At 33.3% G+C, this 69,844-nt stretch overlaps 10 protein-coding genes and 1 pseudogene across 13 annotated transcripts in view; 5 read left to right on the top strand and 6 right to left on the bottom strand.

Annotated features, from left to right (window-relative positions):
• LOC120263372 (adagio-like protein 3) overlaps nt 1-126 on the bottom strand; it is a 3,785-nt gene extending 3,659 nt beyond the window's left edge. The window contains exon 1 of the mRNA XM_039271241.1: nt 1-126. This exon is cut by the window's left edge and continues 151 nt beyond it. Coding sequence (XP_039127175.1) covers nt 1-91 — 91 coding nt within the window. The 5' untranslated portion in view covers nt 92-126.
• A 3,374-nt stretch (nt 127-3,500) lies between these two features.
• LOC120263364 (two-component response regulator ORR21-like) lies at nt 3,501-7,544 on the top strand. 2 transcript variants are annotated; one of them, XM_039271227.1, is made up of 6 exons: nt 3,501-3,832; nt 4,123-4,284; nt 4,368-4,766; nt 4,903-4,979; nt 5,497-6,707; nt 7,232-7,544. In XM_039271227.1, exons 1-6 carry the CDS (start codon nt 3,706-3,708, stop codon nt 7,239-7,241), a joined length of 1,986 nt encoding a protein of 661 aa, XP_039127161.1. In that variant the 5' UTR covers nt 3,501-3,705; the 3' UTR covers nt 7,242-7,544. The 2 variants fall into 2 exon arrangements, with proteins under 2 accessions (XP_039127161.1, XP_039127162.1); XM_039271228.1 differs by having other exon boundaries at nt 3,502-3,832; nt 5,497-6,711.
• A 2,653-nt stretch (nt 7,545-10,197) lies between these two features.
• LOC120263365 (protein trichome birefringence-like 14) lies at nt 10,198-13,788 on the top strand. 3 transcript variants are annotated; one of them, XM_039271231.1, is made up of 6 exons: nt 10,198-10,295; nt 11,323-11,390; nt 11,519-11,751; nt 11,841-12,059; nt 12,364-12,559; nt 12,661-13,788. In XM_039271231.1, exons 3-6 carry the CDS (start codon nt 11,604-11,606, stop codon nt 13,487-13,489), a joined length of 1,392 nt encoding a protein of 463 aa, XP_039127165.1. In that variant the 5' UTR covers nt 10,198-10,295; nt 11,323-11,390; nt 11,519-11,603; the 3' UTR covers nt 13,490-13,788. The 3 variants fall into 3 exon arrangements, with proteins under 3 accessions (XP_039127165.1, XP_039127164.1, XP_039127163.1); XM_039271230.1 differs by having other exon boundaries at nt 11,266-11,390; XM_039271229.1 differs by lacking the exon at nt 11,323-11,390.
• A 1,177-nt stretch (nt 13,789-14,965) lies between these two features.
• On the bottom strand, nt 14,966-18,446 carry LOC120263363 (annotated as a pseudogene).
• A 4,340-nt stretch (nt 18,447-22,786) lies between these two features.
• Nucleotides 22,787-27,325, bottom strand: LOC120263834 (dihydropyrimidine dehydrogenase (NADP(+)), chloroplastic). The gene is made up of 7 exons (XM_039271811.1): nt 27,011-27,325; nt 25,705-25,968; nt 25,436-25,606; nt 24,300-24,412; nt 24,046-24,232; nt 23,323-23,432; nt 22,787-23,138 (listed from the first exon to the last, which is right to left on the bottom strand). The coding sequence occupies exons 1-7, from the start codon at nt 27,290-27,292 to the stop codon at nt 22,982-22,984; spliced, it is 1,284 nt and encodes a 427-aa protein (XP_039127745.1). The 5' UTR covers nt 27,293-27,325; the 3' UTR covers nt 22,787-22,981.
• A 2,628-nt stretch (nt 27,326-29,953) lies between these two features.
• LOC120263767 (vacuolar iron transporter 1) lies at nt 29,954-33,696 on the bottom strand. The gene is made up of 4 exons (XM_039271744.1): nt 33,447-33,696; nt 32,215-32,300; nt 32,025-32,139; nt 29,954-30,541 (listed from the first exon to the last, which is right to left on the bottom strand). The coding sequence occupies exons 1-4, from the start codon at nt 33,662-33,664 to the stop codon at nt 30,241-30,243; spliced, it is 720 nt and encodes a 239-aa protein (XP_039127678.1). The 5' UTR covers nt 33,665-33,696; the 3' UTR covers nt 29,954-30,240.
• A 2,406-nt stretch (nt 33,697-36,102) lies between these two features.
• On the bottom strand, nt 36,103-42,372 carry LOC120263540 (nicastrin). Its single transcript, XM_039271489.1, has 16 exons — nt 42,218-42,372; nt 41,423-41,527; nt 41,176-41,293; nt 40,731-40,807; nt 40,501-40,577; nt 40,284-40,361; nt 39,966-40,037; nt 39,784-39,857; nt 39,291-39,423; nt 39,103-39,174; nt 38,782-38,901; nt 38,195-38,266; nt 37,639-37,779; nt 37,448-37,532; nt 36,924-37,371; nt 36,103-36,742 (listed from the first exon to the last, which is right to left on the bottom strand). Exons 1-16 carry the CDS (start codon nt 42,282-42,284, stop codon nt 36,478-36,480), a joined length of 2,004 nt encoding a protein of 667 aa, XP_039127423.1. The 5' UTR covers nt 42,285-42,372; the 3' UTR covers nt 36,103-36,477.
• A 1,296-nt stretch (nt 42,373-43,668) lies between these two features.
• On the top strand, nt 43,669-44,866 carry LOC120263293 (mitogen-activated protein kinase kinase 9-like). Its single transcript, XM_039271160.1, is given in 2 exon segments — nt 43,669-43,861; nt 43,863-44,866. Coding segments are annotated over 2 exon segments (1,041 nt in total). The 5' UTR covers nt 43,669-43,705; the 3' UTR covers nt 44,748-44,866.
• Nucleotides 44,867-50,234: 5,368 nt separating this feature from the next.
• Nucleotides 50,235-56,821, top strand: LOC120263484 (potassium channel KOR1-like). Its single transcript, XM_039271404.1, has 13 exons — nt 50,235-50,461; nt 52,060-52,284; nt 52,383-52,446; nt 52,514-52,853; nt 52,935-53,230; nt 53,306-53,386; nt 53,541-53,639; nt 53,937-54,155; nt 54,224-54,412; nt 54,499-54,574; nt 54,668-54,965; nt 55,685-55,791; nt 56,521-56,821. The coding sequence occupies exons 1-13, from the start codon at nt 50,292-50,294 to the stop codon at nt 56,781-56,783; spliced, it is 2,427 nt and encodes an 808-aa protein (XP_039127338.1). The 5' UTR covers nt 50,235-50,291; the 3' UTR covers nt 56,784-56,821.
• On the bottom strand, nt 56,794-63,240 carry LOC120263485 (vacuolar fusion protein CCZ1 homolog). The gene is made up of 10 exons (XM_039271405.1): nt 63,124-63,240; nt 61,965-62,163; nt 61,298-61,391; nt 60,541-60,724; nt 60,262-60,371; nt 59,611-59,709; nt 59,051-59,509; nt 58,072-58,227; nt 57,246-57,475; nt 56,794-57,041 (listed from the first exon to the last, which is right to left on the bottom strand). Exons 2-10 carry the CDS (start codon nt 62,138-62,140, stop codon nt 57,011-57,013), a joined length of 1,539 nt encoding a protein of 512 aa, XP_039127339.1. The 5' UTR covers nt 62,141-62,163; nt 63,124-63,240; the 3' UTR covers nt 56,794-57,010.
• A 1,960-nt stretch (nt 63,241-65,200) lies between these two features.
• On the top strand, nt 65,201-66,670 carry LOC120263827 (cell number regulator 2-like). The gene is made up of 4 exons (XM_039271803.1): nt 65,201-65,438; nt 65,569-65,640; nt 65,743-65,955; nt 66,524-66,670. The coding sequence occupies exons 1-4, from the start codon at nt 65,297-65,299 to the stop codon at nt 66,598-66,600; spliced, it is 504 nt and encodes a 167-aa protein (XP_039127737.1). The 5' UTR covers nt 65,201-65,296; the 3' UTR covers nt 66,601-66,670.
• The last annotated feature ends 3,174 nt before the right edge of the window (nt 66,671-69,844 follow it).

The following is a 69,844-nucleotide window of genomic DNA, read 5'->3' as shown; positions in this document are numbered from 1 at the left end:
TCTCCTCCTCCTCCAACAACAACTCCACATCCTCCTCCTCCTCCTCCGACGAGCACTTCAGCCTCTTCCCCACACTCTCCTCTCCATCCATCTCTCTCTCTCTCTCTCTCTCTCTCTCTCTCTGTCTCTGTGTCTCTCTCGCGAAGAAGGAAGGGTTTCAACTCGAGATATTTCTAAATAATGTGCTATTGGGTAGTGGTTTTGGGAAATGGACATGTCTTTTCAGTTATTTACGAGAATGCCATTGTGGTGTCTTACCGTGGGATTTCGTGGGCCCACTTCCACTAATGGGCTCTATAAAATATCTCCTATCCGATAGATATCTTCGGTCCAAAGCAAAGTTTTCCTTTTCTACCCCTTTCACTTAAAACTTGAAACAATTTAATAATAATAATTAATTAATTAATTAATTATTATTATCATCATTTTTTACAAATTATTTTTTTTGGTTGTTTTATTTTATTTCGTTGAGTTAGAATGAGGTTAAATTGGTGATGTTGAGATGAGTTTTTGAATCAATTTAAATATTTATTGACATCAATAACTAGTAGTGGTTATCAAAATTTAAATTATTATTAATTTTTAAATTTAAATAACTAGTGGTTTTTATCCGTAGTATTTTGTTCGCTTTCTTAGATTTTTAACTTTTTTAATTTAAAATTTTACAGTAATTTTTATAGTTCTATAGTTTTTTTCACAAGAATAATTTTTATTTCACATTAGATCTTCCAAAATTATAAATTTTTTTTGAATTTGTAATTTATGCTGCGTCTATAAATATAAAAGTGTGAATGTATACATCCACTTAATTATATATAAATATGTGTATTTTTATAGCTATCAGTGAAGACATCTATATTGGCCGTGCAAAGAGTGAGTTGGAAGTCGAAATATTTTATTAGATGCTTATCAAAATTGACAGGTAGAGACACATGCGTCTGTAGTACACAAAGCTTGATTAAAACAATGTTGGAAATGGACAATTACCATTTTCACAATGAGAGATATGTTTATTGAAACATGAGGGAGTGTGATAGGAATTGTTATATATATACATATATACACCTTGAATCATGGTGTATATATACATAGAGATTAATAGATTTAGATTTTTGACGTAATTATTAAATAGATTGAATTTAAATTTTTGGCATATTTATTAAATATATTTAATTCATATTTACATATTTGACAGGTTTGTCAGAGCATGAAGTGGGGTGGCAGTTTAGTAATTAAATGTGAAAGCGAGGTCAATTCTAGCCGACTTTTTCACAAACCGTTAAAAAAAAATGAGTATAGTGCATCAGATGAGTGCGCACAAATATCTATTTTTGTGTGAGTGTTTGATCCACTCATCTCTTGCCACGTCATCAGAATGTTGGGATATTTTTGCCTCGTGATCCGTACTCATTATGAAAAATATCTTTTTCCGCCGCACCGACAAGTGGGGATATTCTTCTTCAGGATAGTTCTATAAAAAAGCTTTTGGTTTGGGCCTTGTGAGACTTTTTGGGCCTTTATAAATTTAAGCCCATTCAATATTTCCATTTTTATTTAAATTAAACGAATTTTTTTATATAATTTATTAATAAAGGACAAAACATTTTTTTTTGGAAAAAAAACTATTAATAGTGCTAATTTTTGTTTATGTAGGAAGGGTGATTTTATTAATTCAACTTATAAGCAGGATTAAAATCGTTCATGGTTTTTTTATTAACTGTTTTCTCCCGTCTTTTTTATTTGCCTATTTTAACTAATTTATATAAATTAAGAAAGTCAATTGAAGTTAATTGGTAATCTAAAATTTATAAAAAATTATATATAAATTAATTGAATTTATAATTAAATATGATTTATTGGAAGTTATTGAAGTGCATTAAATATAAATGGTAAATTTTGAAAAATTCTAAATGGACAAACTAAAAATACTAATAAAAACTACAAAATGAGACAAACAAAGGAGGAAGAGATTGTTTTTTATGTAAATATAAAAATAAATCACATGTTTTTTTTAATTAATCATGGAAATCATAAAGTTTTTTTTTATTGCCCTAACTCTTTTTGCCAATAGTTATACTTGTCACTTGTGAATGATTAATATATATATATATATTTCCATAATAGAAATTTAGTTATTCTCTAAACCATGATTTCAATAATAAATAAGATTATGTACGAGTACATGAATAAAGAAATAAAAAGCGAGGCTATAATATATATAAAAATATATATATATTGAAATAATTCTTCAAATCTGTTAATAAAATACTAATAAGTATTGGCATCTAGAATAAAATTCATGCACACACTAATGCTTATAAAATACCAATGAATATTATATACTGATATTATTGGCATGCAAATCATGCCACCCATATAAACATTAATTAATATATATCTTCAAAATTCTTTATAGAGATTAAAAACTTTATGCCTAATCTTGTCGCTATCTGCGATTATTTATAAGGGCTTCTTTAATAATTATATTAAATTTTTAAATATTTCATCTAGTTTATAATGAACTAATAATAACAACAAAATAATAGTTTGGACATATCTTTCTTTCAATTATATTCTTTAATAAAAAACATTATGGACACTTTAATACATATAGCTCACAAAAGATTACTTATGTTTATAAAATGGTTATTTGAATATATATATATATATATATATATATATATGATCATAATATATACTGGATTTAGATACGATCTATTTATAAACAGTATTAAACAATACCAAAAAGCGTTGTATAATACTCCGTGATACATAATAATCATAAACAATATTAAACATTGTCAAATAATATTAAAATAGTTGTTTGATCATTATCCAACAACAATGTATAAGCATTCTTAGTGAACAGTACAAACAGAAAAAACCTGGGTTACTAGAAGTAAAGCACCAGTTAATCCAGACTAGAATAAAAAAAGATACGCCACCAATCAGTGAAAGTCATTTGCGTGTATATATATATATATATATATATTTCAATAAAATTAGGATTTAATTTTATTGAAATATAATAATAATAATAATAATAATTTGGACTGGATTAACTAAATAAATAAACAAAATGAACTTATAATAATAATTTTATAAACAGTGAGTACAGAGTACAGACAAAGACGAAGATGGTCCAAAAGCCACAAAAGCGAATTCCAAATTGGCCCATTAAGAATTGGGCCCCATCCCGCACGCTCGGCCACTCCGCGGGACCCACCCTTTAATCAAAACAACACTCTTATTTGCCGACCACAAAAACGACCCAACCAATAGGACAAACCCACGTGCACGTCACAGGTCTCTAGTCCCATCTAGCGGTCGGTGTAAACAGTTCGTCTCCAAGCTTCAATTCTATCGCCGTCTGGCGACTTGGTACTTAATCGGTTTCGTTGAATCCCAGCCGTTAATTTTGCCTCGATATTCGTGCTTTACCGCTGTGATCGTACGGTGTCCTTGCTGTTCCGATTGAAACACTAGACCCCAACCCTTCATTCTCTTCTTTCTCTTTCTCTCTCTCGATCTCTCGATCTCTTCTTCGCTTCTCTCGGCGCTCGCTGACCTAGATCTCGCTCTTTCCTCTGGATTTTGGCTGTAAATCTGGGAGGATTTTGGTGGAGGTTCATTGGAGGAGCTGGATGAGTGGCGGATGAGTGGATTTGGTTGTTGTTTTAGGGTTTTCTTGTGGTTTTGGTGAGGATGATGAAGCCCGGGATGGGGAGTGGTGGTGATCAGTTCCCGGCGGGGTTAAGAGTTCTTGTGGTGGATGATGATGTTACTTGCCTGAGAATCCTTGAGCAGATGCTTCATAAATGCTCATATCGAGGTGAGGTGCTCGTGATGATCTTGTTGATGTTCTTTGAGATTTTGATATTGAATTATGTTGGATTTTAGTTAGTTTGGTAGTTATTGGTGATAAATCACTGAGACTAATCTTGAAAGTTAGATTCTTTAGTGTGCTTACTGTTGATTTAATGTTGAATTTGGTATTTTTGGTTCTGGATTCCTTTCAAGACCTTGGCTTTTGATTGATCCACATCTGATTTCATTTTCAACTGAAAGTAGCGTGTTCTGTTTATGTCCTGTTGATTACAATGGAGATTTTTAATCTTGCAGTCACAATTTGTACTCGGGCTTCGAAGGCTTTATCTCTTCTCAGGGAAAGGAAGGATGGTTTTGATGGTTTTGATGTGGTGATTAGTGATGTTTATATGCCTGACATGGATGGATTTAAGCTACTTGAACTTGTTGGTCTTGAAATGGATCTTCCTGTTATAAGTGAGTAAAATCCTTTGTACTAATGCTTTTTTGTACCCTGAAAAGGTTTTGAGAATGGTTTGTTCATGGTTTTCCATACACAGTGATGTCTGCTGATGGGAGCACTAATGCAGTGATGAAAGGAATAAAACATGGGGCTTGTGATTATTTGATTAAACCTGTACGCATGGAAGAGTTAAAGAATATTTGGCAGCATGTTGTCAGGAAAAAATGGAATGAGAACAAGGAATTGGAAAATTTATGTAGCTCAGAAGATCCTGAGCACCAGAGACGAGTAATAGATGAAGCTGAATATACTTCATCAGTGAATGATGGAACTGATAGTACTCTGAAATCTCAAAAGAAGAAAAGAGATGCTAGAGATGATGATGATGGAGAATTGGATAGTGAAGATCCATCCTCATCCAAAAAACCACGAGTAGTTTGGTCAGTGGAACTCCATCAACAATTTGTCAATGCTGTGAACCAACTTGGCATTGATAGTATGACTTTCTCACCTCTAAACTGTTTTATAATTGCTTATACATGTAAACTGTGCCCTTTTTGTAGGAGAGCACATGAATAACAGTTGCTGTGACTGTACCTACATGATGGATATATTTTCTTACTTGTTTGCAGAGGCTGTTCCTAAGAGAATTCTTGAACTGATGAATGTCCCTGGTCTAACCAGGGAAAATGTTGCGAGCCATTTACAGGTATAATTCCAAATTATATAAAATATATATGCTTTTCTTTTGAGGCTTATAATAATTCTAATTTCCCTCATTTTTTCCTTATGATTCTTTCAAGTGACTTTACTTTTTACACATTTTATCATATCTTGTGAATACATGCCTTTGCAGTTCTTCAACTGTTTGTTGAGTTATGCATTAAACCATTTGTATTTTCACCACTGATGCATATGCTGCTAATATGAATTGTATCTGGAATGTTGTTCATGGTTATTGCATTAGTGTTGTTGCTCAAGTTTTATGTCCTATGCTTAGTCTGTTACTTGTTTGCTAAATGCCATGTTCTACTATTTGTTCCTCTTCGCTGATGTGACCAGATTTTGATCTTCTCATAGATTTACTGATAAGCATGCGTAATATATTGTTTGTCTTTATCTCTAGTTTCATTGCTTTTAACATCTTTACTCTTATTGCTTTTAACTTCTTCATTTGCTTTTTCTGTAAGGATCTTATTTTTCAATGATTTTGTAATGATGTGCAGAAGTTCAGATTGTATCTCAAGAGATTAAGCGGGGTGACTCACCCAAGTTCTTTCTGTTCAACCCTAGAACCAAATTCAAATGTAGGTTCATTAGGCAGACTTGAGTTTCCAGTGCTGACTGCTGCAGGGCAAATTCCTCCACAAACTCTGGCTGCTTTTCGTGCAGAGCTCATGGGCCGCCCTTCTGAGAGCTTAGTGATGCCTCCAATTGACCAATCCGTTTTTCTACAATCTTCAGAAGGACCAAAGTACATTCCTTTTGAACACAAAGTACCGGTTGGACAGCCTATATTTAAATGCCAATCTAACTCATCTAACCAGCACCCTCACCCCAGCATATCTTTTGAGGATACATCCCCTAGTTTTCCAGCTTGGCCTATTAATCAATCTGACATCTCAGGTTGTGCTAGCAATCTTGAAGCCATGAGCAGCGTCCGAAATGGTAATATTATGTTACAAATACCCCAGCAATTACCGCTTCCTGTGCAATCAAAACCTCAGCATGCAATTAATGTGCAACCTTCCTGTTTGGTTGTACCTTCACAGCCAATGAACAATTTCCAGGTTGGGAGCATTCCTATTCCTGTGAATTCAAACAGTGCAGGGTCCCAATCCGGAACATTGGCCAACTATCATGCAGGAAAAAGTTCTGTTCGTGTAAGCGAAGCTTATAACGCAAATATCAGCAGTATGGCTGTGGGGTATAGTCATCCTTTGTCGCAGTCAAATAATGCAGCAGTTGGTATGCCACAAATCTCCGATGAAGATATTAAGGGTGCCGGTATGTCAAATGCATACTTGATGTCAAGATCAATTTCATCCTCAGTGTCATCTGCTTCCGGTCACGCAGATAGTAATGATCATTGGCAGGTGCAAAACACACTTGTAAATGTTGGTCTCTCTTATAAAACGCCGGGGTTTGTGCCAAGTTTGCACAAGGAGGTGTTTGAGACCAAGATAGGAACCTTGCCTGAGCAGGGAGTGGGGAGGAATCACTGCTTTGCTGGTAAAGGTACTTGTATTCCCAGCCGGTTTGTGGTGGATGACATTGAGTCATCAACTAATGATATGAGACATGGTGGCGCTTGCACTTTTGATGATGCAGAAATTGTGAAGCAAGAGATTAGTTTGGATTTTCTGGATGATTTTACTTCTGGAAACTCTGTCTTGTCACATTTTCCTCAAAGTGGTTTCGCTGGTGTTTCTTCAAAGTAGGTAATAACCTATCCCATACTGAATCTTTTTTTGGGGGTTGGGGGAATAAGGAAGTATAAGCAAAGCTTTGCTTTCTAAATCTTATTATGAATGAGAAAACATCATTTGCTTGGATTGTTGTCTTGTAGACAAAGATAGGAATAGGATTTATCTACTAATCAAATTATCTTCAAATTTCTTTCACTACTTCGTAGAATCTAAATTTTAACTGTTAATTTGCATATGGATATGATGATGCTTTAGATCTTTGTTGCTTATATTTTGAGTTTGTCCAGCCAGTATATGATCATGATTATTACTGAAATAACTTACTATGGGTTTGATAGGCTGCACTTCTAGTGATGCTTATGCTAACAAGGGCATGGTTCCTTGCTTTCCACCATAAACAAAACTTCATATGCAGGAAAAATGGTTAGCATAAAACAAATGGTGTTTCTTTTTACAACAAAATAAATGTGACCTCTATAGATAATAATACACCAGTTATATTTGCGAACAAAATCTAAAACTTGTTTGACAGGAATGGTTAGCTGAAATTCCACTGGAATCGAGGATCAACATGAGCAACACGCGAAGAAACTTCGTGGCAAAAAAAACATTGTGCTTTTTTTTTTTACAATTCTGAAAAGTTTGATGCTTGAATCTGGAATCCCTACTGAATACCAGTTGCAGCATCTGCTTTTCAATGGTGATGCTCATTCTCTGTCTCTATGTTTGACATTGATGGCTGGAAGGATGATGTATATATCACCTCTGTATTATAATTCCTATGTAAACTTTATAATCCCAGAAAATATTGGAATAAATTAATCGTGTTATTTGTATTCATCTAATTTTGGAAATTTGCTGTTAATCCCTTTCGATTTTTAATCTTATCAATTGAATTATTTTCATTCATATTTGCTATTTGTTGCATGTACCTTGGTTTATTAGGTATAAGTGTTTATTGAGTTTGCGGTTGTACTTTATGCATGCACATATCTCTGATTTCTCTTAAATAGAGTAAAAAAAAAATAATAATAAAAAAATTAGCTGCATGTCATTACAAATAAACAACATTTTTGGTTGTCAATGTATTCGATTTTATTAGTGAAAGTACATTTTAAATTTTAATTATGAAAATAAATAAAATAATAAAAAACATAAATTTTTAAAGAAAATTGTTAATTATGCTTAATGGTTTACTAAAAGAACAAACAATTAGGTTTTAATTTTAGGTAGTGTTTGGTTAGATGTAGTTGAAAATGCAGTGGATTTTAAATTACAATGTAGTTATAATTATTGTATTTAAAAATACAATGAGTGTTAAATCTGGTGTTTGGTTTGATGTAGTTGGAATGCTGGATTATAAAATTTTGTGTTTGGTTGGAGGGATTTGTAAATCTGGATTTTAAAAATATTATTAAGTTGGATATATTTCTAGGATATAAACATCTTTGTGAGGTTACCCCACCTTGGTTCAACATTAATTTTAATTAATTAAAAATACACAATTAAATGTTATTAATAATAACAAAAAATAATTATGCAAATAATTACTTTTTTTAATATATAATTATGTTTTCATTACAATTTATTGTTAATTTTAATAATTATATTAAATATACTACACAATTTATGATTTTTTATAGCAAAGTATTGATACAAAATATAATAATAAGCCTTTATTATTAATAATTATATTATATTTGTTATATTTAATTTTTTCATTTTATATTAAGATAAAATATAATAATATACTATTTTTATTTTACATGATGAAAGATCTTAGCCTACCAAATACCTTTTTTAATCCATGTATTTTACATAATTTTCCGCTTTAGTCCCTACCTTTTAATTTGTCTTCATTAAGTCCCTATATTGTCAAAATAGGGTAAATTAGGTCTAGCCCCTCACGGTTGTTCCCCTATTTACTCCCTGTGTTTTACTCAATTTGGATTTAATTTGTCCAACTTTTAACAATATAGGGATCTATTGTGAATAAATTAAAAGATAGGGATTAAAAAGATAAATTGAGTAAAATATTGCTAATTTTTAATCATGGTTTTATAAAAAGTTTATTTTTTATTTATTATATGATATAAGAATAAATTAATAATTTTATTAAAAAAATTACTATTTTTTATTTTAAAAATTTTTAAATTAAGGTAATTCAAGGCTGAAGATATCATAAACTATCACGAAATCGGCCCATAAGATCATCTCCCTTTAATCAATGCTTTCAGGGATCTGACTAACTTTTCAAAGCAGCCAAAGAATCACACAAAACCGTTGTGGAGGGTTAACAGATCATTTAACGGGCAAACCCATTTTTTATGGCAGCTGACATTCTTGACTTATAATATCCTTTCTTATTGGATGCGGATCCAATGGAGTGGATCTATCCTTATAAAAATTTAGATTTTTTTTTTTTAATTTTCCTATTTTTTTTTCTCTATATACTAAAATTATGTATTTAAAACCATAATAATGGAGAATAAAATATTTAAATAAATGAGTAAGATTAAATTTAAAGATTAACACTTAAATTAATTATGTGGACAAATAATTTAAAATCTACATAATCTAGAAATACACATACTTATAAATTATAATATAAAAAGGAGTAGTTCTCTAACTACAACGGTTTGGTCCTGGATCTGGAGATTTGGATAAAGATTCATGAGATCCAATCTAATTCGGAAGTAGACACATTTATAAAATATGTTTGATTCGTTAATGAGAACAACACAAGTAATACAGTACAAAGACTAGTGGTTAAAACACAACACAAGTGCTTGTGTTGTTCTATGTTTTATTTTTATTGGACAATACAATTTTTTTTTTTGTTGTTTAGTGTTTGATTTGTATAAATAGAGAACACAAAATAGTACAATTACAATAATATTTTTTATAATTCTATATTTGTTTTATAATAAATAATAATAATAATATTAATATTTTATGAAAATCTAATCAAATTTTACAAGGATTAACAACATAGCAACAAGTTAAAAAATTAACTAAATCCAAACACAACATAATTTTATAACACATTCAATCCACAACAAAGTTACAAACTTTCATTATAATCTTAATCCTAAAAATCAAACAAATAAATAAATAAATCATATCCTATCACATTTGTAATATAGTATTGTAATTTTTAACTTTAAATAAAGATAAATTTATCATTAAGTTATCCTGTATCCCGATAAAATTTGTGTACTATTATGATAAAAAAAATTAGGGAATTATGCAGTATTGATTCGATCATTTGTGTTGAATCAAACACATAACAATAGTAGTTGTTTTGTGCTGTCTCGTGAAATCTTCCACATCAAACAGACTCATTACGTGACAGGCAGGCAGAGTAGTTCTCCAACCATAACGGGTCTGGTACCGGATCGGGATTCGGATCCGGATCCGGGAGATTCATCCAACCCGATCCGCTTCCCATCTACGACCCATTTACCAAGTCTCTCCGTGTGGAATTCGGACCCCTCTCTCTCTCTCTCTCTCTCTCTCGTTCTCGCTCTTTGGTTTTCGGAGCTGTGAATTCAGTTCGTAGGAAGAGGAATCTGAAGCTCGGATCACTGCTGAAGGTGATTCAAATTGTTCTCATTTCAATTTTTTTGTTTCTGCGAGGGATTTGGTTCTGTGGATTGATTGATCTGTTGGTTTGGTTCGTATTTGATGCATAAATTTTTTTTCTTCTTTTGATAAGATCTCTCCTCCATGAATCTCTGAAGGATTTGAGCTCTTTTTGGTCTTTCAATTGGTTTTCGATGGAAATTTTTATGTTTGATTTGAGCGGATTGATGCCATTTGGCTTCCGAACATGTTTTGATGGTTTTGTTCATGGATTCCATCTTTAATTTGTGTGATATAAATGTGAATGTTGAAAAATTTTCGCTTTTTTTCGGAGTTAGATGAATTTAATCACCATGCTTCAACTCTGTGGTATTTTCTTTTCGTGATTGTTCTGTTTTGGTGGTGTTTATTTGTTCTACGTTTTGTTTTCAAAAGGTGATATCTTGTCATTTATTTTTGAGTTTTACTTGCTGTTTATGTATGTTTGTCCAAAATAAGGAATAAAGAATGAGTTGAATCAATGAACATTTATAATTTTAAAATTTGATGGATGTATTTGGATGGATAATCAGAGAAAAATAAGGCATTTAATTCAGGAATCAGAGCCAAACCTTGGATTTATTATTCTTACTTGCTTTATCCCTCTTGTGTGGATTAATAAAATTTATTTCAGTATAAGGTGATACTTCTTGCATCGTAAATGAATAAGGGAGGACAATAAGTCAATTTGGACCTTAATCTTAATCCACTCTTAGTCCTTCTCCAAACACATAACAGATAAGTTTGGTAGATTAAGAATCCATAAATCTGTAGTTGAAATTTTTGGGTGAAGTTTTGATGTTTGTAGTTGTGGCTTCACACGAGGATTTCTTACCTTGTTTTGCTGTTCATGTTTCTATTAGTTAATTCTCCTTAATATATTATGGTTCCCATAAAGATTAGAGAATGCTAGTTAATGCTTCAATTTTCTCATAATAGCAGTCATTTGCATTGTGTTTCTGCCAAGAATTGATACCAACAAAGGTTTTGTTATTAGAGATCAATGGCATGTCCCGGCACATCAGTACCAACCTACCTACTTGTCTACTCCACACAACTTGTCTATGGTAAATAGCTTTTGTGCTTATAATGTGTGAGAACTCTGTTGTGCAGAATTGGCTTATACTTGATATTTTTCTTTCACATAGTTGTTATTTCTTTGTATATTTTTCGATAATCAATTGTTTTTTCACAGAGAGGATGTGCTTACGTGTGAAAGTTTATTTGATTGCCTCTTAACTTAAAAGAAGGAGAAACATAGACTGTGGACATCTTAAGTGATGAAGAGTGGGAACTCACATAAGGGCATTAAGATTTCTGTCACAATTATCGCTCTTGTGTCAGTGGCACTTATTTTGTTGCTATGGGAGAAGACACCTCTCATTTCTTCTCTCATCCCACCTGAGACTTTGGATGTCATTTCTACAGGTCTGATTCCCTCGTTCATCAGTGTTTGGTTATCAGAATATGTCCGTTGCTCCTTTATTTCTAACCTCCGATTTATGTCATGGCCATAGAAACTGTCGAGCTTACTCCTGATACCCACTTGAAAGAATACAAACAGCTATCTCCAAATGGACACCAGTCAACTGTAAACACACTTGAACACCAGCCTGTTGCTGAAGCAGGTCATGTTCTTGATGTTCATTCAGTGAATTCCTCAGGATTGCCGACAAGTTTATTGGAACCAAGACAAGATGATAAGGATTTGACAAAATCGCCTGCGCAGGAAACAGGTAGCTCTTCTTTCTAAGCTGGTTATTGTTCCTTGTTTTAATTTAGTGCTCTTCTCTTCTGTGTTCATAAGGATTTCAGCTGAAGTTTGCTTTAAGCACAGTTTTGCAATGATGCTTGCGTTTTGTGCTATAAAATTGCTCTGGTTGGAATTCACTTTTGATTTTTAATCCGTTTAACCATCTTTTTTGGGTACTACGCTCTTGATTTAGTGTGGTTGCTTTTGCTATCAACAATTGTGAGAATTATTTTTAACTTCTGTGTAATCTGCTTATATTCTATAATTACCCAATATTCTTGCTCCAGGGTGCAATTATGCAAAAGGAAAATGGCTTGCGGACAAGAAGAGACCGTTGTACTCAGGTTTTCAATGCAAACAGTGGCTTTCAAGCATGTGGGCTTGCAGATTGATGCAGCGGAAAGATTTCTCATATGAGAGTTTTCGCTGGCAACCAAAAGATTGCGATATGCCAGAGTTTAAAGGTTCTGAGTTTTTAAAAAGGCATGTATATGCTCTAAACTTGAACTCTCCTTTGGCTACATTATATTTGAGAAAAAAATATATTTTAATTGTGGAATGCTAATGGCTTTGCTGGCTTTCAGGATGCAGGGCAAAACCATCGCTCTTGTGGGGGACTCGTTGGGAAGACAGCAGTTCCAATCGTTGATGTGCATGGTCACTGGTGGCAAAGAAAACTCTGAAGTAGAAGACATTGGATCAGAATATGGTCTTGTTCAAGAGCCAGGTGCTAAACGACCGGCTGGCTGGGCTTATCGATTCCCTAGCACCAACACCACAATCTTATATTATTGGTCTGCAAGTCTCTGTGAGCTGGAACCTCTGAATCTAACTGATCCGGCAACCAATTACGCCATGCATCTTGATCGTCCTGTTCCCTTTTTAAAGCATTATCTTCATAAGCTCGATGTTGTAGTTCTCAACACTGGTCACCATTGGAATAGAGGCAAGTTCAATGCAAACCGGTGGGTGATGTATGCCAGCGGAAAACCAGTTAAAGATAGAAAGCTTGCAATGATGATGAATGCAAAAAATTTGACTATCTACAGCGTGGTAAAATGGCTGGATTCACAGATACTGCAATACCCACATTTGAAAGCCTTCTTCAGATCAATATCACCCAGGCACTTTGTGAATGGAGAATGGAATACTGGTGGCAGCTGTGACAATACAACTCCATTAACTGCTGGCAGTGAGGTTTTACGGGATGGTTCATCTGATCCTGGTGCAGAAGGTGCTGTTAAGGGCACCAAGGTTAAACTTTTGGACATTACAGCTTTATCGGAACTTCGAAATGAAGGGCATATATCGAAGTATGGTAGCAAGGCCAATGCAGGTGTACAAGACTGCCTACATTGGTGCCTTCCAGGTATTCCTGATACCTGGAATGAGATTCTTTCTGCACAACTGTAGACATCATTTAGATAGAGATACACATTGTTCATTTCATGAGTTTCTTACGGAAAGCCGACTTCCTTCTCAAGAGTTAATCATGCCGAGTGAAATGAAAGGGTTTATTATAGGATTGGAAAATTTTGTTCTGCTAACTTTTCCAATTGAAAGAACATTGTTACTGTTAGCCACTGCAGATACAATTGTAAATTTCTACCACATACTGGTCAAAGATTCACCTTGATCATTCATCAAACAATCAGTAAGTGTACTATTGCCTCTTTTGGAATCTTTGAAGTAATTTGTTGACATTATCAATATCAGAATTTCCTTACTTTTTGACCATCTGAAAGCAAGCATGCACTTATTTATTGATTACATAGATTGTTCCCTGTTATATCGGCACTCAAGTGCATTGCCGCATCTTGTCTTGCAGGCCTTTCAAGTAAATTATAACATCTTCAATTTCACAAATTCTTTTTACACGCCTGAAAGCATGCACTTGTGTAGTAAACATAGATTGCTACATCTCATATCAGTTTGTCTGTGATGTGCCGCTGCTATGTTTTGCATTCTCTGAACTAATTTACAGCATTTTCAGTATCATAAATTTTTTTTTTTGAAGGATGCACTTATTTAGTGAGCATAGATGTAGCTAGTAATTGCATTGCTGCATCTTATCCAGCACTCTGAAATATCCGATAGCATTTTCAATTTCAGAATATCTACTTATTGATTGATTATGGATAGATTGTTCCCTGTAATATCAGTATGTAAATTTAGCAAGATGTCTTGTTTACATTCTCTGCAGTAATTTATGGCATTTTCAATATCAGAAATTCATGACTTAATCTGAAGATAACTAAACCAGCATAGGCTTATATTAAATTTGCATGGAGCCACAAAACCAAAATTATGTAAACCATGATCAGAACAAACTGTTTGTTGTAATTTGTGATACGACAAAACTCAAGACATAACATTTGGAAAACACATAATATTTTTTAAGGATGTACTTATTTGTGAGTATAGATGTATATTGGTATGCTATTGCATGGCTGCATCATGTCTAACACCCTGAAGTATCTCAGCATTTTCCATTTCCAAATTTTTACTGATTGATTAATTATAGATAGATTGCTCCCTGTTATATCAGTATGTAAATTTAGCAATATGTCTTGTTTGCATTCTCTGCATTAATTTATAGCATTTTCAATATCAGAAATTCATGATTACTCTGAAGATAACTAAGCCAACATAGGCTTGTATTAAATTTGCACAGCGCGACAAAACCATAATCAAGTAACCAATGATCAGAACAAACTGTTTGTAGTTTAAGTTACGACAAAACATCATCGAGACATAACATCAGGAAAACACATTGTTCACTCTTAGAGCTGTTGCATAAAACCCCAAATATTCAAATCACATCTCATGCTAGATGAAAACGATAGGGCTTGGATTCAAAACATGCTATCCTGATAAGCATTCATCATGTAATCAAACAAACCATGATACTATTATGGTTAGGCATAAACCTGTGAAGGCACTGATCTATAGGTTCCCCAGTTAGCCAAGACATGATAACTATATACACATATGGGTAGAAGAGAAATTAAACAACACAAACATGCACAGCCAACAAGGCAACTATCTGCAGAAAGGCTAACTTATATACATCCTGACAACATCGTCATACAAGATGGAAGCAATAAATCAAGCGTTAAGTATCACACCTTGTATGATACCTGGCAAATTGCTGGGCATTTGTTCGGAAACAGAAGCCAAGCCCTGCATCAACCGAACGATTTCTGCAGTATCATCCAGATAATACTTTGCCTTGCTGGGTTTCCTGCCCACCGTGCAAGCAAAAACTTCGGCTGACGGAGTACATGAAAAGCCCGCCATTGCAGTGGTGATCACTTCAAACATGTCTTCATCAGACCTATCGTCCCCGATACAGAGAACAAAATCGGGTACTAATCCCCTCTGCCGCATAATGGAAAGCAGACGCTGTGCAACAAGACCCTTGCTCACTCCCTGCATTCATTAAGCAAATTGATTATAATTCATACATCAGCACCAGATGCTGAATGCTGAGGGAGAAAGACAGTTTTGTTCTCTAAACCTGTGGTTTAACTTCCACATTGTTTGTGCCGCTTTTTACAGTGACCGGTTCATTGGCAAGAACACTCTCCAGATGATCAAGAATTTCTTTAGCTTGACAAGACCCAAAATCTGGATCGGCATCTTCATAACACCAGGCAAGTGCTGTTTCTTTGTCTTCAATGGTAGAACCATCAGTTGTTTCGGTGTATAATTTCATTACAGGCTCGGCGATTTGTTTCCAAGTGCAATCAGCAACAGGAGCACACGTCTCCCATTCTGCATCTCCATTCAACCTGATAACACAGATCATCAATTACACATACACAAAACCTGATATTGGTCTGATGTAGTATCAGTCTTTACCTCAAAAAGTAGCCATGTTCCGCTGCGATGCCAAGATTTCCACAAGGTGAAAACCACTCACTCAGAGTCTTTTTGCTTCGAGCACTGACGATGAACACCATATTGTTCTTATCCCGGCACAAACTATTCAAGGTTTCAATTGTCTTCGCACTGGGGCTCTTATCAATCGATGCTTGCGGCATCAAAGTACCATCGTAATCCAGTAAAATAGCACGGGTTGTTGTTCTCTTATAAGCAGAAACAATGTGCTCCATCGAAAGCTTCCTAAAGTTTGGATCAAGAGCCACCACTCTAAAGCCAAGCCCGAAACCAATCCCCCAACACCTCCTCCTAATATGATCCTTACAAGTCCTCTCCAAATCCTGCAAGAAGCTATTCGCCCAATACCCGACATCATGAGTGCTAACATACCGATAATGCTTCTCATGCCGCAACTGCTTCTCCGACTCAGGCAGCTCCAATGCCAAGGCCATAGCATCAGCCACCGCATCGACATTCCAAGGATTCACCCGAATAGCACCACTCAAAGACGGCGAACACCCGATGAACTCCGAAACCACAAGCATACTCTTCTTCGGAGCCTCTCTTGACAATCCCAACACCTCATCCAACCTCTCATTCCCTTGCCTCGACACAACATACTCATAAGGTATCAAATTCATCCCATCTCTCACCGCGGTCACCAGACAACACTCCGCCACAACATAATGCGCAATTCGCTCATAAAACTGAAGCTGTCGTTCAATAAGCACAACAGGATCATATCCCGGTTGACCGAAAGCTTCATTTATCCGTTTAACCATCGCAAAGCTCTCGGCTTGCACATCCTTGACATCCTTTCCCTTCCCTCTCGCCGGGTTCGCAATCTGCACAAGAACAACCTTCCCACGCCACTCCGGATGCTGCAACAACAACTGTTCCATTGCAAGAAGCTTCAAACTAATCCCTTTGAAGATATCCATATCATCCACACCAAGCAGCATTATCCGATCTTTAAACTTGTCGGCGAGCTCCGCCACCATCTTCTCCGTCTCCGGCAAGCTCAACACAGCCTTGAGCTTCCCCAAATGAATCCCAACAGGCAAAATCTTGATACTCACAGTCCGGCCGTAGTACTCCAAACCAATGTACCCTCTTCTTGATTCATAGCTCAATCCAAGCATTCTACTACAACAGGATAAGAAATGGCGAGCATAATCAAAGGTATGGAAGCCGATGAGGTCGGAATTCAGCAGTGAACGGAGGAGCTCTTCACGGACGGGAAGAGTCTTGTAGATCTCCGACGAAGGGAAAGGACTGTGAAGGAAAAAGCCGAGCTTTACCCGATTGAATCTCTTGCGCAAGAAGGTGGGAAGGACCATGAGATGGTAATCGTGAACCCAGACGAAGTCATCGTCGGGGCTGATGACCTCGAGGATTTTGTCGGCGAAGAGCTTGTTGACGGAGACGTAGGCTTGCCAGAGAGATCGATCGAAGCGGCCGCCGAGTTCAGGGGAGAGAGGAAGCATGTAGTGGAAGAGAGGCCAGAGGTGTTGCTTGCAAAAGCCGAGGTAGAAGCGAGAGAGGAGATCGGAAGGGAGGAAGACGGGGACGCACTTGAAGTTTTCGATTAGGGTTTGAGAGACCTCGTCTTGATCGGAGATGGGAATCTCGTCACCGCGGAGACAGCCGATGTAGATGAAGTCCATGTCGGAGTGGGGATTGATGGCGGATTTGAGTTGGAGGAGAAGGGAGTTGTCGTCGGAGATGAAGGACCAGCCGGAGGAGCGACGGTGAGCGCGGACAGGGGAGGTGGTTGGCGACGATGATAGTGCGGGAGTGGCCGGAGGAGTCGGAGCAGGAAGAGGAGGTGTCGGAGTCGGTGTCGGAGAGGTCGGGGATGAGGCCGGAGGCGGTGATGACGCGTGGGATCCGGCCATTGAGGTGGCCGAAGGATGGTGGATCGCCGGAGACCAGCTCTAGAAGGTTTGGGTATGATTTTGATACCATTTTCTAGGGTTTTTTTGCTTGGATTTGGGGATGATATCTTGGAAAACAAAGAAAAGCTTCAAATTTGTAGGATTTCTAAACTGGAAACGTGAATGAGATTAAAGATGAAAGAAAAAGATTGATGGAAAACCAAGATCATGATCAAAAATCAAAACTTTCGATTGAAAAATCCAGAGAAAAATTGATGGAAATGTGAATGAGATTAGAGATTCAAGAAAAAATGAAAACAAAAATGGATTGATTGATGTTTGATGATTGATTTTTTGATTTGAGGAGTGGAAATCAGAGATGAGGAGCAAAAAAGATGAGATTTTTTTCAGAGGAAACCCAAGAACACAATCAAAAACCAAAACTTTTGGGTTGAAATTTGAATGGGATTTTGAGATTAGGGTTTTAGGGATTCAAGAAAGAGATTGATTAGGAAATGAAAAAGATGAAGAAAGAGACTAACAACAATCCAGCAACGTTGCTGCTGCGGTTTTATGCAATCGAATGAGCTAAAAAAGCACTCAATGGTGTTAAAAATGGTATTTTTTTTTTCCCCCTTTTTTTTTTGGGTGGGATATTTATTTCATTATTAATAATTGGAATTAAAAATGTTTTAATGTTTCAAAATTTAACCCTTTTCCCTTGTTCCTTTCTTTTCAATTTCAATTTATTATTATTTATTTATTATTATTTGAGTGAGTGGATAAGCTCGAGCACTGCTCTTGTTTATTTATTTATTTAAATAAGAAAATTTTCATTTGGTCCCTCGAATGAAAAAAATGAAAGGACTGATTACTAAAATTTGAAAGTGTGGAGGGTATGTTTGCAAAAATTAACTGGTATAAGAATATTTTCAAATTCCGGTTTTGCCCTTAGACTTATCCGCATCTCCGACCGGATGAGACCGAGGAGAAAGGAAGGTGGGGGGCCCACCACACCCCACCAATCTTAGCTGTCACTAGCACGTGCCTCACCACACGTGCCAGCACATTAACAGCCATATTTGCCACGCGTCACATCACCAGCCGTTCGACGGTGGACCATCGCCTCGTGGCAAGCGATCGCCACAGCTGTCTTAGGGCTGACGTGTCACCTCACGAGTCAACCACATGCTTTGTGGGTCCCACCGTTCGGACGGAAACTGGCGGCACAACCGTCCGATCTTGTTCCCTGTCCGCCACGTGTCCATTGTAAACGTACGCGAGTATCCGGAAAAGGACACAGAAAAGGAGTTCCCACTTCCCGACGGAAAACGTGGGCCCGGGGGAAGTGAAACTGTGTGCCCAGTTGGCAGTCAACTACACCAGTGTTTTATGAATAAACCTCTCAAATTTATTCAATTTTTAAATTTTAAAAAATTATAATACCCGAATTGGTCTCTCTGTTTTTTTTTCTTTCTATTCTTTTTTAGTCCCTCTACTTAGAAATACGTCTTACTAATCCCTTTACTCTTGAAAATGACTCAATTTAGTCCATTTACTCTTAATTTCTTCTAATCTAATCTATCTATTCTTGAAAATACAACCAAATAATTAGCCTATTTTAAAATAGAAAAGACTAAATCGAACCATTTTAAAAAATAGAATGACTATTTCAGAAAATTTTTGAGTAGAGGGACTAAAAGAGAATATAGAGAAAAATAGAAGGATCTATACCATTTCAAAACACCTCTTTTTTATAAAAAAAAAAATAATTTAATTAATTAAATTATTAGTTGTAATTTTAAACTTTACCTAAGGTGGTTATTGAAATGAAATATTTATTATTAAATAAAAAAAGAAAGTTAAGCGGTGGTTATGCATGGAGTTCCTTTAGGTTTAATTCATTTACATCATAATTTTAATTCATTTAATTGTGTAAGGAAACATTCATTATGAAATGTGTACTTTTGAATGAAATTTTTTATTAAATTAATTGATTTGGATTACATGTAATATAAGAAATATGGATGAATGAATTTAGGAGCTTTTAGATTTTTTTTTGTTTTTATAAAAAATAGTTTTTGATAGTATTTTTTATTTTTTTATATTATTTTAAATTAAAAAACTCATTTCTATTTAAAATAATTGACATAAATTTGTGAAATATAGATAAACTATACAGAGCGAAGTTAATTTTCAATATATATGTGCTTATGTCAAAGGCGTGTATAAAGCAAAATTATTTAATTTCTTAATAAATATATATTTTTATTTTATGTGTGTTAAATTTTAAATCTTGCTCTTTTATTAAATACTCCATATTTTTTTTTATTTGTCATATTTATCTAATTCACATTGATTATGAAAAATTAGTTAAAATTAGTTGGTTATCTATATTTTATAAAAAATTCTATTACTTTCTAAAACTACCCATATTTAAAACTCCACTAATGGGGTATATAATTTAATGTATTTTAGTTGATTGTGATTTATTAAAAATTATACAAGTACATTAAATTAAAAAATAAATATAAAAAAATTTATTTAATAATGTATAAATTTTTAATATAATAAATAAAAAAATCTAAAAAAATTTAAAACGTGACAAATAAAAAAAGAATGAAAAGAGTATTCTGTGTGATAAAACAAAACATTTTATGCGGAGAATTCGGTGCCAACGGTTTGAACATATGGTTGGGAAATAATTGATATTTAATTTCTCTAGAGGTTGGAATTTTATTAATAATTTATTTATATTAAAAAAAATAGAAAAACAAAGGGCAGGTACCCAATTACCTAGGCATTGATGGTGTTACTAAAGTTGGTGGATAGTTGTGTTTTTTATTTCTCTTTTCCAGCTCCTACATTGTGGATAAGGTCTTACCAACTTTAATACCTTGTTGTATATATATATCTAATATTGTTATTGGATTTGAGATTTGAAAGATAAAGGACTCTTTTTTAATTGGATTGAGCTTTTGGCAGTTTCTTTCTTGCTTATCAAAAATATTATCATCAAATAATAATAATAATAATAATAATAATAATAATAATAATAATTTTTGGAGGAGTGCTTCCAAATTCAAACCAAATATGGAGGATTTAAACATCAAAGTGGTCCAACATTTAAATTCCTCTATGCATTTGGTGGCTAGGGTTTTCTATTCCATATAATTCCTTCATAAGTCAGGACCATCATCTTTGCCTATGTTTTGTTTTTCCTTTTCTGTTTATATTTTTATTTAGTATTTACTTAGTTTTTTTAAATATTTAATGAAGGCATCTTATATCAAGGCTGCCATGTATCAATAGCTGGATGATATGGATGTGAGGTTCACCATTTTTTTTTAATGTTATTTTAATGGAAAATTTAGAGAGAATTAGGAAACCAAAAAAAATAATTATGGACCAATATAAATCATCATATATATATGTTGTCATATTATTTATTATTCATATGAGAGTTTTAATTGAGGAAGAGACAAATATAATTTTTGGATTTTTCCATTTGGTGGTATGTGATTGATGAGCATCATTAATTATCACCCTAATAAAAAGTTTAATCATTTTCATTCAATTATTTAAGAGAAAATGGATGCACTTGTAATCTTAAAACTTGCCATTATTGATGTGTATATGTTGTGTGCATAAAGGACTTCATAAAATATCCATCTTATTTCCTTATTTTTATGAAAAAAAAATAATCACCAATTATTTCAACAATAAATAATACACTTAATTTGATTATAAAAGAGCTTCATTCCATACTAATTTCACCAAAAACAAAAAGCTTTCTGTTTTTTTTAATACATGAAAATACATCCTTACAATTACCTACCCATCATAATTGAATAATAAATAAAAATAATATATAATTTTATTTATCTTTTTATACTTTGAATAATAACCACTAATAAAAACTTTGTAATATGCAACAATAATCAAATTCTCTTGGGGTTATATGAAATGAAAATTTCCGAGGGGTACATGTGTCATTTCATATATACCAAAAAATTAGTCTAATGAATTATATAAATAGCATGAGCAAAGACTTGCATCATATTCATGTAATCAAAACAAAAGTGTGGCTCAAAATTCTCAGTTTTGATTAAGGCTTTGTCTGTGATTATGTACTCTATTAATAGAACCATCACAGTTAATCCCTCTCAATAATCATCGATAACGATAACGATAAACAACTGTTTCAATTTCATTTATCGATAACGATAAAGAACTAAATTAGATTTTAAATATTGATTAACCAAAGATTTATAAAAGAGTAATCAAATGAAGCAATGAGCATTGAATTCCAGAAAAGATACAAAATTCAATAAATATCTACAAAGGATTGGAATGGCTTATTTGAGTACAAAGCAGAGTAAAAAAGGGACAAGAGAAAGAACATGCACTTCTTATCCATTTGATAACAACTCAGACTCTTCTTCTACAATGTTTGTGACATGCTTTTTTGTGATTTGATTTAACAAAAAGGAAAGAAAGAGAATTGGACCATGACCTGTTTCATCAACCTCTTCAAATGTTCCATTAAGGAATGAGTGGGGCATGAATTGCAAGGCCACATCTGATTTCCACCACTCTGAATTCCATCACCAATTTGTTTTTCTGAATATCTGAGACAATAAAAACAAGTTTTAAGACCACACAAACTTCCAAACTGAGCTGTTGGAGGAGATGTATTGAATCAAAGTGGAAATAGCACAACACATAAGAAAGCTAAAGTATAAGAGACACTCACCACACACTGAACATGAACTTCTTCGGTCTGTTATTGGGCCAGACGGGCATGTGGCGTGTTGTTATTCGACAACATATCGCTTCCTCAGAGAAGAGTGATCGTCCTTGTCTTCTAAATAATAGTAGAGATGATAAGGTTGAGATATCGGTTTTCAACAACCTGTAAATTTAGCAACAATTTGGAGAGTAATAGTATGTAATTATGACAAAGAATGCATTCATTCAGTTTAACAAGATGCCAAATGCATTTGGTTCGTACAATTGTTTGCTATAATTCAGAGAAATATAAACACATGCTTGACATAAATAGTGAAGTTCTTGTTTTCATCATATTGAAAACCATACGCTGACAGAGAAGGCAGAAGAAATCCTTGTTTGCTGAGGTCCTTTAGTTTGAAACCATGCTTTCAGTCTCTTTCACGAAACCGTCACCAGTCCAGTCTCTATCGGACTGCAAGCCTTTTTTCACTGCTTTCCTCTCTTTGATTGCCTCTTGCTGCCGCTTAACCAAATCAGTGTGTGTAGTAAAATATGGAAGGGAGGCCCTGAAATAATTATACAATTGCGAGTTATCAGTATGAATGAAAAGAAGACAATACACATGCTAACATATTCGCAGAAACTGTAATAGGAATATGAATATGAATTGATCTCCCCGAGTTTGCAATGTTTGAAAATGCTTCACGCCAGTAGAGTATATCACTTGGTTTTATTTGTTATTTATTTTACCCTCTGAAATCTTCTATTGATGAGAAGTTGTGCTTTCTCATGAAATCCTTCAACTCAGAACAGAGCTTCTTCACCAGGCCATAACCATGCATCATCACACCAGTGCATACCTATGATTGGGGGGAACACTGTTAAAACTCTTTAGATTGCAATAATTAAAGAAGCCACTAATATACCATAAGTAGAATCAAGTCTGGAAACATGGTGTGTTTGTAATTAGTAATTTAAGCCATAAATTAGACGGTCCCATTGAGAAAGATGGTGATGAATTATGTGGTTGTATCATTGAAAACCACAAGATCTCACTCAGCCCTTCAATGTGAAATTACATTAACTGATATTGTAAAGTGTATTTGTTTCCCTGAAGTTAATTGAAAAAACTTGAGTATTCACATTAGTTAATACTGTTTAGTTGCCAAAGCATTACAAGAGCCGGATGTAGTAGATGCAGGGGGAAAAATTAGTGTGGCAATGGGGATGTCCCGTCAAACAGGTATCCTCAAAAGTGAGGTTTGTGGAAGTCCATGATAAATGCAATAGAAACTTACATATTTGAATGGAGTGGACCTGAAAAGTTGTCAAAGATAAGGAATCCTATATATCATGAATGAGCAGTAGTGGATGACTCAAATGAACAAATAAAAATGCAAAAAACAAACATCCAAAAAAGACAAACAGACAAAAAGTTAAGCATGCAAATAAAGGTATTCAAATGGAGTGAACCTGAACAGTATTTGATCCAAGCAAAATAAACTCTGCTGCATCACCACCTGTTTCCACTCCTCCAATACCAGAAAGTGAATAATCTCCTTCACTAAATTCTGATTTCATCATCTGGGCAATGCTCATCACTTTACCAAGCGCAATAGGATGCACAGCCTTGGCTGAATAGCCTCCAGGTGTGGAGTACCTGCGAGATACCATTTCTAAGGAAGAAGAACCTTTGATGAATATAAGTCAATCCAATAAGGACTAACCCTTCGACACAAGGTTCTGGGCGAAGAGTATTGAGATCAATGCCCATTACACTCATGATGGTATTGATAGCAGCAACACCTTCACATCCAGATTTCAAAGCAATCCTGGCTGGCTAAATAACATAGAAATAGCACAGAGTCAACACAAACACCATTTAAGGAGAAAAACATGATAACTGGTATAAGCACAACATGAGTACAAAATCTATAATCTTAAACAGACCAATTGAGTACCATATTACAAGTAACATGAGACAGAAGCAATTGAAATATCAACTAAATACCGTATTTTTTGTTCTTATACACCAAGAAAAAGAATAGTAGATAACAACAGCCAGTGATCAACAAGAAATTAAATTGACTAGCCAATTGCAGAAGTTAAAACACATTCTGTAATTAATTTTATTTGATAAGCCTAACTTCTTCTCATAGCTCATAGCTCACATTCAACCCCACTACTCCACATCATTATTTGACATTTGAGATGAAGTGATGTCACCTCCAAGAAGAAAATGTATTTACAGTAATATCATTGCGAAGAACTAACCACATAAATCAAACTCATGCCTAGGTCACACACACACACGCAGCAACTCTTTTTCAAAATTACTATCCAAGCTATCTTTTTCATTTCTAACTCCTGAAGTTATATCAATCACTAATCTTTGGAGGCTAAAGTGAATAACCCATGAAAATGCCATCCTACCAAACAGTGAAATTTAGCTGTAGATACTTATCAAGAGAGAAAATACTCGTCAATTTACAGGCTAAATTATTCCAAATCTATCAATTAATAGAATTGATAGATTTGGAGAACACTCATCAAGAGGGAAAATACTCATCAAGTTCCAGGCTAAATTATTCCAAATCTATCAATTCTATTAATTGATAGATTTGGAGAACACTCGTCAAGAGGGAAAATACTTGTCAATTTCCAGGCTAAATTATTCCAAATCTATCAATTCTATTAATTGCAGATCAAAGTAACAAGCCCTTATTCTAGAGAACATTAACTTTTAAACCAAGTATCAAACATAGACATTTCTGTATTCACAATCAAACTAACCCTAAAAGTTCACAACAATATGCTGAGAATAAAATCAACTAACAGAAACATGTAGATGCCAGAAATTTACCTGTGAAATATCTGTTATGTTGGGAGTCATTTTTGCCCAAACAGGAACAGTAGCCTTCTCATTTATCCACCCGCACACTTCCTCCAGTAGGGCACAATCTTGTCCCACAGCAGCTCCCATTTTTCGTTCTGGCATGCCATGAGGGCATGAGAAATTGATTTCAAGGGCATCCTTAATAACAAGATGGAACAAACTTCTATATTAGACTAAAGTCAGAATAAGATGAATTATTATCAGAGAAACTGATTGTTGATAAAGCAAAAATGTACCACTCCAGTTTCCTCCACTCTCTCAATAAGCTCTTGCCAAGCAGCTTTGTCATATTCCTCCATAATGGAGGCAATCAGAATCCTATCAGGATACTCTTTTTTTAGCTGTTTAAATTCATTCAACATAGTCTCAAGTGGCCGATCACTGATCAGTTCAATATTCTCCCAGCCAATAATCTGGCCTTTGGCTGATCCATTAGATCCTGTTCGAAGGCGAGCATACCGAGGAGTTACATTCACAACTTTAGCAGCATCCAAGGATACCTGACAAACAGGCATTTCACATAACTTCTCAGCAGGATAGTTATATTGAAAATTATTTGTCTTGCATACATGATTTATAAAATTAGAAAGTATAAACCAATGATCCGAAATTGAGTACTTGGTTTATTAGGCTTTTTATTTATTTTTTAAAATAATCAGAAAAAGTCAAAATGTGGTGTGTGTGTATGTATCAAAGCAAAGAAAATTAAGGCAAACAAAAAGTAATGACACAACACTTTTTAATGTTTCACATCCTTCAGGATTTAATATGCCACATTTTGTGTGTAAATGCTCAGGTAATATTATTCTTATTGCCTCATCGATATGGGACCACAACCGCTGGATGGTATCTATTAAACAAATGGCTTAATTAACATACAAGCATTGCGTACCGTAGCTAACTAAGCTAATTGCCTGCCAACTTACTGGTGATAGGCCTCAACAACAAGCTTATTTTGAAAGTCATATAACTGGATGCAATTTGAATAATTCGACCTGATTAAAATATAATTAGCCCTAAAATTTTTTTTTAAAAAAATAGCACTATTAAGTATAATTTAATCCAATTATCCTCAGTTCAAGATTATGTTCCTAATCAAAGCCAAGTGAGTTCCAATTCTAGGTCCTCCTTTGCTAACTGAATCCAGCAACAGATCCAATAAATAAGGAGCCCTATAAAGTACAAAAGCCCAACTTTCAAATGATTAAAACGTGTTTAATTCCAATTCTTCCTTTTCTCACTAAATCCATCAACAAAACCCAAGATGAGGAAGGACAAAAGTTCAAACTTTTAAGCGATTAACAAGATATAACTAAAAAAACCCTCTTAAACCTCCCGAAATTTTAGGGTTTTAACTCCCTCCAACCCAGAGACCACCTCCATGAATCAAGGGAGGAGGTGGAATAGTAATAAGTAGACACAAAGATCTCGACTTTCAAGCGATTTAGCATTATAATCAACACGAAAAACTAGAACAAAAGAGAACAAACAAAGAATTACATCAAATACCTAAAAATCACTAAACAAAGCAAGCGAGTGTACCGTCTTGGCGATGACAGCGCCCCAGCCCTCATCAAAGGCGCGCTTCATGACGGTGTAGTTGGTGCCAGGGGGACCAGAGCCGATGACGAAGGGATTGGGCATCTCCAATCCGTTGACTCTCACGCTCAGATCTGGCTCCACAGCAGCCCCATCATCCACCGCCCGGATCCTCATCGAGAGGTTTCTCCCGGAACGTAGATCGGACTCACATCGGCGCGTCCTCCCGCAGCCCAACATACCTCCGCCGCCGGCCGCTATCCTTGTTAGAGACGAAGTCGCCATGGATGATGAGCTTGATCTGAACTCTGAGAGAGAGAGAGAGAGAGAATAAATTTATAGGAATCTTCGAGAATCGGAATGGGTTGATGATCTGGATTAGAGAATCGTCGACGTGTGATGGGGACCCACATTTACTTTTTTTTTACTTTTATGGAAAATAAATCTCTCAGAATCTTCCACGTGTCATGGGCCCACACTCACACTTTTTATATTAAAAAATTAGCTGTAATTATTTTTTCAAATTTTTTTCAAATTTTTTTAATATGTAAAGAAAAGGCTAGACGTTTTTGGATCAATTGACACCGGGTCCTTTACGTAAGGGCTTTCGCTTTTGGGTAGAGTGTGACTCCCAGAGTTCGATCCTCACCCAACATAAAGTGAGGACATTGTGGCGTAGAGTATGGCTCCCCCCACATGCCCACCCCTTGATTAAGTGTTTGTCGGCTTTTTCAAAAAAAAAAATTGCAAGGAGAAGCCGCAAATTTTTTTTTTTGTGCTCTCGTGTGTGCCAGAAGAATATATTCTCATATTCTGAACTGGTTCATTCTATTTTTATTTTTATTTTTGGACAAATAAACTCTTTATTAAATAAAAATTAAGAACATACTTAATCATAGAACTAATATCTCAACAAATCTTTTCTGAAGTGAACATACTCTATAAAGAATTTAAAGTCAATAGACCAACAAGCCGTTGGTTCACTTTAACTTTAAGAAACTATTGGCTCATTTTAACCTTTTTTTTCATTATTTATTTTAATTATAAATAAATAGATATAATTTTGAGAAATATTTTAAACGACACACCAAAACCAAAAAAATAAAATAAAAATATATATGTGGATGTCGAATGATAAGCATAACTCTCATGAAAAAAATCACTGAAGAATTGTATAATTATTTATGAATAATTATAAAGTAAATTATATGATTTGATCACACTTTTGTTTGTTTTTATAAAATCAACAAGTAAACAAAGTAAAGAACAATTAGGTAATTACTGTGGCTTAATTGACTTATTGGGGATAATTCTCTACTATGCAACTCTAAAAAAAGAATGAGAGTTAATTCTCACACATAACTTTCACAGTGGACTTTGAACATAAATTGTAATATGAGATATTTGAATTTAAACTCTCTCAATCATAACCACGAGTAGTTACTGTTGAGTTAGTCCACGGTTTCTAATTTGATCAAACTCAGAGCCTTATATCTACACAGCAGAATAATGGTAATAATAATTTTTATTAATTCTTACAATAATAACTTGTTAATCCAAATTACATGCTGAGCAAGCCATTTAATTAATATATTTTTATATACCTTATATATATTTACTAAGAATAAAAGTGAAAATAGAAAGATGACGTGCAATGATCTCCTTCCAAGAAAAATAAACTACATATACTTCAAAACTATGCATTTGTAGTCATCTAAAGATTTTATTATAATTGAATTTAATCAATACATTTTTCAAGATGTTGCCAAATTTGCATTTGACTGATCCACATGAAGATGTCTACACGGTACAACCTCTTTGAATAGCTTTATATGTATATTTTTAGCTTTTTTGTCATGATAATAACAGCACATAACTTGTTCTTTGTTTGGTAGGAATGGAATAAATAATGAGAATTAAATGAATTGCTAAGTTCTGTTCTAGTGTCCAAAATATAAATTTGAAATATAATTTTATTTCTCTTCTATTGGAGTATTTAGTTTCTCAATGCATAAGTTAGAATTGATGGATGAATATATAAATTTTATATATTTACTTATGAGTTTTAATATATAATTATATTTTAAATACAAATTTTAATATGCTCTAGAGAATATTATTGGGTGTTGTGGAAGTAGGGGCGGAGTATATATATATATATATATATATATATATATATATATATAATATGTATATATGTATCAAATTAATACATATAATATAAAACTAATATTTTTAGAAGAAATATTTGTGAAATTTTATTGTTTGGCTCTTTAATATTTTATAAATTGATTTATAAAGTTTTTTTTGGGGCAAAAGTTTTGATGAGTTGGTGGTTCTTTTTTATAAATTAGCATATATATAATCTAAAAATATTATAGTTTTAGACAAACATATAAAATTTAATTGTTTAATCTTTTGACATTTAATAAATTGATTATATAGTAAATTTTTTTTTTGTCAAATTTATTGTTTGACAACTTGATTTTCTACAAAATAGTATATATATGCTATTTAAAAAAATATAGGTTTAGAAAAATATTTATAAAAATAAAATAATTTCTTCATTCATTTTTTTACTCATCCTATAAAAAAATTTTTAGTTCTCTTTAAAAAAAATTTTTTGCCTCTTTAAAAAAAATTTCAAGCTCCGCGCCTATGTGGAAGAGACGGATATCCTGAAAACCTAAAAAAAAAATTTCAAGCTCCGCGCCTATGTGGAAGAGACGAATATCCTGAAAACCTAACACAATGGTATATATATATATATATATATCGAATTTGATAGTCCATACACTAGACCATAAATAATGATGGTATCTTAAAATAAAAATAATCATTTTGAACTTACAGTTATTTTTTTTTTCTTTTACAATTAGGCAATAAAAGCCTCTTTTGAAGGAAGTCAAACATAATCACTCATTTCTATCCTTAATTTAATGACAATTTCGGACCAATTCTCTAAACATGAACACAAACAACAGCAAGTCTTAAAGGAAATCAAACAAACAAGAGAAAAAAACTCAAGTGGGACAACAAGAAGCAAATCAAGTTACTCATCTAATCCATTTTAGTTGATGAACATGCACAATGAGTCACTAACCAGCACAACTAACTACATAAACAAACTTTAAAAAAACATACACTGAACAAAAACACTGAAAGTCCATTTTTAACAAACAATTAAAAGATACCTGGCAAGTACTAAACAATAGCAAGCGATAGAAGGGTGTTCATATAGCTTGAACAGCCTTGGCCATTGCGAAGGCTGCGGCGGAGGCCAGTGCACCAATGAATGCTGTTTGGACGGCACTGAGAACAGGCCGGTGACCGGTGAATTGGCCTTTAATATAGCCGAAGAATAAGAGTGCTGCCAAGGTGACTCCAATGGATGTAAACATGGCATTCTGAGCTCTTGGAATGAAAACATAAGGTAGGAGGGGCACCAGGCCTCCTACCACATAAGCTATTGCAATTGTTAAGGCACTCTCAATTGCTCTTCTTGGCTCTGGTTTCTCCAACCCAAGCTCAAACCTGATTTCACATTCATAATCATCAAACTCTTATTATATTAATTTGATTATGAAACTCTTTCAGAGTTGACAATTTATTGAAACACAATGTCAATGTGTGTTTGCAAATGCATATGACAAGGTGAAAAAAACAAAAATATTAACTTGGATAATCTTAATATCTAGCATTTAAGAGCATTATAGTTTATATAAGTAGATGGAATAACATATTATTAAAGTAAGAGAATCACAGCATAACTCCACTTCTTAAAAATGACAATATCCATGCTTATATTCACTTTGTCATTGTTTTCAAATCCTCAAAGATAGTTTTGATCAATATGGCTTTTGCTAGCTAGAAATAGAGAATGAAACTCAAGATTAAAGCTTTTATCAATAGCTGTGTATCTTGAAAAAAGAAAAGATATTTCGGCCAAATGCCAAACAATCCATTAGAGCTCATAGATGCCTTTTCCAAGATGCATACTAGTATAGTATATTATTTTGTCTATATAATAAAATTGATATTCAAGATCTGAATGAAATCATTAGTATATTAGTCCTTATATCTCGATCAAATCACTTCATCGTTTTATACAATAAATCTTATGCAAGACAAACCAAATTCATATTATTTATTTTTAATACACATGTTCTAACTAAACATAAGCACGAAAACCAAAGCAGCCACTAAAAAATACAAATCATTTATAAATTCTATTTCTTTTTGAGACAATCAATTGTAAAAAAATCAACACAAAATCTAGCAAGGTGCACAAATTTTGTAACGAAATGAGCAAAATTGTAAATTATTAACAAATATATATGTACGTTTTTGTTGTTGTTGTGAGAATATGGACAAAACCACTTCCATATGCAGTAAGAGGCTAGAGACTTATTTTTCTTTTGAAGGCTGTAACTTATCCACATTTATTAAAAAAATAAAAAAAGAATCAAACTCATAATCTAACGAGACACAAAAGTTTGGTATAAAATGGACAAAATTACAAATTATTGATCAAAATATAAGTTTTTTTTTCTTAGAATGTGACAAAAACTAACTCCACAATAAAATGGTAATAACTCATTTTTCTCCCTCAAGTGAGAGATGAAGAGTTCGACTCTACTTACAATGATCACTATAATAATTAAAAATTATGACTTGTGAAAAAAAGAAATTGTGAACAAGTCACATATTTGAATTCTTAACCAATGGAAATGAAATACAATCTGTAATGGTAATTAAATACAAGCAAAGTTTAAATCTAATGATTTCTAAAGTCAAAATAGGATCATTTTGGGCTCTAAATTAGACTGATTTGTTAAAGTTTTTATATTGTATACACACACACATTGAATCAGGTTAAACAGAACAAAATGAATAAATTTATTAAAATTAAAAATTAAAATAAACATGTTATTATTTGAATTGCTAGAACAGATAATAAATAACTCAATTCAGAGACTAACACTAACTTTAAACTTGGAAGATAACAATCACATACCTCATCATGAAGTCAAGCCATGCCTGAGGGTTCTTGCGAAGAGCACTAACAACAGGGGCATACTCATGAGGCTCCAATCCATACTTTGATAAGATCTCTCCAATCTCCGCAGCCTCTGTATCGATCATCGAAGTCCAACCGTTCGATCAAAATCAAACGATTGAAGAAATCAAATCAAAGTGCAATGTACCGGTGTCAGGAACGTTGATGATCTCGTCCTGCTCTCGCTTCAGTTCCCGTTGGTAATGCTCAGCCTCACTTTTGGCAGCTAGATACCTGCCACGTGTCATACACATCAGCATAAAAATTATTTCCAAAATCGGATTTTTATTTATTTATTTATTTTGAAATCTTATATATTTTCAGAATTTTCATTGAATAACAAAAGTGGTGAATGGGAAAAAAAAACCTTAGATCAAATTCTTAGGTCAACTTCTTTCATTCTTACCAACTACCTGCGGGTCTATTGATACACGGGTCGCCGATAGAGCTCTCACCGAGTGGTGAGAGTTCGATTCTCAGTAGTCTAGCATTTCCCGGGAGTTGTGAATAGTGGTTGTGTCAGAGTGGTTTCCAGAGACTCACGTGAGCGCGTGCTCGTCCCCACTGGGTTCCCACCGAGACTTCAGTGCACATCCCCTGCCTCAGTGGGTTCGCCCCGCTCCTCTTCCCAAAAAAAAAAAACTTCCTTCGTTCTTATGTTTACGGTTTCTGTTTTCTTTTTATACTTTGCTTTTTTTTTTCTCTAATAAATTCGTAATTTATTCATTTTATTTAAAAAAAAAATCCTGGGTCAACCGTATAATATTGTACTATACAAATACATTATAGAATATTATATAAATCTTATAACAATATTATTTATTCACTGATAATAGATATTAGATTAAATTTTTAAGTCATATATACATTGTAGAATATTATATAAATACTGATATAAATACTGTAACAATATTTTCTATTCACTCATAACACATGAGAAGATGTCATTCCTTTACCATTTTATTATATGATAGTAGATTTATTATATAAATTGCTAAAATATCTTATAGATCTTTAATTACTCAATATGACATCCGTATCCCTTGACACCCCTACTTACTGAAAGGATCTTGTCGTCTTTATATATATAAATAAAACCATGAAAATGGAGAAAATTAGATAAAAAAAAAAGTGAAATTAGTCATAAATTAGTATGGTATTGTGAAATCCCTAAGAAAGAATTTCATTGAATAACCCTAGAGATCCAATGTATTTTGAGAAATTTCAACTACTAAATCGGTGAATCAAAGGGTTGAAAATGGAGAGAAGTATGAGAAGAAGATGGAAAATCACCAGGTAATCTCTATGGTAAATAAAAGAGGAAATTAAGTGAAAAAAATGGGAAAAGAGATGAGAGAGAGAGAGAGAGAGAGAGAGTACCCGCCGAGGCCCATGGAGATGGATCCGGCGGCGACCTCAGCGAGTCCGGCGACGAGAATAAGGGAGGAAGGAACCTTGGCACCAGAGAGTCCGGCGGCGAGGGCAAATGGGACGGTGAGGCCATCGGAGACTCCCATGATGACGTCCCTCACCACATCGCCGGCGGTGAAGTGCTTCTCCTTGTGGCCGAGAAGCAGCCTCGTTGAATCCGACGCCATTAGAGAGAAGAGGAGAAGAAGAAGGAGGAGGAGAGAGACGTGGCGGTGAGCTTGCACTATGAAAGGGGTTTTTATAGCGGAAAAGGGGGTTGATAGTGGATTCCCTGTTTTGGACGTGGTTTTTCGAGTTATTTACGAGGATGCCACGCAAGAACTTAATAAGAAGGAAAGAGCCCACTGTAACTGTTTGTGGTTAATTATAATTTAGCATTTAATATTTATCTCCTATTAAAAATTATAATTACCTGCCATTTATTTTTGAGAAATTTTAATTTGAATTCAACACTTTAATTTTTTTATTTTTTTTTCCTTTTAAATTGAACGCAAATTTATGATTTATTATTTTTTTAACGAAAGAGACAATTGTTTTCAATGAACAAATAAGTACAAACATGTGCCAATTACAGTAATTTATTAGTTTTTTTAAAGTGTACTATTTCTACCATGCAACTCTGGAGAGAGAAAGAATAAATCATCTGCCGTATGGGATCCACTCAAACCCGCTAAACAGTAAATAATGCGTGAAAAATATTACTATAATATCAGTATATTACTATTACAATACTTTAGTGTAGGGATTTGACCTTAAGCATCATTTGATAACATATCATTGTGTTAACCTGTGATTGTTCACCCTTTTTGTTTGCTGAGGTGGTATGTAAGAAAAATAAGAGCAAGTGTAAGCGCATGCATAATGGTGACAAAAGCTGATGAGGCGCGTGGCGGCCACGATCTCAAGAGACAAACAATGCCCACGTGCAGACACGTATGCCGCCACTGGTTTATCCAAATGAGAACATAGACTCTTAATAATTAACTTTTACTTAGCTTAGAAAACCATTATATTGTTTTTCAAGTTTAATTTTTATAATCAAATAAGATAGACTAATGCTTTTTGACAAATTAAATCAATAGTTTACCTTCTCAAACCACGTGAAAGGTTCATTACAACTAGAAAAACGAAAAGAATATGATTTGAAGAATATTCCATGATTGAAGTTCATAGATATGCATCCATAATGATTCAATTAGTATGAGCTTGTGGCCCGCACGTGCCACAGACAAGAAAGGCACTAAGGGGGTGTTTGGATGCCAAGAATGGATTGGGGAGAAGTGGATTGGGACTGACATGAGAGGTAATGGAGGAGGAGTGAGAATGAAGGATGTGTTTGGTTGGTAGGATTTGAAGAGTGTAATTTATTGGGAATGAAAAAAGTAAAGAAAGTAGATATGGTAAAATGACACTTATGTCCCTCATCTATATCAATGATATTGTATATATAATCATGAGTTATTTTTAGTTATATATATTTTTTAATTATCAAAAATAAATATTTAATTTTATTATACTATAATTTCATTCTAATTTTTGGGATGAGATTTTAATATCATTAATTAGCTATTAATTAATGGTGTTAAATATAATGAGTTGTTTTTTTAATTATAATTTTTAAAAAACATTGAAAAAAATGTAACTAATTAATTATAAGAAATAACTATTTAATTTTTATAATACTATAATTTTTATTATAAGTATTATATTCAAATATTAATATTATTAATTAGCAAGTAATTAATGGTATTAATTATAATGAGTTATTTTTAATTATATTTGTGTAACACATAAAAAAATTAACTAATTAAAAAAAAATTAACTAATTAATTATCAAAATAAATATTTGTAATAACATTGAAAAATAATAATAATATGAAAAATTTTTTTCCTGCCATCTCTTTATTTTTCTCTGCTATATATGATAAATGGAATAATCATGTTTCCAAGCAAAAGACACAGAGAAGGGCATATATGTCATTTCTCTGTCCAATCCGGGCCAATCCGCCCAATTCTTGGGGAGTGAGACTCACTCACATGGGTGAGTCTCACTCCTTCCACAATCCACCCTCGTTCCCACTGATGTATGCCCAAATAAGGGCTTACAACCACTCCCCCCTCACTCCCACTCCAATCTTGGTATCCAAACACCCCCTAAAAGGACTGCTAGTGCTTTGATTCCTTGAAGATTGGCTAAAGCATGCATGCAAATAAAGGTAAAGGGCACTAACAAACCTTTACCAGAAAATAGATGTGCTCTTTTTTGTCCCTTTTCGTTTGTTTTTATGAACTTTGAATACTGCTGATCATTACACTTGAGAGGTATCAAGAATCATAGAGAAAGTATATACATGTTTAACTCATTTCTCTTGAACCTGTTTATCTAGATCTCAAGGTAGTTGCTACTGATGGTTCCATCTATTAAAAACCCACTTAATTCCCGATGATATTGAAAAATTACCATATGTTATGTGGTAATTTGAAATATATGACCCCACTTGATATTACACCGATAACAATTTGGTAAGTAACATCACATCATCAACCTAAAAACATTAAAAACCAAACATAATTAAATCAAATTACCACAATATTCCCAACCATATAACAATTCCACTCATATTATTATGATAATTTCATTACGTGATAATATGTCATTACCATAAACCAAACGTTCCCAAACGTCCCCTAAGAAGATACATTCTGAAAATTAAAATTGCCAGACAGGCATAAGCAATTTTTATATGTATCATATCAATGCTAACTGACTGATGAATACAATTGGCACATTTCCGTGAATTGACTGATAAATTCTTTGAATAACAATTCCTACAAGGTAAGGGTCAGCATCTTTGTCAAATAGTACCAAAAGACGGCATTACAGTTCCCCAAAGATGATATACTTTCTTCGAGATCCATGGTGACTACGAATTCAGGTGTGATTTAGAATGATCTGCAGAATGTGTAGTGCAATGTGGAGCTAATCATGCTTCAAGGCCTTTACAAGGCAGGTTCTGGTGACAATTACTGCAAGATAGGCCACGGCTGTTACAGCCACGCCACCAAGAAGAACAAGGTGATCATATGCTGAACTTTGCACCTTATAGATTCGCAAGCCAAGGGTACCCCAATAGCTTTCAGTCCACACTGGATCGACAAGCCCCATTGAATCAGAAGCATCAGCAGGAATGACTTGCCAGGAGTTTCCTTCAAATGTCAACCTGGTGGAATAAGCGGGAATATATCTGAAAGCAACAATAGCATTTCCATTATTAATCTCACATTGAGGAAAAAGCAAAAACATGAACAACATAAAAATAGGCAGCTGCACATGGCAACAAGAATCACTCCTATTTTGTATGCCGCATTTAATTGGCTTCATAAGAATAGCTCGAAAGCATACATGGCAACAAGAGGTCAAATTACCTGGTTGTGGATATCATACATCTGCCTTTACCCGCTGGTTCTGCTCCAATGCAAACTTCACCTTCTCCATCGCACTCTCTTGTGCAAAAACTTGCATTACTAGTTTGAGTTGCAGTTCTATCCGCAAGAAAATTCCAGACAAACCGAGAGGTATCATCCACGTATTCAGGGTATTGCTCATATTTGATATTAGATGGCATACCAAGAAAAACACCGACATAATGACTAGGGCAGGTGTTGCTAGGAGAAATGAACTTTTTAACCAAAGCACAAGAAAGGCCAGGCTCACAGGTCAAAAGGCATCCAACCAATTCTTCCACCAATGACATGTTAATCTTAATAGAATTCAGTGCGATGAGATTTAATGTCAGATCACCAGTAGCAAGAATATAAATAGCACGTGCAGCCAGAATGGCAGCTGCTGCTATGGATGAAGAGTTGATATTTGCTGCATAGTGATAGAAAATTTTAGTTAGTTTACCTGGCATTATATTAATGTAAATGGTCTAATATATTCACCCCACATGGATTATCCAGATGACTGTGATAGAATTTGTTACTAAAGGAGCCATCAAATTCCTCCAAGACAACCCCGGAAGTTGATTGGTTCTGTAAAGAGATAAACAGTTGATAAAAACAGCAAGTGATGTTGCAAGGATAAAAAAATTAGCACATCAGTTGAAATTCACATAAAAGGCATCCAGCTTTCTCCAACCTTTCTTAAAAATGCCATCATTGAAGATGGAGGAAGACCAGGATTTGATGCATCTGCTCTTTTCATTTTAACATTGTCAGTGCCAAGTGAAACACTAGCCTTTTGCAATGCATTAAGCATTTCTTTTGTCTTAGATGAGTCCTACATCAGAACCAAATGAAATCAAGATTTGTGCTTTCAAATATTATTCCTTGCATTATATTGAAGTAATTGTACAGGTAGTTCTAATGCATGCTAACTGATGCTCAACAACACACTACCAGTGCATCTAATTTCTCCTATGCACCACCAAGTTGCACAAAGCCCACATATACACCTTCATAATAATCTATTCTGGAGCATTAATTCCATCTAGTGACATCAAGCAGAATTTTAAGTGAAAGTAGATATGCATGCAACCACATCATGCAGGATCTCCAAACACAAAATGTTAAATAAGATTCATGCAAGGATCTTCATAGACAAAATTTTTAAGCAGTAGAGAGACATGCAACAACATCATCCAAAATTTCTACATAGATAAGATTGGAGCATAAACTTCAAGCACATTTCTCACCACTTCTGTGTGCGCATAAAAAGTTGTGAAACCTTCACCCAAGCCTTGTCCAACAGATCCAATCTCCAAAACCTAAGTGATAGAATAGGATTACCATCTTGAACAAATCAAACATTTGAAGTGAAACTAAACATACGATAGTTGGTAAATGTGGCATTGAGAACACCGTAAATCAAGCATAGTCACTTCTATAGTTCCACATTTTGATAGCTACATATGCTGATTGTTAGGACAATAATTAGTTTGCATAGCAAATAAACATTCTTTGAGAGCAGAAACCCTTAGGTGCAGGAGTTAAAATTAGATTAAATTTCAAATAATGTAGCATGTCATTTCAGGGTTGAAGGGCTGATAGATGGTCCTTGCAAGATGGACTAATTACAGAAACCAACAAGCATAGAATGTGTAGCATAATTTTCAGATATATGAATGATAACCATATTTTTAAGGAAAAAGGAGTTTAAACAAGTGGAACTTAGAAATACTCAAAATCTTCAAAAGCATAATCTGGTTACCAGTAATAGCCATGATAGAATGTAATATACTCTATTTTTATTCACTAATTTACTATTGAGAAGGAGACTTGCCTGTTCAATTAGTGTACCATTCAGGCCCTTCAAGCCATCTGTACCAATATCTAGTTCATGTAGAAATCTTCTGCTACCAAGATAACCCCATGCTTCCCCTGTAAAAACTGCAAAAACAAGCTGCAGAATAGCTCAAATCAGAAAACAAAAATGCAGTAGGCAGCTAATTTCTAGGATATATGGCAGGTCAAAAGAAAAAAATGCATATAGTTTAGCTCTGATAAGGAAAGGAAAAGGCCTAACAGAAGCCAATCCTTGAACTACCCTTCTTGCATGCATGCAGACATGCGCACACTGGACATACGAGAATAATAAGCATACCTGCTTCTGCAGCTTATCTAAACTGCCAATATTAGAAAGAGCATCAACTGCAGCCAACAATGCTATCAACCCCTGAGTAAAAGCCAAATATTATTCCTTCCATTTTCATACTTACCATAAAATATTGCCATAAAAATAGCCAGAAATATAACTATACAAATATGGAAATCCTTGCACCAAAAGCTTACAGATAAAGGAGAATCAGCACCAATACTTTGATCACGGAAAAAGGATGCAGAATCTTGAGATACAATGGTCAATAGGATAGGTTTGGGTGGCCCCAGTGATGAAATATTGATTGGTGGTAGTGAAGACCAGACACTGCCCTTCAGACATCAGAGTACCAAAATTAAAAATTAAAAGCTGAACATAAAAACATGTCTCAAATAAAGACATCTGAACATGGACAATTTTTTGTCATACATTCCAAATCAAGCTATCATGCTGGATGGTCAATCACACAATATCGGACATGGACAGCATAGAAAAAATGTCATTGTTTTTTATTATTGAAGTTGATCCAGATAGCTTTAATCTCAAATAAAATGAGAAGGCATCCCGTGTACGCATGTGCCATAAACCATCATAAGACTATGCACCTATGAAAATACTCAAAGAATTCAAGAATGATAGCCCTCCTATAAACAAATTCGTCCTGAGTTTATACACCAGAAACCTCACCTGTAACCACCTAAGGGGAGACAAGATCCTTCTTTCAGGCAAGATTCAGAATCATGCGTCCCAACCTTTGTTGTCTGGACGAAAAGATACACATTAGATCATTTTTGGATGAAATTATAGCTAGTATAAAAAAAAAAACTTTGCTTCTACAGTACTAACACAAATTTAATAGAGCCTCAGACCTGCATGACCAGATCAAACTCAGCAACATCAGTTCGATATGCAGTGTTGTCCTTCATGTTCTTGATAACTATCTGCACGACCAAACGGAATATTTCACACAATGCACAAGACAATTTAACATAAAAGGCATTATTCATCAAGATTAAATTCATTAAAAGCATGAAAAAGGTATAGCAACACAAAAGACCTCTCACAATACAACTATTGAAACATTAGGAAAATAGAACCACTGTGAACCTCAATATTGGTGAAGTAATCACAAATTCTCAGTCCAACAATAGATGAACATAAAAATGAAAGGAGATAAGTCAAATTACTTCTTGAACAATTGATGCACTCTTCTCGGAAAGTAGAAAAACCGGAAAATCATAGCTATTCCACATGATACCAGAACCCTGCGTCGCAAAGAAACATTTATTATAGCAGCTTTCTAGAGCCAACTGTAGAAGCACTTTTCAATTTTCTGGAAGGGATTATTATCCCAGCAATCAATAACATTTAACTGTAATTCACAAATGGAAGTCAATAGCATACAGTAGGGTTCCACTCATAATTCAGGCTCTGATAGGGTGCAAATGCAGCTTGCGGAAACTTTTCAACAGGTGAGAATCCTGGACACAAGTGTTAAAAGTGTTGAATATATATATACTAACGTTGAACAATAAAACAAGAAACATATATACATATCTGTCAGTATTAAACAACAAAGCACAGCTGAATCACAACCGTTAAATATGCTGTGTTGAACATGTTCATGAACTGACCTATTGACTTGTTCAGGTTGCTAGGCTCAACCAAAACACCAGCTACTTTTTTGGCAAAATACAAATCACTAGAAACCCTGTAGAAGAAATATAAATTTTCATTTAAATTCAAAAAGATATGCGTGTGTGAAAAATCAAATGATAAGACATCAGCAGAATATTTATGCTAACAATTTAAGAATACTCCCACCAAAAGAACAACTATAAGGGATACCCATATGACCCTCAAACAATTAGGCTGCAGATTTATGAGAATCTTATTTCCAGTTATGCAGTATAAAATTAAATTAGCAATTTATCATACTAACACACGAGAGCTTTCAATCACCATTCTACAACTCCAGAATTTGAGAACAATGCTTTCTGCTCTCAAAATTCAAAAACATGAAGATGCTAAATGAAGCAAAACTTTGAAAGCATTTCAAGTAGATGATAACATCCATGCCTGAGAAAAAAGCTTTGCATCTCATCTATGGAGATCAAGACTGTAGACAAACGATCCAACTGGTCATGAGCATTACTAAATCGTACAATGGGTGCAACAACCTTCCCACTACCAGGATCTGGACACATAATAGATCAATTAACACATAGTTATGAAAAAAACCGTGCATGGCAGCGGCATTTGTGGAGTATTAAGAGGACAAAGTTTTCAACAATCAGAAGGAAAGTATTGTGTTCTTGTTACTTACTTGAGCAACCAATTTCACTAGAGAGATTCAGAAGCCTAACGCAAGGATAACCTTCAACAGTCAAGTACATAGCCTTCTCAAGATCTGGTACTGATTCCACTTCTCCTAAGTTATCCAATAAACACCAAGTTACTGTTTGATTATACAAAAAGAGAAAAATAAAAAATAAAAAATAGAACTATGCAAATGTAAAGATGACCATGAGACCAGACACTGCACAAAAAGGAATCTACAATCAACTACTAAAGAGTACCCCACATAATGAGAGAAATTAGGTATTCATATTAAAGGGACAAGTTCAAACACACACATCACAAGAAGAGGAAACAATAAAATGATACTATGAGAAAAACCTCAAAAATCCAAACTTGAAGAGCATTCACACTGCCAAGTTCTCAATGGATAAAAAAAAAAAACAATTAGCAAAAACCACGCAGCACAAATCAAACAAGTTGCCAATCAACATGTTACTTCCCTCGAACACCCCGAGTGGTATTTCGTAATCTAAAGCTAGTCTAAAGTAGATGAAGGATCAATCAGGGCGGTGGATGGGAGACCACACCACAAACCCTAATTCAAATTTCGCGCATTTTACACTCATCGAAGTTCATACGATCAAAAAATCATACAATCTCATGCACAAATTAATTGAGAAAAACTCCAATTGAAAAAATAAATCCAGAAATGGCACCACAATTCAGAGCCATATGGGGGGGTCTCCTCCACCGAACTTCAAAGCAAATTGGGCGATCAAAGAGGATCTGAGAAGAGAGGGGAGAGAGTAGAGGAGCTCACCGGCGCCTAGAATACGAGGGACGGTGATGACAAGGAAGAATGCGGCGGAGATGAGGTTGAGAGCCATGGCGGCGATGGCGAACTGGGACGAGCTTCGCCTTCGCTTCCCGCGATCAGCGAACGCTTCACTCTTTTCTCTTGTTTAGTTGCCCCCTTCCGTCTCGCACGTGCGCCGCACGTGCTTACAAGGACCGGGAGGAATATTCCTTATAATTATTAAGAGGATATTTATTTTATTTTTAAATTTATTTGGATATATCTTTGAAATTTGTTGGCCTTGATATATACCTTTCAACTATTGCATTTATATATGTGTGTGTATAATGTATATATTATTCATTTGAAAAAAAAAATAAAGAAATATTTAATATTTGATAATATATTTTGTGTTTTATTGCATATCAATGATGCGAACAAACCCATATATTAAAAACATGCACAAATATATATGTGTTTTCACTTTACGTGAATTAACTACTAGGATTTGAATACATCTTTTTGGAAAAGATAAAAAAATTCTATACATGCGTTATGATCAAGAGATCATTAGTATATTTAATTTTACTGTTAATTAATTGAAAATAATTTTTATTTATGGTAATATTTTTGCAAATATATACTTTTTCACTCTACTTGAAGTTCAGAAAAAACAAAAAATCATATATAAATGGATGTTAATAAATCAAGAAATCGTTATCATATTTAATTTTATTATTATGTGAAAATAATTTTTATGTAGGATAATATTTTTTAAAATATATACTAAAAATATATATATATAATTAGTAGTCTAGTGTTGTACTGAATTAGAACTTTATTATAATAATTAGATTCAGTAGATAAATGGCTTTATATACATAACTTCAACAAAGGAGAACAAGAGGGCTAGTGACTAGTGAGCACCAGCACATTGAACACTAATGAGCTAATTAACTTAAACCAGAATCACATTTAGCCAAGCATAATCAAGTAATTAACTAGTTAAACCAACTTTTAAGCCAAGTGTCCATGCAATGTTCAACTTCCTAATCACCAAGCTCTGTATCTTTTCATCCCAAATCCCATTTAATCCATAATTTTATTAAAATAATACTTAAAAATGTAAACATCTTGCAATTAATTAATCATTTATAATAATTGAAAGTGCTAACAACTCAGACAAATCCACAAAAAATAATTATTAAAATTAAAAATAAATAAATAAATAAAAAGTTTCCAGAAAACTATGCATTTATCCACTTTCTCTGCTTACGATCACCACCCGGTATCGCACCACCCTACCAAAACCTGATATCGGTTTCGGATCCTATTGACCAAACCCGATATACAATTATAATAATCCGTGTTGTTTCCATATCTTAATCTCACTTGACGGTGACCTTAACCTCACTCGTCGTCTCCAAAGTCCTTTGCTTATAAATACCCACAGTGATCCATTTCCGGGAACGAGATCCAAATCGAAGCTCAAAACCCTAACCCTAGTTTTTCATGGCTGTCGTCCGCGAGCGAAGGCTCCCTTCCCTAACCCTAGACCTTCCCGGCGGGAACCGGACTTGCCTTCCGTTGCCTCCTTCCATCCCGACAGCGCCAGCGGCGGCGGCGGCGACAACGACATCGGAGCAGCACCGGATCACAGACTTCGAGAAAGCTCGAGGTCCTTGGTCATGGCAACGGCGGCACCGTCTACAAAGCCCGCCATCGCCGCACCTCCGCCCTTTACGCTCTCAAGCTTATCCAGGTCGCTGATCTCACCGCCCGCCGCCAAGCCACCCGGGAGGTCGAGATCCTCCGTAGCGCCGCCGACCATCCCTCCATCATTCGCTGTCATGGCGTCGTCTCGCTCGCATCCGGCGACATCGCGGTCCTCCTCGACCTCATGGACGCCGGATCCCTCGAATCCCTCCTTCGCCGTCGCGGTGGCGCCCCTCTTCCCGAGCCAGCGCTCGCCGAGATCGCTCGCCAAGCCCTCCTCGGCCTCTCCCACCTCCACAATCACCAAATCGCGCATCGCGACATCAAGCCATCCAACCTCCTGATCAACGCCGCCGGCGAGATCAAGATCGCCGACTTCGGCGTCAGCAAGATCGTGCGCCGATCGCTAGATCCATGCGTGTCGTACGTTGGTACCTGCGCGTATATGAGCCCGGAGAGGTTCGATCCGGTGGAGCACGGTGGAGGGTACGATGGCTACGCCGGCGACGTATGGGGATTAGGGTTGACGGTGATGGAGATGGGGACGGGGAGGTTCCCGCTGGTGCCGGAGGGGGAGAGGGCCAACTGGGCCGGGCTCATGTGGGCGATTTGCTTCGGCGAGCCGCCGACGATCCCCGACTCGTCGGATGCCTCGCCGGAGCTGAGGGATTTCGTAGCACGGTGCCTTGAAAGGGAGGCTGGGCAACGATGGACGGTGGCACAGTTGCTCGGCCACCCGTTCGTCGCCGGTGCTGAGGCTTCCGAGTCAAAGCGTGCGCTCACTGAGTTGCTACGATTCGACTCGGTCACTACTGACTCACGTGAGTCTGGCTCGTGAGCTCGAAGATTTTAATTTTATTTATTTTATTTTTTTGTGTAAATAAAACCCTGTAAATAGCTCGAGGGCGGGAAGTGAAGTAATTTATAAATATTTTAATTTGGAAATTTGAAGATATATGTGGAATTTTTTCATCATTTCCTGAATTTTTTTTTTTTAAAAAAAGCTGGGAAATAAGAGATGAGAAAATCAATTATATTTTCATTGATTATATAATTAAGGACTTCCCTCATTGGTGAACAATAATGGATTTATTAATTAAAGCATATAAAGATTTAATGGATACAAAAATATGCTAATTAATTTAAAAAGTAAATTATCTAAATAGTTAACAAATTTCAGTCTATCTAAGTAAAAAATGAAAAAATTTAAAATCAAATTATTATTAATTTGAGATGTATATTATTAATTAAGTTAGTTTGGATGACCCAATTAAATATGAATCTAAAATAAAGGTATTTAATTAAAATTTTTTATAATTTGTGTCACAAATAAGAGTGTTTGAATTATTTACTATTTAAATAATTTATCCTAATTTGAATCAAGGGATGATGATGTTTTAAGAAATAAACTAAATTTGTCAACTATAGTACATCCACAGATGATATGATTAGATAAGTGCTAAGATTTGGTATTTATCATAAGAATGTTTTGCATATATAATAAAATAATTAATGACATCTTATTGTCAATGTTTTAGAAGACAAAAATTAACAGATATTACAACTTTTATACAGAGTGTAACTTTCAGTCAATTTATTCTGGTCCCTTTCATCTTAAATCTTTGATGCCCACTTGCATTAAAAATTTAATTGGTGACCTTGTGTTTTGGTTATGTTGATAAGATTTAACATCAACCTTGCCGGTCATTTTAAGGTTGTGTTTGATGAATGATAGGAAGGTAGTGTTTTGTTAAATGGAGTTAAAAATTTAGTGAATTTTTAATAAATATATTTGTTTTCATTACAATTTATCTTTATTTTTAATAATTATATTAAATATATTTCATAATTTATGATTTTTTAAAGCAAATTATTAATAAAAAATATAACTATAAACCTTTATTATTAAGATAAAATAATGTTATGACTTTATTTTTATTTTTTCACTTTATAAGATAAAATATAATAATATATTATTTTTTATTCTGTATGATGAAAGATCTTAACCTGCTAAACAAAAAATTAAATATAAAATTTTGTAAAATAATAAAGACATAAAAACGGGGTAATTTACAAGTTTTCAATAAAAACAAAAACAAAAATAAAGATGATTCGGTTAATGCAGAAAACATATCAATGAACTAGATTTCTTTGATTATCCTTTCCAAATTCTTGGCTTGAAAAAAATAATAAAAAAATATAAAAAAATTCCGTAATCTCTTCATTTCAGTCTCACATGTGACACCACATGCAACACTTTTAATTGGATTTGAGAGTGCATGAGTCTGGACTACGCTCGATTTTGACATAGTTACAAATCCAACAAAATCTCTTGCGAGTGTATTACCTTAATTTCTCAAAACTACCTAAGTTTTCATATTTGGAAAGTTATGGAAAAATTACATTCATTTTGCATACACGGATGCCTACGTACACACGTGTGAGTGTATATACGAGAAAACTGGCTATCAATCCTCGTGAACACCTACACTGGCAAACCCGATGAAGAAATGGAGAACAAGGCTTTGACTAAATTTTCAAAATAGTCTTATTGGGCAACGAACATGTGTTATGTGAAGGATAGTGGGTGGTTGAAAGGTTTCAAAGGTGTGGAAGTAATTTCTATCCTCATGATTTGAGAATTTTGTAAAACTACATATCCAGTCTTTTTTTCATTTGGTTCAGTAGGGGAGAGGGGAGGGGTGAGAGGGAATAAGGAGAGTTTGAAAAAATTTTATGTTTGGTTCATTGGGAGGGGTGCGGAGGGGTAATCTATTTTTTTTTGTTTTGTTAGAAGGAGGGGTGAGGAGGAGTGAGGAGAGATCTGATGTGCATTTTACTAATTTGCTCTTTTATATAAAATTGATCATAATACTTTTTTATACATATCTAAAGGATTATTTTGTTCAAACTTTGTTAATATTAAAATTAAAATTAATATTAGTAATAATATTATTTGTATAACTCAATTTTTTTATATTTGTTTATCATTCTTATATTATTATTATTATTTTTAAAAAAATATTATTATTAATCTTCAATTGACACATTAAAAAAATAAGACAAATAATAATAATAATTATTATTATGAAATTAGATTTAAAAATGGATATTATCGTATTTTTTTCAAATTGATAAAGGATACTTTGGTCTTTTCATAAAAATTTAAACATTAAAATTTGTTTTAATAATCCCACCCCTCCAAAAAAAACCCGATTTTGAGGGGTGGGATATGAGGGGGTTTGGAGGAGTGAAACACCCCTCCAAACTCCTCCTCCTCCTCCTCCTCACTCCCCCAACCAAACAACCTTCACTCCTCCTAACTCCCTCTCACCCCTCCAAAAACCTCCAACCAAACAAGGGGTTAGGGAGCGTTTAGATCATGGATTGAGGGCTGGGGAATGGAAATCTCATTCCTAAGCCCTTATTTGGTAATTAGAAAAGGCATGAGTTGCCTCCATGTATGGGAAAAAAATTACTTTCAGGAGAGGCATCTTATTTCACCCAAAAATGACGGAGAAGTATTCTTTAGTCATAAAATTTCTAATATACTCCTATCATATATAAAGGCTCTCTTTCTCACTCTCTCTTTTTCTTTCCCATTCTCCAGCATCTCAACCCTACTAAGCTTTAATTATTAAATAATTTAATTAAATTATTTTTAAATTGAAATTAAAATTAATAAATGAAATTAACTTAATTAAACGTATTTCATGATATTAACCAATTTAATAAATATATAATAGTTAAATAAATTATTAAAAATTAATTATATAATTATAATATATTGAAATATATATTTATATTATAAATAATTAATAACAAATAATGTTAAATGTTTATCATTAAACATAATCCATTCATTTACCTAGTATTGATGTAATTTTATTACCTCCTTTCTTTTTACTTTTTCTATTCCCAATTTTTATTCCCTCAAACAAAATGCATTAAAAAAATCTCAACTCATGTAAAATAAGACACAAATACATTAAAATATTAATTTTTAATCAATATACTTTTTTATGTAACTTGTTTATATTTTGTAAAAAAAAAATCTATTGTAAAGATCGATTAGTCATTTCATATCAAAGTTAATTCAGTTGAAGTTCTGAAAACCTATTCATCCTAACTCTTTTATTATACACACGGACAAAATCATTATAATTTAATCTTTTGAACATCACTGAATAAAAAATTGATGGTCAAACAATATTTAAAAATATATATATACATATATAAATTATAACTTAGTTGAATAAAAAAACATATGAGACTGCCTCTTAGTTTATTAGTATCGAATCCCATATTGAAAGTGTTTTTATTCTCATCAAAGAGATATATTTAAACCTCAATTTATGCACAATAAAGATATAAATATGTGAAGATATTAACTCCAATGTTCATTTTATTAAAAAAGTATACAACTAAATAAGATAATATATGATAACCACCGGATTAAAAAAAACATATGTAATTAAATAAGATAATATAAAATAACTACATGATGAAACAACATGTCTACTAAAAAAAAGTGAAACTTAAAAAAATAGATCGTCTATGAGTCATATATAATTATAAAATTTATATTCTCTGTTCAAATATTATTTAAATAAATTCCCGGAAATTCTGAAATCTCACATGAATTAAATAACAACTCTGAGCAAAAAATGAAAATGCCAACACATTCCCAGCTCACCCCCAACTCACTCATGTCCTTAAAAATTTCTCCAATAAACTTACTACATTAGGTACTAAACTCAATAATCTAATTAAATTAATTAATACCATATAAAAGAAACTCTGACATGTTTGTTCTCTAATAAAGTAATTTAGGAAAGCTTAGCATTTGTTAATTAAAGTCCATTATGATGATTAGAAAACAAACCCCAACTTTTGAGGTGCTCTTGTCCTACTGTTTCCCACCTTCACCTAATTAACCCACTCACCACTACTAATTTGTATACATAATTAGTAGTTTTTGTTAATAAAACTAATCTTCATTAGTGGTTCAATTTTAGGAGAAACAACATGATAAGTGTACAAGTTAACCCACTCTTTGGAGACCAATCAATGACTAACTTCTCCCTGTTTTTAGCCACAAAAAAATCAGTTGGCTTTTGACCACTATATATTTTAAAACATAGGTGTTTTGTTTTGTTTCTTGCATAAATATATTTTTTATATATGCATGTAATTTTCTTAAAATAATAAATAAATAAGAATGTGTATGTTTTTGAGAAAGACGACAGCTGCCGAATCCAGGGGACGAACACGTGTGGAGTCAGGCTCACCACCGAACCAGTGCCTCACCTCGCTGAGATGGGGATCGAACTCGGGGAGCTACGCTCGACATTTAAGACGAACACCCTACGCAAGGGACCCGATGCCAATAGACCAAATGGTCATTGGCAGAGTGTGTATGTGTTACCTTTGAAAATTTGGAAGGAGTCTATATATATATATATATAAAATAATAATCTTATGTTTTTCTCCAGTTTTTTTCCACAATTATATATATAGTTTAAGTCATCACAGAAAAAAATATAAGTTCATATATATATATATATATTGATCATGTGGACAAATCATCCCAAACACACACATTTTCTATTATTACATTTTAATCATATATTAAAAAGAAATTGATCTTTTAACTTTTTGTATGGAAGTTAAATGTCTTAACCGCTATATTATTGCCATACTGACTTCACAATTATAAACCTATAACATTTGTATGTTAACCCATGTTTTTTAAAGAGCTAAAAATTCTAAATCAGTTTAAAATAAAATATCGGTCGGAAAAGCATAGTGTAAAAAATATTTTTCTTAATTTATATTTCTTTTATAAAAAAATAAATTCGAAACAACTTATTTGTGGAGTTTTTTTCTTTTTGGAAATACAAGGTGCATAAATATACCTTAAAACTTTTTCAGGGGATTATATATAAACTCTCCAAATAAAATATCTACGTGTATATATATGGCTTGTTCTCAAATTCCGGGTATACATAGAAATAAAAAATAATCAAATAATATGATATTAAAAAAAAATTTGCAGATATTTATATATAAAGTCTCTAGATAATTTCATCAAAGCATAAAAACTACTAAACATTTAAAAAAAAACAAAAGGATAAAATAAACATCACAGCAAACTATAACAATATCAATTTCTACATTTCTAAGGGATCTATATGAAAAACAATAAATAATTAAATAATTAAATAATTAAATAAATAGGCATCGACGTCTCCCTCTTCTTCTCGACTCTATAAATAGCCCTAGTTCTCTCTTCTCTCTCTTTCACACGCTGCGATCTCGGCGGGAAGCCGGAACCTCGTCGACGAGAACGGCAACCGGACCTCCAGATCGGAAGCTGGGAATGGTGGCCAAGGAGATGGAGGCCGAGATTGAGTACCAGCTTGAGGAGGTGAATGAGGGCATGAAGGAATCCAGAGGGTCCCGTTTCAACCTCATCGCCGGACAGCTCGGAATCGGAGTCCTCGGCCGCCGATCTGGCCGTGAGACGCTTATCATCGCACCGGATAACCGGTCAGTTATCTACTTCTCTTCATCTTCTCTCCTTGTCTTTGTTGTGAATGCTTGAGATCCATTGCTCAATGGGAATCGATTTGATTCATTGGTGTTTGCTGTTATCTTTCTTGCGAATCCGTGAGTTTTGGGGAAAACCGTTGTTTGTTCATTTCTCGCCGAAACCGTCTGCTTTTAGGGTTTTAATTTTTTTTTTTTTTTTGGCTTTTAGAATTTGAATAAATTATACATGTGTTTTTGGTGATATTATTATTGGCTGGTTTTGGTTGCTCTTAAACATCTTTTGTTGAGGTTTTAAAGGGATTTTAACGAAGAGAAGGCATTGCATTTATATTTTAATTATATTATCAATTTTTTTAATATATTGATGCACCACTGTATTTGATTCAATTTTGACAACTTTGTGACTGCCGTTTTTGTAAAAGTAAATAAATAAATAAATCTTGTCGAGTTAAAAATTATTCATTTTTTTTTATTGAAATAGTGGTAATAATCTTATTTTCTTTCTACTCTACATTGATTTTGACACTATAAATATATATCATGTTGATAATGGTGAGGAAATTCCATTTTTTGTTATTAGTTTAGTTTAGTACTGCATTGATGGGCCATACGCTTATAGACTTTTTTTTTAAATATAATTAGAGAACGGTGCTTGATTATTAAAAGAGATAAAAATAATAAACTATTTTTCCATGCTGAAATAAAAAAAAAATTACTTATTAAGAAATGATCATGATATTTATAAAAAAATTACTTGGTTTTTGTGACAATACAGTATAACTTTTTTTTTTAAGGTATGCATATTGCATACGCATCAAATATCAATTGGTTTCCGGGATATTTATTTATTTTTAAATTTATTTATTTTGTTTATTTATTTTTTTGTGTAGACTATACATCAAAGTAGGTGAGGGATTGACACATGTATTCAAAATTAATTATGAAAACTGGTTATTTTTTGCGTAGAAATTATCTTAGAAAATGATAAATAAAATATAAGTGCTGTGCCACTGCTGTCTATAATCATTTGAATAGCTTATAATTTGTTTGTTTGGCTGCTTCTGCTTGTTTGATCTTTGTACATATATTGTCAACATTAGTGTTACGTCTTGCCAACAAGATCAAACGGACACGCTGTCAAGGTGGCCAACGGCCATGCTTTCTTGAACCATTGGTTATAAACAATTAAACATTGACAAAGTCACCGTCCCATTAGCAAGCATAGCTTTTCTAGATGTCCTTATCTTCATATGTGTGCATGTGATACGTGGACAAGAATGCATAGCCCATAAATTTGTTGAGTGCTCAAATAGTCAAATTACAGCGAGCACTTCTTGAATTTTGTTTCTTATGATGTCTGAATAGACTGAATGTATGCATGCAGGTAGTAGAGTCTAATTATAATGAGCTCTGTGTGCAAGTTGTTTATTATGATGATTGAATGCATGAGCGCATGTGAAAGTCTAATTATAACGAGCTCTGTTTGGAATATTTTTATTAAGATGCTTGAATTCAAGCATACAGGTGTTATGGTCTAATTATAATGAGCTCTGTTTGGAATTTGTTAATCATGATCCATGCGTGCATGGGTGCAGGTGGTACCGACAATGGACGAAGTTGATAGTGGTGTTGGCAGTGTACTCATCCGTTTTTACTCCCTTTGAGTTTGGATTCTTCAGAGGGCTCCCAGAGAACCTCTTCTTGCTTGACGTTGCTGGACAGATTGCCTTCCTTATTGATATTGTGGTCAAGTTCCTATTGGCCTACCGTGATCCCCATACTTATCGCATTGTCTCCAATCCCGCCTCCATTGCTATTCGGTTTGTTGTCTTTGATCCTTGTTCATTTATTGATCTTTTTGTATGAGGCACTGCCATGACTTCTCTCTGATTTCTTGATGTTCTTGTGTGATGCTCAGCTATTTGAAGTCTGGTTTTGTGTTTGACTTCTTGGCCTGCCTTCCCTGGGATGCTATTTACAAGGTTCATATCTACACTGCAAACATTGAAACATTGCTTGAAAACACTGATACATTTTCTCGAGTTACAGGCTTGTAATAGAAAAGAGGAGGTGAGATACCTGCTGTGGATCAGGCTTGTCCGGGTAGTCAAAGTGACTCAATTTTTAACAAAGATGGAGAAGGATATCAGAATAAACTATTTGTTCACAAGGATTGTGAAACTTATTTTTGTTGAACTCTATTGCACACATACAGCAGCATGCATCTTCTACTACCTTGCCACCACTCTGCCTGCCTCTATGGAAGGCCATACTTGGATTGGTAGCTTAAAGCTTGGTGATTATAGCTTTGAAAACTTTAGAGATATTGATCTTTCTAAACGTTATCTCACTTCATTGTACTTTTCCATTGTTACCATGGCTACAGTTGGTAAGCTTTTACAAGCTCTCGCTGTTTTCTCTTTGAAATAGGTACAATAATGTGAATCAGCATTTCTTATTTGTTTCACAGGTTATGGAGATATACATGCAGTCAATCCTAGAGAAATGTTGTTTGTCATGATCTATGTTTCATTGGATATGATTCTGGGAGCTTACTTAATTGGTAACATGACTGCTCTGATTGTAAAAGGATCGAAGACTGAAAAGTTCAGGGACAAAATGAAGGATTTGATCAAGTATATGAATAGAAACAAACTTGATAAAGATATAAGAGAACAGATCAAAGGACATGTACGCTTGCAGTATGAGAGTAGCTACACAGAAGCCTCTGTTCTACAAGATATCCCAGCCTCAATTCGTGCCAAGGTAAGAAGATTTGAATGCCATTCATGATGCTTTGTTGATCAGGATTCTACAAGGTGACTAGCTGACTGTTTGCAGATTAGTCAAAGCTTATACAAGCCTTACATTGAGGATGTCCCCTTATTCAGCGGATGTTCAGCTGAATTTATTGATCAAATAGTAAGAACCTTTCTGTTTGTTTCTCGAATAAATGATCTGCAATTTTAATTCAAGATAAATGAGATTTTTCACTCTGTGGACAGCTTTTAGAATCAACTAATTTAAGTTCAAAAGATTTTGAAGGTCTCAGAGAGTTGTTTATTATGATTGGCAGGCAATCAGACTACACGAGGAATTTTTTCTTCCGGGAGAAGTGATAATGGAGCAGGGCAATGCTGTAGACCAACTTTATTTTGTCTGCCATGGTGTTCTGGTTAGAATCATTATCTATTTTTATCTCTGATTCCTTCAGTGCTTAATCCATTTTCTATTTGAATTGTTTTAACTTAGTGTCTTCCACTTTATAAATTTTATATATCAGATTCCAAATTCATCAGTTATTTTTTATTCTTATCTGTTGTGTGTAAACTCATGTTCATATACATTTTTCTGATTATTTTTCATTTAATATATCTCTGACATTATCAGAAAAACAATCCAGTTATGAGACTGATTTGTTAGTACATAGTAACAAATCTGAATTTGAGAATAATGGCTGTTGAATTAACAGGAAGGAGTTGCAATTGGGGAGGATGGAACAGAGACTATTGTGCCATTAGAGCCCAACAGTTCATTCGGAGAAATCGCCATTCTCTGCAACATTCCTCAACCTTTCACCGTTCGAGTTTGCGAGCTTTGCAGGCTTCTTCGAATCGACAAACAGCTTTTCACAAACATTCTAGAGATATATTTTGTTGATGGCAGGACAATCTTAAGCAACCTTCTAGAGGTACAACAATAATCTCCGAATTCCTCCCCACCTCTCTAATCACAAGACTAACAACCACTTCTTTTCAGGGAAATGAAAACAACATCAAGATCAAACAATTTGAATCAGATATCAACCTTCACATCACTAAGCAAGAATCAGAGCTTTCTCTGAGAGTAAACAGTGCAGCATTCCACAATGATTTGAATCACTTGAAAAGTTTGATAAAAGCTGGTGCAGATCCTAAGAAGACTGATTATGATGGAAGATCACCTCTGGTAATAACTACTCTCAAAAACTACAAGACACTTACAAATTTCATATACTAATAAAATTAACAACAAACTCTCTCTCTCCCATGCAGCATCTTGCAGCATCAAGAGGGCATGAAGATATGACTTCATTCCTCATTCAAGAAGGAGTAGACATCAACCTCTCTGGTATATATATATGTATACTCTTTTAAGTTCTAATCCTACTTAATTTATAAATGTTATTGATTTTTATTATGGGACAATAAAAAAAAAAAACAGATAAGTTTGGAAACACAGCATTGTATGAAGCAATAAAGAATGGGCATGACAGAGTGGCTTCAATGCTGTACAGAGAGGGAGGAAGATTAAGTAGTGTGGGAAATGGTGGTGTTGATCTTTGTATGGCAGTTGCAAAAGGGAATGTGGAGTTGTTGAGAAGGATGTTGGTGTATGGGATGGATCCAAATGGTAGAGATTATGATCAGAGAACAGCATTGCATATTGCTGCTGCTGAAGGACTTCATTTCATGGCAAACATGTTGTTAAGTGCTGGAGCAAGTCCTGCCTCCGTTGACAGGTGCGTTTCCTTACATATTACATAGTACAATTTTGGACAAATATTAACACCATTGTTAAAGCTCTTAAAATTAACTAAAAAAAAAAAAACATTTTTATTTTTGTTAAAGTTATTTACTCCTGTTAATGCATACATCTCTTTTTGAATAAAAAGAAGAGCAAAATTGAAAAATAATAATTAATGTTTATAAAGCTCTTAAAAGTGAAATATATTTTTTTCTCTTCATGTGACAATTAATATGCAACAGAGGAGGGAGTATATATATATATATATAATAAAAATATGTTAAAATAAAATTTTTAACTTAAATATGTGTCAGTAAATTACTTATTTGTCGTTAAATTTTTTTAATAAAATAAATAAAACCACAAATATATTAAAACTGAACAGAAGAGAAACAAAATACATAAAGTGAATCCTTGGATATTTTTATTTTGACTAATTAATTTTTATATATATATATTTAATTTTTTTTAAAAAAATCTAATTACCATCACCAGTGAATGTTTTTTTTTTAACAGCTCCTCAGAAGGGTTAGTATTTCAGATTAAAGAGTTCAAAAACATTACATGAGATATAGTGTTATTTTTCTCATACTAGTTAGGTAGCAATTGATTAGATATACATTAATGAGTATAATGATTTGTGTGTGTATATATATACATATATAATACATGGATCTTTATTAAAAAAGTTTTGAATTGTGAAATGTGACATAGATGGGGGAATACTCCATTGGAGGAGGCACGGAGGTGTGGGAGCAAATCATTGATAACTCTTTTGGAGGGCGCCGAATCCAACCAACTCACACCTGGAGAATTGCAAGGTATTATTACCCTTTTCAATCATTATATAGTTTCATTTTAATTCAAAAAATAAATAAATAACCATGCCTGAAATCAATTTTCTTATTAAACCAAAACACTATTATCGAAAATATCAACATGGTTATTCCCTTTTATATTTTTCCTTTTACAAAAGATTACGAGGGTAAAACAATAACATTGACAAACACATGTCTATATATATAATATTTGACAAATATTAATAAATATAGTCTTTGTTACCAATAAGTTAAAGAGCTATTAACAGAAAATATACTTCCTTTGATTTTTTTTACTTGTTTTATTTTAAAAGTTTTCTTTAATCTTTTTAGTTATTTATTAAAAAATTTTATGTAACATTAAATATTATTTTTTTTTTTAATTTATTATTTATATTTAATATATCCTAACTATTTTTAATAAATTATATTCAACTACACATTTTTTTTTAAAAAAAATATTTTAAATAAAAATAAACTTAAAAATTAATACAAATTTTTTTTTATAGAATTTAAATTGCCAATTAACTTCAATAGATTAAAAATAATCGATATATATTAGATAAAATGAACAAGTAAAAAAAAAATTCAGAGGTTTATATATATTACTTATTTTAGATCTAAAAATAATTTTACAGTACATAGAAAGTCTCACATTTAAGTGACCATCAAATCAGCTCAATAATGAAACCACACATGCAAATTGATTTACCTCTTATTAATGCAATGCAGGTCACATAAATCAGAGAAGATGTACAGTATTCCCTTTCCATCCATGGGATCCAAAGGATAAGAGAAAGGAAGGTGTGATGCTTTGGGTCCCAAACATCATGGAAGACCTCATCAAGTCCTCCATGGAACAACTACAATGCTCTACAGCGAGCTCATACATAATCCTCTCCGAGGACGGAGCCCGAATACACGATGCAGAAATGATTGTTCATGATCAAAGATTATATTTAATACCTGATGCGAATAAAAACACGGTCGAGTAATGAAAGATCAGATGATTGATTGAAATTGAAATTTCTCACCATATTGCGTGGTTTCTTTTCTTCGTGTACCTGTTCGCCTATCTAAAACTTATAAACACTGAGAAAGATGCACGAAAAATGCTCCGCCTTTTGGTGAAACAAGGAAGCATCAATGTTTTGGTGTTATGCAATTCTCTATGCCATTCATGCGAAAAACGTAACGTATGCCTCGTCTCTAGTTCGATAATCTAGTTGGAAGAAAATGCTCCTTCACAATACCTGTAAAATATAATTTCAACAGATAAATAATTAGTGCGTCTACAAATTGCAAAATTCACAGCATAACAAAGCAATCTGCAAGGTATTGAAAATCGAATAGTTCATTGCTAAAATAGTGCAATTCAAAAGAATTCATTCATACGTTTTAACGAAGGAACAATGTCTAAAAAGGAGGATTGTTATATAGATACTTCTATGTGTTACCTGTTACTGAACTTCTCGACGGTTTCAGTAGCATATAGAAGCGTCTCATTGGCCTTCTCTAGAACCATATGAAGTTCTTTCCCTCGTGTAACTTTAGATATAACCCAAGCATTGTTTTTGGCTCTGATGCACACTTCGAAATCCTTCTCGTGCTCAGGATTCGTCCTTTGCGCCCTCATTTTCTCGAAATCAATTTCTTCTCTCACTCTATTAAGAGTTAGCAATGAATCCTGTGATGTACAATGTATAGAAAGGATCATAAACAATATGAAGAACATGGATTGCCAGTTCTGCAGCATGACATTGCTGATTCAAAGCAGTAATTTAGAAAAATTTAAACAAAAGAAAGACAAATTCTGGGATGGAAAACCCTAATCACGATAAGGTAGTCAATATTCATTACTTTGAATCAGGAAGGTTCTGCAGATTAAATGGACAGAATTCACAAAACTGCCTTAGAAAACCATGCCAATTTATAGTACACAACAAACATTAGTGAGAAAAAGGCCTTTTTCGCAAAAACTAAAAGGCAACTTACTGGATGGAAAGCTTATCTATCACTCAGTTGAAATTCTTGCAATTGTGAAACACACTCTATAACACCCAGACAAGAAAAAATATATATATATATATATATATATTGGTACAAGCAACATTTTAGCTTTAATGTATAAAAAATAGCAGAAATATCCTAAAGTACCAACATAGCTGCATATTCCCAAAGCCCTACATCAGCAAAGAGAAGCCATACATTTATCTAAAATAGATAAAAAGTTTATAAAAAATATTTATATCCAACAAATGTATAATTGTTAAAGATGCAAACCTTTGCTAAGGTAGTAACCTTTCCTGGTGGGGAAGCTCTTGATATATGTCTATCACCATCAACGATCAGGTAACGGTAGCCGCTCACATGATAAGCATTTTCACCACCCCATCCCCTAGATAGTTTCTCCTCAACATTTATGATCTTATGGTATGCCTGTGAAGGAATGAACCAAAAAATAAACAGAGGTTTACCATGACCAAATATAGAGAAAACCCATAATAATATACCTGTGAGCAAACCACTATCTTAAGACTTAAGTTATCAAGTTCACCTGGAAGCTAAACAGCTTAACTAAAACGATGTCCAATCGATCAAGTACCAGTGACAAGAATTTTTATCAACATACTGCTGGGCTGGAAATGTTCAGTGTAAATTACTGACAAAAAATATGCTATAATTGGTTGCCATCTGTGTGAACTTGAGGAATATAAAATGTTTTATGGTGTCAGGTACTACAGCAAATTACAGTAAACTTCCTCACTAATCCAGTTTACCAAATGCTAATTACAGTCGCACTCTTTTGTTAAGATATCTGACATAAAATTAGCCTTGCTACCTTGTACGACTCAGCCATGTGTGGGAAATGCATTTAGGTCCAGACATGTATAACAGAAACACAAGAAGCTGCTCCAAACATCTGAGTTCTATGAAATCCCATATCTTGATATAGTGGGAGTAACTAAAATTCTTGATTGAAAATTATTGTCATTTGTTTGTAGCATAGTTCATTACTTAATCAGATTCTACATTTGATTCAACAATATATATTTGCAGGTAATTTCTCAACACTAATCTCTGGATGAATAATTGTGTTCAATAAAGTGCACTAGTGGATACTTCAGTAGCCATAAATGAAATTACCAGTCTATTTTCTGTTCCAGGAAGATGAAATACATAGAGATAAATCAAGGAAAAGAATATTATGCTACTAAAAAAACAAAAGAAGAATAATTTCCTTTGGTTATAGGATACTTACATTTTCAACAAGTTGCTGCTTTGCCAAACTTAACCCTTGCTCATTTATCAGTGAGCAAGCAGGAATTAGGATTACTATGGTCAGATTCTTGTGCTGATAAATACAGAGATTCATGTTCTCCTCTGTTTCTCGAAGCCACACTGTTGGAAGCACAGAAACTAGAGAACCAACTTCTGCACCCCAGATGTCAGTAGTAAGAAAGCCGTCCTTGCCTTTAAACCATTTTTCACGTTGTAGAGGCCGAGGTACACTGTTTCTCTGATCTTGCCCTGCAGAAGAGGCATCGCTAGATGATTGCTGAGACCCATCTGATACAGATCCTGTGGTTGCAGTAAAACCAGCTGCAGCACTAGTTGCAGAGGTTCCCTTCAGCAAATACGACCAGGTGTTTGTACCAGATGATAGAGCATGTGGAATCAACCTCAAGACAGCATAAGTATAAATATTTGTTGTATCCTCCTGCACACAAATTCCACCTCTTGATAAAAGAGCACTACAGAACATATTAAGTTTCTTTGCAACACTGCCTAAATCAATAGGGATAAGAAAGACAACCATACAGGAGACAGCGTTGTTGACACCAGCAGGTCATGGAATAAGATGACCGACTTGCAAGTTGTGTTTCCTACACACAATGATCCCAGCACTGTAACGAGTGACTGCAAATTCAAACATTAGACATCAGGTGGTAATTCAATCTAAAGGGTGTCATACTTCTGCATATGCACATGAAGCAAAAAAAGTAATTTTTTTAAAGAAAAAAAACAATTGGTTCATATCGACACAATACACCAATAAGAACTACCAGCTTTCAATACCACTTTGGAGTTTGGAGTATTGGCAGGGTAATTGTTAATCAGCTTTCTAATATGTTGGGTATATGGGGTAAACGGCAGCAAAGTCAATGGCTCTCTGCATATGCTACAGCATTTTGAGTATTCTGTGTTAGCAAGGATGCACACTTCATCCCCCACAAAACTGTGTCTAATGATTGCAAGTTAAAAATATTATCAAATGGACCTGTAGAGAATTATGGATTTTCCATTGCAGCTTCGTGCAGTACAGAATCAACAACAAAATTTTAGGCAAACACAACTATATCTGACGAAATGTCCATGACACAAACAAGCTATGCCTGATGGTTCACAGGGTGGATCAAATTTCAACATACAAAAAACAAAAATACATATCTAATCAGAACATGGACACACCTGAACTTCAATTGCAACTTCCCGTGAAACAGACAACATTTGAACCGTTCCTCGCTCCCTCAAAGAGTCACGGAAAGATGGCAGTTGGAGTTTTTTCCCAACATAGAAATCTACTTTGAATAACAAAATTAAAAAACAAATTAGTAATACTTAACTTTCACCGGTAGTAAAATTAGAAGAACCTGGTGGCAATACCAGATAACTTCCTTTGATCAAATCAAAATACTGAACCTGCGCTGTATGATTTACACAAGCTGACTTTGATAGAATATGTCTTACCTGTCAAGTAATCTATCACAAAGGGATAAAGACGACTACGAGCAAGTTCACCACTAGGTTGTTTTTCCAGTAATGCTCTCAAAGATCCATGAAACATCATGAAAAGATAATGCACCTCCTTCAGAATTCCACGTAATGCATCAAATCGCCAATCAGATTCATTATCCTTACTTTTCTCCATAATCTGTAATATCAACAATGATAGTCAGAAAATGGTTACTAAGAAAGATTACACAGGCAAAAATACCATAGAATACAGCACAAACCTAATATTAGAATATCAGATGCCAAGTCTACCTGATAATGCCAGTATAGGTGCAGTTATGGAAGTGGAAGAAAATCGCAAAGGATATTAAAAAACAGAAAAATCCAAGCAAGAAATGCAGACTATTGTTAAATCACCAAACTGCCTCAGGAAGCAAGAAAAGAAGTATTGGTGCAGTGATAAATCAAATGAATCATTATACACACCAGGCACAGATATATGCCAGGAAAAACACATCCTACCACAAAAATGGAGCGACATACTCAGCATCTTCCAAACTGAGCCTCGAAGTGAATAGAATTTCCAGCAAATGAAGTGGTTTTATTTAACATAAGAGTACAGGTGGCCTTGTGTAAGGAAATTGTTTCCTCATTTTGAACAAGTGGCATGATAAACAGAATACAGTTGGGAATTAGTTTTAAATATATTCCTGATGTTTCTACTAATGAGGCACAGAATATAAATCAATAAAACAGATAAAGAAGCGCATACCAGAACCATCCATATATCTGCCTCAGCCTCATAGAACACATAGGAATGTCTTTCTGCTTCTATTACCTCACAAGCAGCGTCTGGAGAAAAAATTCTGCAGAAAAAAAAAATGACAAGTTGCCTGATAACATCTTAATAACAAATCCAAGTGGTTTGAGACGAGAGAGAGGCTTCAAGTTAGTTTAGAGAGACCGTTGGATGACAACATGGCAACAATGCATCAATGACCAATAGCAGAAACATAACATAAATTGAGCTGATGTGAACCCAGAAACAGATAAGGCCAATGGAACCCAAAAGATAAACTGTGATGCTAATTCAAACAATTTCCACATTTATTTATAGGTCCTCTTCCAAACAACCATGTTGAGACATCAAAATAGAGTCAGTAACCACTAATCCAGTTTTATACTAGTTCAGCTACAAGTGGGGAAGTTGATTGATCAGAAGAAGGTTTAGCAAGCTACCAATTGTTTACAAACAAAGCCTTTTATCAGCCAAGCAAGAATTTCACTTTAAGTACAACTTACAACCAGTTTAAATATGAAAGAAAAAGACAAGACAAGTCTACCCATGATAATCAAGTACAGATTTCCAGCCTACATACAACTTTGAGCCAAAAAACACAGTTTCTAGAAACAATTTTACATCAAAGAGTCATACAAACCTTGTAAATGTAATGATTCCCTCGCAAAGACCGATAACAGAAAGTTGTGCAGAGAATGGGAATTCCATAGGAAAGAAGAATAGTATCTTGTCAAGTTCTTGCCCTTCATGTTGTCCCCTTCGTAAGTCAAAGATGCAAATCTGAACTGCTTCATTAAGGTTTAAAGATAAGCCCATTGGAAAGGCTTCAAGTGGTGCACCTTGAAGATAAGAATATGCAAAGTTTTAAAACTCACAAGAATTATACAATCTCTAAAGCACATATTTATCTAAAGCAACGATAAGTTCATCAAATTTTCAAACTAAAGTATCAAATTATTCAATTCAACTAAGAGCATTTGTTAATATGTTATTAAAAAAAAAAATGCTGCAATATGAAGCAAAGGAATCATAAGACAAATGATCTTAAGCATATTATAAAATTTAAAACGCACTCAGAAAAAAGAAAGATTAAAATCAAGCAAAGAAGACATTCAATCACTAATCCATAAAAAATCCTCCAAACCTGAAAGCCTAAACAAAATACATAGCATGCACCATTATAATACATAAATGCAAAAAATTGAAAGCGGGTTCCTAAAAAAACCCAAAAAAGATCTGAATTCTTCAGAAGAAAAAAATAAGGAACTATAGCTCTAAAAACCTAATGATTAAAATAAAGTACCAAAGAAAACAGAAGGGCTACACATTGAAGAAAGAAATTCAATCTCAAAAACGTATCCTTTCATTGCGAAAAAGCAATTGTTTCTTGACAAATAACATAAAATACAATAAAATAAACCTGCCCAGAAATTTCGCTCCTCGTAATGCGGATCAAAAGTCAAGAGATAAAAAGTCTTTGGATCAAACAAAAACTTCAACGACCTAAACAAAACACATCAACCAGACCAATAAAGCACTCGATAACTTCTAAACCCTAGAAAAACTCAAATTTCTTGATAAAACCATCAGCATCTATATCCCTGAAACCCAAATTCGGATCAAGAACAACTAAAAGAAACCCAATCAAATCCACGACAATACAATCACGAATTATACAACTAGAACCCTAATTACAAATCGAGAATCAAGAACACTAAAATGCTTCAATTTGATGAAAGATATCAACAATAAAAAGATTAAAAAATAAGAATCGATGAGATTGAGAATGAGATTCATACGAATTTCCGGAATCGAGATCAGAGAAAATCGAGGAAATCGAGCTTCTCGTGCTTCCAAATGACGAAGAAGACTTCGATCCCTCCAACCGCCATTCAGCCCATCGCCCAACCGTACATCATGCCTCGGGATCAGTACCATCGTTGATATCTTGTAAATTACGAATAACCCCTTCAAAAGTCTATACTCCCTCCGTTATGTTTTTACTCGTAAAATTTACCTAATTTACATTGATTAAAAAAATTTAAATAAAATTAATTGATTATCTATATTTTACTTCATCCGTTCTTTTTTAGTTATCACATTTACCTAATTCACACCGATTAAAAAAATTATTTAAAATTAGTTTGTTACCTATATTTTATAAAAAAATTCAATTATTTTTCAAAACTACCATTATTTAAAACTCTACTAGTGGAGTATATAATTTAATGATTAGTTAATTGTGATTAATTGAAAATTATACAAGTACATTAAATTAAAAGATAAATTTGGAAAAAAAAAACTATTTAAAGTTGCACAAAAATTCTAATGTGACAAGTAAAAAAAAATGTAGAAGAACTCTAAAAAGTGATTAAGTAAAAAGGAATGGAGGGAGTATAAAAATTTTCATTACTTTCCAAATTTACCACTATTTAAAAGTCTCACTAGTTGAGTATATAATTTAATACTTAGTTGATTGTGATTTATTAAAAATTATACACGTACATTAAATGAAATGGGTACATTTGGAAATAATTACTTCATATTGCACAAAATTTCTGATGTGACAAGTAAAAAAGAACAGAGAAAAGCTCCAAAACGTGACAAATAAAAAGAAACTGGAGGGAGTAATTACTTACATCATTTTCTTTTTAAATAAAAAAAACTCAAATTCAAAGATTTCCGCATAAATAATATTTATTCAGAATATTTAATACATTTATTGAATTATTTATTTCATGGAAGAAAAGCCAATGGTTTTTTTAAAAATTTTTTAAAAATAATTTTAATTTTGAACATCTACTAAACATAATTGAGAGTAGAAATATAAAGGCTAAGATTTATATATATATATATATATATATATATATATATATATATATATATAAAGGGCGATAAGTGCTGCTCCAAAAGGGGTATTAAAGGACAAATAGGTATAATAGTGTACTAGTTATGATGACTTAAAAACTTTGTAACTCCTTGAGGATTTATTAATTCGAGTTAGATATTATATGAAGCAATTAGAGTCGTAGCATGTGTAAGCCTATAAGATTTTTCAATAACTAAATTAAGTCAATAAATTCTTATTGTCATACAACTCTAGAGGGAGAGAAATAACATCCCTATAGAAAAAGGACAGAGGACCCAATAAATAGTGAATGAACAGTATTTTTTTAATATTATTCTACCATATTTGCAATGTTTTGTACTGTAGACCTAAGGATTTGATTCTGGGTATGCCCATTCATTATTCTACTAACAATTTACTACAATAGATAGTGGTTGCTAAAGACTAAGAATTTTGGGAGTGTCTTTTTATTTAATATAATTAGATTAAAAAACAAATATATGTAAACATTAAATATATTTTAATAAATATTAAATATATATGTGTAATTTTACTATTTCAACGGATCTATATTCACACACTAAACTTGTCTAAATCCAAGAAAAATAAAAATACTTATAGGGTTGAAACAAGGGAAATAGTCTTTTCTAGATGGACATCTTACCAAATTTCTAAGAAAGTAACTAATACTAAAATTATATTAATAATTTTTTACTAAACTTTTGATTAGAAGCAATTTGGTCAAAAGAAATCATTTAACAGTTCCAATTTGCTAATAATTTGACATAACTTTTAATTAATTAACATCCCAATGTGAATTAAAGTTTCTCTCTCATCTTAATCACTTTCATAGAAGTTTCTAATCTCATACATTTCCATTTTAAAATTACCATCTTATTGACTACTTAAAGATATATAAATATATATATACAACAGAAGTAAACATGATAAACAAATTAAACAATAGACCAAGTCATGAAACATAATTCCAAAGAAATCACACATAAAATTCAAAGTTGCACCAAAACATTGACCAAACCTTACAAGTTACAAATGAAAATTTCTATAAATTCATTAGACATGGCATCATTTTCACAATAAAGAAAAAGCATTGATACTCAACCATGTATTATCCTTCTCAACCAAATACCTACTATCCTTCGGCACCACCACCACCACCACCACCTCCGGCGATGTCCATGGTCGCTCCGGGACCGATTCCTTGGACGACCGGTCTCTGTGATTGTACCGATGATTGTGGAACTTGTAAGTCTATGTATATATTATTACAAGCAACTTTATCTAAATGTTTATATTTTTAAAAAATTTAATTTATGTTATTATCTTTGATAATTAGAAAATAAGATGATCTTGATTTTTTATGTGAAAAAAAAAGGTTGGATGACATGTTGCTGTCCATGCATAACATTTGGAATGGTTGCAGAGATAACTGATAGAGGAAACACATGTAAGTAATTATCTTTGAAACTTTAATTAAATCAAGTTTATGAAGTTTTAATTTATATTTTTTTGATGAATTTAATTGAATTAATGAATGAAAAAATGGCAGCATGTGGAATAAGTGGATCATTGTACACACTGTTGATGTGTTTCACTGGTTGTCAATGGATATATTCATGTATGAATAGATCAAAATTGAGAGCAGAGTACTCACTTGAAGAGAGTCCTTGCAATGACTGTCTTGTTCATTGTTGTTGTGAACCATGTGCTTTGTGCCAAGAATATAGAGAGCTTCAAAATCGCGGTTTCGATCTAAAGATCGGTGAGCATTCGATTCTATTTTTCCTTATTTTTTTCTACTTTCTTCTTCGATTCTTAGTTATACGATAATCTATCAATTCATTCCTGTCGAAAGAAATAATGACCAATAATAACAAAAAAAAAACAAATAAAAACACATAAATTTACATGAAAATACGCTTTTTATTAAAATTAAATCCACATTAAAAAAAATTTAAAAATATATTTAAATAGATCTTAAATTCTCTGAATTTGAGCTTAAGTTGAGTTTAATCTTTTGTTATTATCACATATCACAAAAATTTCTCATAATTCGAACAAACATATAGCTTGCACCTCAAACTTTTCGTATTGAGTCAAATAAAATTCAGATTACAAACTTTAATGATTGTATTAAACGATTAATAGTTTATCTACTATAAGTTTGTCCTATTTTTTAATCTTTTTGATATTTTGATATATGATAAAAGATTAAAAATACAGGAAAAAATTGCATTTTTTATTTATTTATTTATTTTTAATTTTGATTTAATTAATTTTAAATGTATTGAATTTGTCGATGATATAAATGTGTATTTAATTATTTATAGGTTGGAGAGGGAACATGGAGAAGAAGGCTCAAGAAATGGCTATGGCACCAAACATACAAAAAGGGATGATGAGATGAATGACATGAATGTTTAATTAATCATTATTTTTGTTTCACTTTGTATTGCTTGTTAAACTATTTGTGTCATGTGGTTGACTTTGATGTCTTAATTTTTTTATTTTAATTTTTTTACTTTTTCTTTATGTTTTGTTTCTTGTTATTTACCAAGTAATATTAATAAATTCAGTTTATTCAAATTTACTTCAATGATGTTTATTCTTATTTTTAATTTTTATTTGACTTATATCGGATTGAAGTGATTAATTTCAACAAGTTAATTTTCTTTTTTTAGCAGCCATGAAGAAAATAGACATATGATATGCTCTTCAAAAAACGGTCTGATTTATATATATATATATATATCAAAACATAGTCTCAAATTTTCAAAAATTCTATTAAAGATCCCAAAAATTTTAAAAACACCAAAATACAAATAAACAAATTATTTGAATAAAAAATTATGAAAATTTTATTAATATTTTAATCTCATTCAGATTATAAATTACACTAAGCATCCAATTAAAAAAGAAATTGATTATATTGAAAACTGAGCTCTTAAAAATTTTGTGTTTTATTTAAAAAAAATATCACAAATAAATATCATTTGTTTAAAGATATAAATACCCTAAAAATAGCCATTTTATTTTTATTTTTATTTTTTAAAAATAGATAAATTGTTGCCATTAAATAAAAGAAAGAGGTACTATAGCACAAACCACAAACGACAGGGCAATAAACCAGCACAATAATACAACAAACCCAAAAGAAAAATACAACACCTGAAAGAACAAAGAAAAGGGGCTATAAGACAATGAAGCTACAACTTAGAAGACCCGTAAGTTCCTAGCAAAAAAATAAAAGGGGCTCTCTAGTGCCCAATTGAACTACTCTCCTAAGCCTAAGTTGGTGCCAAATGTCATCTCTCGGGGGCCTCTCAAGTCGCCCACATGGTGCTCTAGGAACTTGAGGCTTCTCTTGACAGTATTAACTAACTACTCTAACTTTTGGAGTTTGTGTTATGGAGTTGCAAGCATCCACAAGGTGAATAAATGAACAATCCTTAATATCAAGGAGAGAGGAGCTAAAAATATGACATTCAAAATTCAATTATTTTTTTCAGTCAAATATTTCACATGATGACTTTTGCCAAAATATCCCAGATTTCCTTGACTGAACCTCTAAGATAAAACCTCCGAGGTCCCCACATGTTAGAAAACAAAGTGTTGGAGCAAGGTTAAGCCAAATAACTAGATTTGTCCTTTTATTGTTGTTAAAATAAATATTTTCATAATTTTATATTTAAAAATAAAAAATAGTATATCTCAGCGTGTTGGGTTAATAAGTAATAGATGTTTTGATTGCTTAAGTAAATGATTTTCACTTTAAATTTTTATATATTAAATAAAAAAAATCTATTAGGAGATACTACCTTCTTATATGTCACGCCCGAACCCTACTCTATGGACCAGGGACGCCGACAAACGGCCGTACACCTAGAAGGCCGAAACCAAGTAGGCATACATGGCCTCAAAACCTGAAAAAAAATTAACAACAGATTATGAGCTGCATGTCAAAGAAGCACCCACTAAAAAAATTATAGGGATCATTTACAAAAAAATCATAAATTATCAAAAATCAAAAATCGAAATCAAATTTATTTCAAATAAACACGGATGTCAAAACTAAGCATATAGGTCCCCCAAACAACTATCATCAAAACAAAAATAACAGATCTCATATATTTATCCCTCAGTGACCCGAGCCGTAATATTATAACTCATAAGTTTACCCTCGCTGACCCGAGCCGAATTATCGAGGTCGTTATTCTTCACCGACTGAAAGCGGTGGGAAACTATAGTTTCTATATCGAGTACATGTCGACACTGGCCGTGTTTAACCCCCAGATGATGTGGTTATTGCAAAGTTAGTTTGGGGACTACGAGTACTTTTGTCAAAAATATTTAATGTTCACAAAACAATAAACTATCAAAAATTCATACTCGGGCAAAATGCAAGTAATTTGCAGATCACATGATCCCATTTTTTTATCATATCAAAAATAATCCAGCTTAATAGAATCCAAAACATGAATAGATAATAAAGAAAAACACAATAGTAATTAATCGGAAAAGTAAATAAATATCCGAATTCAAAAAAATTAAGTAATCCAAATGTAAATAAAAATATTTAAACCTTTCAATTAATTCTAATCCAAAAATAAAAATATCATTAATCGGAACTTTAAAAATAATTTAAAAATAATTCCAATAATAATAATAAATAAATAATTCAAAAATATAAATAAATACATAAAATCATTATTTTTTTCTCAAAAATTTTTCGGATGTTCGGAAAAACTAGAGTATATACATACAATATGATTTATATGTAGGATACTTACTTGATTAACAACCAGATTTTTGAATTCTTACACCAATCGAGTATTTCTCAGGAAGTCCTAATTTGGGAATAACCCATCATAATTACAAGTAAACAAATTCTAAAATTTACACGAATGCAAAAAACAAATCAAACACTAACAAAAATTACCAAGGTCAAGACCAATAACCAACTCACCTACAAACCTTAAGATTAAAAATCAGCAGTAGCTTTTGCAAATTCTAACACAAATCAAAAAAATTTCAAACTTATGAGAAAAACTAGGCATCTTCATCCGAGACACTTATACAAATAGGGCTATATCTCACAAACTACATATGCATAAAAATCTGAAATTTTTTTCAGGTAATTAGGTAACATCAAAAATATATAACTTTGTTATGTTACTCTTCTCCAAATTCCATTTAGCAGACCATCAAATTGTCTAAGCAATCATAATGTTCTCTGCAGAAATAATATTGAGCACACCTATAGAAATCTGCTCATATCTCACAATTTACATGTCTAAAAAAATTCTGAAATTTTTGCAGAGACAAATATAACATCGTCCTATATAACTTTCTTATATAAATATAAATCTAAAACAGAACTTACAATTACGAAAAATAATCAAAAAAACTGTTCAAAGGGCTGAACAGAAATCCTGTCCGCGTCACCTGCGTCTAAAAATTTATAATTTGCAAGATACTACTCCAAAAATTCTGAAATTTCGTAGTAAGCTAAAAAAGATCTCGATCTACAATTTTTCTATTCTGATCTCTTCCAAATTCCATCTCTATATCTTCGAAATAAATTAGAGATCTCTATCTGTGCTAACAGAGACTTTCTGAATTTTATCCTCAAACTAAAAATCAAATCAATT

This window comes from Dioscorea cayenensis, chromosome 6, assembly GCF_009730915.1.
Source record: "Dioscorea cayenensis subsp. rotundata cultivar TDr96_F1 chromosome 6, TDr96_F1_v2_PseudoChromosome.rev07_lg8_w22 25.fasta, whole genome shotgun sequence".
Lineage (NCBI taxonomy): Eukaryota > Viridiplantae > Streptophyta > Magnoliopsida > Dioscoreales > Dioscoreaceae > Dioscorea > Dioscorea cayenensis.
The sequence above is the reverse complement of the archived record's forward strand: the minus strand, read 5'-3'. Positions and strand labels throughout refer to the sequence as shown.

Bases quoted from the DNA above. Each gene is read 5' to 3' on its own strand.
- LOC120263364 (XM_039271227.1), top strand. From the start codon at position 3,706: ATGATGAAGCCCGGGATGGGGAGTGGTGGTGATCAGTTCCCGGCGGGG. The intron at 4,285-4,367 runs GTGAGTAAAATC...TTCCATACACAG, and splicing joins AATGGATCTTCCTGTTATAA to TGATGTCTGCTGATGGGAGC. The intron at 4,980-5,496 runs GTATAATTCCAA...AATGATGTGCAG, and splicing joins ATGTTGCGAGCCATTTACAG to AAGTTCAGATTGTATCTCAA.
- LOC120263365 (XM_039271229.1), top strand. From the start codon at position 11,604: ATGAAGAGTGGGAACTCACATAAGGGCATTAAGATTTCTGTCACAATT. The intron at 11,752-11,840 runs GTCTGATTCCCT...TCATGGCCATAG, and splicing joins TTTGGATGTCATTTCTACAG to AAACTGTCGAGCTTACTCCT. The intron at 12,560-12,660 runs GCATGTATATGC...GCTGGCTTTCAG, and splicing joins GGTTCTGAGTTTTTAAAAAG to GATGCAGGGCAAAACCATCG.
- LOC120263834 (XM_039271811.1), bottom strand. From the start codon at position 27,292: ATGGCGACTTCGTCTCTAACAAGGATAGCGGCCGGCGGCGGAGGTATG. The intron at 25,969-27,010 runs GTACACTCGCTT...CCTGTTTGTCAG, and splicing joins GCGCTGTCATCGCCAAGACG to GTATCCTTGGATGCTGCTAA. The intron at 25,607-25,704 runs GTACATTTTTGC...CTTGTTATTAAG, and splicing joins GAGTGGAGGAAACTGGAGTG to GATGCCCTTGAAATCAATTT.
- LOC120263767 (XM_039271744.1), bottom strand. From the start codon at position 33,664: ATGGCGTCGGATTCAACGAGGCTGCTTCTCGGCCACAAGGAGAAGCAC. The intron at 32,301-33,446 runs GTACTCTCTCTC...GACACGTGGCAG, and splicing joins ATCTCCATGGGCCTCGGCGG to GTATCTAGCTGCCAAAAGTG. The intron at 30,542-32,024 runs GTATGTGATTGT...ATGTGAAATCAG, and splicing joins TGGCTTGACTTCATGATGAG to GTTTGAGCTTGGGTTGGAGA.
- LOC120263540 (XM_039271489.1), bottom strand. From the start codon at position 42,284: ATGGCTCTCAACCTCATCTCCGCCGCATTCTTCCTTGTCATCACCGTC. The intron at 41,528-42,217 runs GTGAGCTCCTCT...TGGATAACTTAG, and splicing joins CCCTCGTATTCTAGGCGCCG to GAGAAGTGGAATCAGTACCA. The intron at 39,424-39,783 runs GTGAGGTTTCTG...TCTGAAGGGCAG, and splicing joins CTCCCCTTAGGTGGTTACAG to TGTCTGGTCTTCACTACCAC.
- LOC120263484 (XM_039271404.1), top strand. From the start codon at position 50,292: ATGGTGGCCAAGGAGATGGAGGCCGAGATTGAGTACCAGCTTGAGGAG. The intron at 50,462-52,059 runs GTCAGTTATCTA...GCATGGGTGCAG, and splicing joins ATCATCGCACCGGATAACCG to GTGGTACCGACAATGGACGA. The intron at 53,387-53,540 runs GTAAGAACCTTT...TATGATTGGCAG, and splicing joins CTGAATTTATTGATCAAATA to GCAATCAGACTACACGAGGA.
- LOC120263485 (XM_039271405.1), bottom strand. From the start codon at position 62,140: ATGGGCTTATCTTTAAACCTTAATGAAGCAGTTCAGATTTGCATCTTT. The intron at 61,392-61,964 runs GTTTGTATGACT...TTTTTTCTGCAG, and splicing joins GGAATCATTACATTTACAAG to AATTTTTTCTCCAGACGCTG. The intron at 59,510-59,610 runs GTATGGTTGTCT...ATTTGTGTGCAG, and splicing joins TGTCAACAACGCTGTCTCCT to GAGGATACAACAAATATTTA.
- LOC120263827 (XM_039271803.1), top strand. From the start codon at position 65,297: ATGTATTATCCTTCTCAACCAAATACCTACTATCCTTCGGCACCACCA. The intron at 65,641-65,742 runs GTAAGTAATTAT...AAAAAATGGCAG, and splicing joins AACTGATAGAGGAAACACAT to CATGTGGAATAAGTGGATCA. The intron at 65,956-66,523 runs GTGAGCATTCGA...AATTATTTATAG, and splicing joins CGGTTTCGATCTAAAGATCG to GTTGGAGAGGGAACATGGAG.